The sequence below is a fragment of the Gymnoscopelus microlampas genome, assembly GCF_963454915.1.
Source record: "Gymnoscopelus microlampas genome assembly, chromosome: 12".
NCBI classification, from domain to species: Eukaryota; Metazoa; Chordata; class Actinopteri; order Myctophiformes; family Myctophidae; genus Gymnoscopelus; species Gymnoscopelus microlampas.
The window spans coordinates 29,204,982-29,265,929 of NC_139949.1; the positions used below are offsets into that span (position 1 = coordinate 29,204,982).

General features: G+C 40.9%; 3 protein-coding genes across 3 annotated transcripts; all 3 read right to left on the reverse strand.

The window, feature by feature from the left end:
- Positions 1-30,437: 30,437 nt before the first annotated feature.
- Positions 30,438-48,327, reverse strand: mlxipl (MLX interacting protein like; the record flags this gene model as incomplete). The annotated part of the gene is made up of 17 exons (XM_084074235.1): positions 30,438-30,607; positions 30,728-30,857; positions 31,600-31,723; positions 31,990-32,117; positions 32,630-32,752; positions 32,883-33,001; positions 33,364-33,634; positions 34,112-34,185; positions 35,132-35,747; positions 36,166-36,317; positions 38,532-38,612; positions 39,148-39,325; positions 44,746-44,787; positions 45,039-45,128; positions 45,341-45,423; positions 46,052-46,158; positions 47,975-48,327. The coding sequence occupies 17 exons, from the start codon at positions 48,325-48,327 to the stop codon at positions 30,438-30,440; spliced, it is 2,841 nt and encodes a 946-aa protein (XP_083930361.1).
- A 1,027-nt stretch (positions 48,328-49,354) lies between these two features.
- On the reverse strand, positions 49,355-54,918 carry c1qbp (complement component 1, q subcomponent binding protein). Its single transcript, XM_084073854.1, has 6 exons — positions 54,522-54,918; positions 53,404-53,554; positions 53,223-53,313; positions 51,582-51,677; positions 51,364-51,489; positions 49,355-49,858 (listed from the first exon to the last, which is right to left on the reverse strand). The coding sequence occupies exons 1-6, from the start codon at positions 54,778-54,780 to the stop codon at positions 49,709-49,711; spliced, it is 873 nt and encodes a 290-aa protein (XP_083929980.1). The 5' UTR covers positions 54,781-54,918; the 3' UTR covers positions 49,355-49,708.
- A 1,180-nt stretch (positions 54,919-56,098) lies between these two features.
- LOC311057283 (uncharacterized protein) lies at positions 56,099-58,391 on the reverse strand (the record flags this gene model as incomplete). Its single annotated transcript, XM_084074236.1, has 3 exons — positions 56,099-56,766; positions 57,787-57,888; positions 58,361-58,391. The coding sequence occupies 3 exons, from the start codon at positions 58,389-58,391 to the stop codon at positions 56,099-56,101; spliced, it is 801 nt and encodes a 266-aa protein (XP_083930362.1).
- Positions 58,392-60,948: the final 2,557 nt, after the last annotated feature.

A 60,948-nucleotide genomic window follows, 5' to 3' on the forward strand; every position in this document is an offset into this window, starting at 1 on the left:
CATCCCCAGGGAGAGGTGATTAGCATAGTACTGCACTGCTGACCAGATTAGCAGGGTCACTGGCAGGGGAGAAACGGACTAAGTGTCTGTCTGACCATGTCCCTTCCTTTCCCACATCCATAATTGGGTTTATTGATTACAGAATGTAACAATCTTCTTAGAGAAAATCGTAATTAAGGCTAGTATTGGCCATTTTATTTTTTAACAAAGAATGATATCATATAAAAATATACAATCATATATTTGCCACTATCCACTTGAGAATATCACAGGTAAGCAGAGTTTGCATGGCCTTTGGTCAAACAATATACATTCTTCTTTGACCTTTTTCTGCAATGAAAAAATAAATGTATCATTATTGCTATTATAAAATGTTACTATCCTGGTAAGATCACAAATAGCAAAGCAAATGTACTGTAGCTGCAATGCAGCAATGCATCAGCATTGAAATTTTCCATTTGAAATCAATAAAACTTGGGGCACACTGGTGGATCACAGAGTTACCATATGAATAGCGCTTCCTTATTTTTTACAACTTATCAGCTTAAGTTGATACATGATTATATTCACATTGGAAATACACATGCACTGTAATATAATTTGTGGAATATCAGTTTATGTGATATCTTAAGTTCTAGGTCAAGGGTTTCATGTGCAATTGAGATTAAGGGATACGTGTGTAATACCTCAAGTCAATGTTTATATTTTAAATTGTCTGGTCAATTATTTTACTAGTTACTTAAGAGTTTATTACATATTAGTTGGTGTCTTGAACTGTTGTTTTTAACGGAGCATTGCAACATAGTTTCGTTCTGCTATGCATTTCTGATGAATGACAATAAAACATAACTTGAACTTGAACTTCCTTCTCTCAGCTGTCGAAATCCGACACGAGGCACTTTACTGCACGTCACCCAGCTCTCTCTGCCACCTTTCCTGTCTCTCTCTCTCTCACTGTATCTGAAGTAAAACATAAAATGCCAAAAATAATTCTTAAAAATAAATCAATAAACCTACATTCATCTGATGTACTCCAGGCATTATTGACAGACTAGTATTTTTGGAAATGTCTCTTCTATGATACTGTACTATAATAATCAAATGCAGGAGAAAAATCCATCATGTGTCCTTCATTCCTCCAGGTGGAATCTAATTTGACATTCTGTTCTCTCAGCAACTACTTTGATCTTCGGTCGAAACTAGCCGAGCGTTGTGAGCGTGTTTTGAGAGAGAGACCTCAAATTGGACTTTATGTGGCGGTGAGAGCATCTCTAACCTACAGATTCAGTTTTGAGCCTTATTGTTTTGTAGGAATAAGCCCCAAAGAAGAACTGCGGTAAAAAGGAAAAGAAAAAGTACCTTCCATCTTAAGTATAATATCCCAGAGGGATACAAAACCAATTCTGGGACTTTCTCTTTTCAAGTTGTTATAGAACTTGAGTTAAACTTCTCATTGAGACTGTTCATCTTACTTAGAGGGGAGGTGAAATTGGCCAGTCGAATTTAAGAAGGAAAAAAGAATAAATCCCTTTCTTTTATCCGAGGATACAGTTAAAGCAATTTACTCCCACCATGACCTCTCTCTCTCTCTCTCTCTCTCTCTCTCTCTCTCTCTCTCTCTCTCTCAAAATGTCAGAACAGCGGATTAGACTGCCCCATGCTCTTTCCATCCAAACCATCCATCCATTATAGAATTCCTCAAATGTCAAGCAGACACACTAGACTGTCCACGCCAGTGGCAGGGCTGTGAGTACTGTCAGCAGTCCATATGTTGTGGCAAATCCACATGATCTCTCAACACGATTTCTCATATTTCTCTCGGAACCCTTACTCCTGATGGCCCACGCTAATAACTTGAGTCTCCCCATCAACTATAATTATCCATTCATGATTAACTGCATACATTTCCATAAAATTGACCATGAGGTTTTTCTTTGAAGCAAGGAAGCAAGAAAGCAATGGTGCACGCACTCCTCTGCAGAACAAGTATTTTAGGTATGTTATGGCAGGTAGAGATTTCCTCTCCAGAAAATAGTTCTGTTCATCTTAATGTGATACTGTACAGTAGGTCATGTTTTATTCTTCAGCACCTGGATTATTTGGCACTCAACAAGACGTCTTTATGACACATCCTTTAAAGACATCAGATGACAGGAAATGGAGAGAGAGAGAGGTAATCTTCTTATCCACCTGTCTGCCGTGTAGTGTGGGTTGATGTGAGCCAGCCATAAAGACGAAAAGGGCTGAACAGCTTGAATCTCTCGTCTGCCGCAGCCCAGAAAGGAGGCTGTCGCCCCTTCCACCTACCTGCGCTGCTGCTGCCCCTAATTGACATGCCACTCTGGAGCGCTGGAGTGATCAGCTTCCCTGATAAAAAGTGATGCCTGTCAATTACCACCAGACATTCATTCCCTCACAGCAATCACCCTCGGACCGCAGGAGCATCCCTCTGAGATTCCTCCACACAGCCCTACACCTCCACTGCCTCTGAACATTCTCCAGTGCAGCCTTATGTACTTTACACATCCCACACAACAACATTGACTAACAGCCTACCACTTGTACAAGAACACACAGCAACCACAACAGCAGCTGAGAAAATAACTCTCAAGAGTTTCATATGATGCACCTTTCATTTCCCACCGGATTAGAACTTGTCAGGAGTTTACAGAGGTATTGTTTTCCATTGCATCTGCCATAGGGCTGATTCTAAATACAGGTTTACCACCCACATATTTCCTCTATCATAATCACCAGCCACCAGCAGCCACCGCCTACTGCAACTGAACAGGCACAATGAGGAAAAACATTGCAGATTGAATGCTGATGAGTCATCAGCTGAAACTTCTGGTTAATTACACCAGGGACTTTGGCTCTATGTCATTTAGCACGTAGAGAAATGAGACGCAATTAAGTTGAGTTATTCTTAACTGGAATTATTCAGTTTGCATTCCAACATTCCAACTACAATAATATACCAATATTTCAAATCAGTTGAAATCAGTTAATAAGTCAAAGAATAAAAAAATAAATGCACACTGTCTTCAATGCTCAATAAAGAAAATTATTTCAATTACTCTTAATGTTTTGTACAAGGACCTTCTTCAGGAATGATCAATTCAAATGATGCCTGAAGAAGGTTATTGACCGAAACGTTGCAAGCTATTTAAAATGATTGTCTTTAATAGAGCAAACGTGCAGGTGTGTTTTATTCTTTGATCTGTGTATGTGTATATTCCACCAACTTGTTTTATTCAGGTGTGGAGACTTTTGAAACCCATTTACAGGGAAATACAAAAAAAAAAGGTTAATTTGTGTGATTAGTTACGTTTAATTGTTTCAAATTGACTTAACTACAGCAACCAACTTACAATATGTTCATTCATATCTGCAGATACGAGAGCGAGGAATAATCAATGATCAGCTGTACATATTATTCATAATCCATGACAGAATACAACCTGCTTACAGCTAGCCTCACTGCTGTCTTACTGGCTGCAACACAATTTTGGTAATAGTATTCAGTATTAAGGTTGAGTGCTGGGGACACAACAAATGGTAACCAAAACCAAAGTATGAAATATAGCATGATGCACTTTGCCGTTTCATTGATAGCATTAGCAGGCCTGAAGGCTGTTAGCCTAAATGCTCATCCACAAAATCAATATAAAAGAATAACAAATCAATTTAAATAATGGTAAAAACACAGCAAAAAACAACAATCTGGACTCTGAATAATTAGACTCAGATTACACAAATCGGAACATACAGATGGTGTCTCTCTTGATCTCAACAATGTACTGCAAAATGTGCTACCCCACCCTCCACCCCCACACCCAACAGACTACAGTCCAGCCTTTACAAAATCATTCTCCTCAAGCTCTTTGACAAGCTGATGGGGCTGGCCACCATTGTGTCACAGGATATTGGATTTCCTTTCAGACAGTCAGGCTGAACCAAACTATATGTAGCCCACATCCCCCCTCATACAGTAGGTGCTCTGGGTGGCCGTGTCTTATTGACCCTGCTATATTGCCTGTACTTTAATGATCTAATAAAGGCCATCAGTGACTTGCTGCTGATGTTTCTTTGCAGGGCTTGATGAGCCCTCTTATAGGAATGAGGGTGCTGCACAGCAGAAGGTCAATAAAAGTAAAAGAAAAACAAGACGGGGTCTAATAATGGCATTGGCTCACTTGTGGATCTCGGATTTCATGTGGCAAGTCTATGATGTCAGTCATCTACAGTATGACTGTATGACTACTACAAATTTGGGCAAGGTTTCACTTTGATCTGACCCCCTTGGCTTCCATGAAAAATGTACTTAAGTAAAATCTTTCAGATTTTGCAATGTGAAAACTTTGGCCCTGGTCGGTCCAGCGGCCTTTGCAGGACTAGCCTTGGACACACACGCGCGCGCGCGCACGCACGTACGTTGACCCTCAACATGGGAGAATATCAACCCCATCCCCATCAGCAAGACAACAAAAGCCTACAAGAACAACTACTGTAACAACACAGAGTTTTGATTTAACTCACCACTTCAGTCAATGTAAAAGGATTTTGCTGCGTATAGGCGACTAGAGGCTCGAAATAGAGGCTGGAATAGGCCACTAGAAGCTCGAAATCAAACATGTATTTTCATTAAACAACCTGCATTTCAATTTGTCTCTCGAGACAGACTGTTGACTCACACAATTTACAAATGCTTCCATCTGTGCAACGGAACTGAAAATGCAAAGGAACTACAGCAGATCCACCCTACTTCCGTTTCCTTTTTACAGTGGCGTAAATTTGTCCTACTGTAAATTAAATTAGTCTACGCATATACGAATATATAGAGAGATTTACAATATATTTTCGTGAGCAGAAATGATGAACACATGGCAGCTTCTGCTCATGGCTCTCAGGAGGCGCAGTTACAGACTCTAGATAGCATTCAATAATTGTGGAATAGTAGTCTGGCTTGAGAGACTACATTTCAATCAACCTGCATGATGCACAATCTGATGATGTCAGTATCACACTCTTACTGATCTTATATTTTAAACTTGAAATCATATGATCATAATTATGTATGCATATCAGTGAGTGTGTGTGTGTGTGTGTGTGTGTGTGTGTGTGTGCGTGCGTGCGTGCGTGCGTGCGTGCGTGCGTGCGTGCGTGCGTGCGTGCGTGCGTGCGGCATTCAATGTATTCTCACAAAATGTAATTCCTTGCAAGAGTTACCATGGCAATAAAGCAGTCGATCTTGAGTCATCTTCTGTCTCTGATTACTGTAATTAGGCTACCACATTGCATAAAATTATTCCTTTCAGATATAATATGCTCCTTAAATCACTGCAGCAATTTCTGTTAATACCAGCAACGTTTTCCACAAAGTGGAAATTCAGTTTTGGAATAAAGTCTCCATGAACATATCCAGCTAAATATCAAAAACCCATGTAGTCACTATAATATATTAATCTATAAATAACTGGATGTCCCTAGATCTGATCAAATGTTTTTCATGGTTTCTACACTTTCTAGTCACTCCATTCATGTAATGATACCATTTAATCATATCTGTGGATCTATGAAGATTAATTCAATATTAAGATCAACCTCGCCGGCGGGGATGGATTAAATCCTACATTCCCCCAATTATGTAAATTCCCACTCAACCCCTCCACCACCACAGGACGGGCAGACGCCCTGCTCAAAACGAGAGAGCTAGGGATATAATCCCTGGGTGCTGTTCAGTAGCTGCCAACTTCTTAGGATGGGTTAAATTCAGAAGACCAATTCCAGGTAATACAGTATGTGCTTGTACTTGGTCATGAAATTCCCTTTTTCCCTCTCTACTGAGTCATGGCACTCACAGCAGACAGCAAAAGCCTTCAGAGACGAGGCAAGCAAATCAAGAGCAGTTTTACATTTGCCAAAACTGATAAAGTGACAAGACTTCAGCACATATGAAAAAGGAGGAGGAGAGGAACATAAAACTCGGCACTGAAAAGTCAGGACAATGTCATCTGAGGATCATTATTCATGATCGGACAGACATCAAATGGGGCCGCTGGCTATAAAGAACACAGCTCATTTTGTCAAAGTAATTTCAGGGAATAGCATTAAATGCTCTCAGTGATTTTGTTTTACTGACATACCAGTTAATGGTAGTCAGTTTATACGTCGCTTTTTTTAGACTGAATTTGTAGTTAACTTTCAGCTGCCAAGGAGCTAAAATAGGGCTGGGCAATATATTGATATTTATCATCTATCACTGTAGTCCTAATCTTATTGTGGTATTATTTTATATTGGTAATTTGTCTAAATGAACACTACAAAGCAATTACTAAATCAGATTTATGAAATATTTCACGGTTCTTGTTGAATGTGATCCATCAACTAGAGTAGATCATTTTCCATGATTCTTTTCCACATAGGTCTATGCTAAGGCCTTCACAGACAGGGAGTGTGAAAGTGAGTCTTGCTATGGCCGAGAGAGCTGGCTAATTAGACAACTGTGTGTGACAGGCCAGGAAATGAAGAACAGGTAGGCTACTATAGGGTCCATATGGGAAGATGCTCGGTATGCCAGCGACAGCGTATGGCTGCAGTAACAGCAATGACATCTGGAACATCTACACGACAGTGTGTAAGGAGCTTGTAGCCTTCACTTCCTAATGAGCTGATCTTCCATTTTCTGCTAATTAGAGGACAGTACAGTGAAAAAGAAATGTAGCAGAGCCTGGGAGAGCGGTATAGTAGAGCAATAATGAAACACAACAACAATGCACTCGCTATAATGTGTGCTTGTTGTAATTATTAGGTAACCATCAGGGAATAGGGACACACATTTTTAGAGAAATGTATGACCAATAGCGGACCCTTGTTGTTAGCCAACTATAACCATTAACCGACAAGATTAAAATGAACTACTTATATTGATGAATGTCTGTGACTCACTCAGGGTGCAAAATGAACACCCAACAGGACTGCATCTGGAGTCTGCTACAGGTCCAAATGCTCCAAATTCAGGAATATTTAGTCTTTGCTTTGGAAACATTTATTGAATTTCCTACAATCACTGAGGTTTGCTGTCACTGCAATCTGGCAGATAGCCGCGGTGAGTGTGTCGTCATGCGTAGTACGCAATTGCCACAGTCATAATTTTGATCGATGCACTGATAAAATATTGATTCAGATCATAATTTCATTGCTATACACTCATACACCGTTTTGAAAAGGAATTCCCACAGCAGCTTGTCAACTTCTAAAAGTGCTAAAGGCAGCAATCATGCAGTTTGCAGCTTTGTAAAGTTGCCTGCTGCCCGCAAGCGTCACTTTTGGGGGGGAAAGTATATTCCCCAACAAAAACACACAAACAAAGAAAATCGAATATTAAAAATATGTCAAAACAAATATCTGCAAGCCGGTACAGTACACGTTAAATCCTGTCTCACTAGAGATGACCAGCATGATCTTGTAGCATAACCATTTTTATTTCACTGACCTCTGGAACTGTCAACCTGCCTCTGCAATGTATTTTCAGTAGAGGGACAGAACTATTGCTGACATAATACTCAGTGTGCTGCTGCACCTCGCCTTCTTCCCATGCTGCACTGTTATTGTGTGCACTGTCAACGCGTTGCATCGCGTTGTGAGCTTGTAGATCGTCTATTTTCAAATAGCCTAGGTATAAAATGGGGCTAAAGTGGTTACTGTTTTGTATGTTTTATAATGTAATAATTTATATCTGCAAAGTAACTAGTAACTAAAGTTTTAAAATAATTGTAGTGGAGTAAAAGTACAATATTTGCCTCTGAGATGTAGTGGAGTAAAAGTAAAAGTATTGACAATTGGAAATACTTCAGTAAAGTAAAAGTACCTAGTACTTAGTTACGTTACACCACTGATAGGTGCCGTTCATTTCTCTACCATTTTCCCCCTCCTTTCCTTTCATCGACAGGTTCACATCCTATAAAGGTGAGAAGGTATTCTGTTCCTACTGTAGGCTACATGTAGTAGAGATACCAGGAGATTAACTACCATTACTGGGTAGAGATCCCACAGAGCTGTGGTCAACCTGCTAGAAGTGTTATTTTGATTAAGACTTCTTATAAAGGCTTTGGTTTGAGAGGCCAATTGGTCTTCAAATCGGAACACGACTAAGGTCTAAAAGCTCTGCTAGAAGCCCCTAGAAGCCGTGCTGGTCCTTAGAGAAGTTTTATACTTTGCACACCAAAAATAGCAGATCTACAAGCTTACAATGTGTTACAGCACAACACGCTGTGATCTGCTATTTGTGGTGCGTGGCGCGCAACTAAATATAAATCAGGCATAACACCCAACCAGACCAAAGTGCCATCCCTGTGAGGGTGGCACTACACAAAAGGTCATGGGGTCACTGAAATGGTTATAGGGTCAATCGTTTGGGTACCATGATTGCACTCAGCATGTTTCATGTCAATCGGTAGAATAGATTTTGAGATATCTTGTTTAGAATTGGAGCTTGAAATTTGCCCTGCACATAGCAACTAGCCTTACACAGGGTAGCTGAACGCTACAGAACAAATAGCTAATGGAGCCATAGTTGGATCTAAAGAAAAGTAATCTTCCACAGATATTGACATTTATATTGATATTGAGAGCCTAGGGGGAAAACAGCAGAAGATTGAAAGATAGGGCACGGTGGAATGTCAGAGACAGGGAGAGAGAAAGCAAGGTTAATAAGTAGATTGATTGATGGAGAAATGAGTCAATAACCTGGTTACTTCTAGCTTCTCTTATCGTCTCTGATCTCATCCAAGCCTGATGTGAGGAAGCCACATGTTGTGAGAAAAACCAAAAGCACATTGCAAAATCCTGAGTGTTAATTTAACTCCGAGAGTGTAGAAATTGATACAGGTTCCAATAACACTCTCAGGGTTGATTTAACACTTTGCAGTACAGGTATTTTCTGGGTTAAAGGAGTGAAGGCTGTCCTACTTCAGATGATGGAACCAAGGGGAGAGGAATGAAAACAATCCAACAGATATGTTTCTGTGACTGGGTGACAATGGCCACCTGTCATCAGTTCCTTGCACACTGTACTACACCCAATTGCACAACACATTGACGCATGGACAGCAACTCTGCACCTGGAGGGAATGGAGTGAACTAATAAACAAGAGGAACAAGAGAGTCACGCCTTCCCTTTGTATTACCCTCCTCACTGCACTTTTACATCTCAATCTGCGGCCTCCATGCATAGCTGAGTGAAGCTGCAGGGGTTGTGACAGTATTGTCACACATGTCATCCGTGCCTGCTCAGATTTCACATCTGACAGATGGCATGGGGCAGTATATACTACTTTGCTATGCAGTGGGAAACCCCACCAGCCTACACTGCACTGGCTTCACAGAAACTATACCATACATGCTTGTCTTTAAAGCTTTTCGGTGTTTTATCCTCCATCCACGGCAATAGACTGGTCATATTCTGTGGTGAGATGTGTTGCCAGGCGAGGCAGGAGGTATTGAATGACGTCTGCAGAATACAGGGCCCTGTACAAATCACCTTTCCAAGGAAGGGTCTCGGGTCTTAACCCATTAAAACTGGGAAAGCATCTGTGTCATTTTAGATTTTCAGAAAACTATTAGGATTTAGATCAGTGGTTAAGAACAGCAGTTCTCAAGAATGCAATTCCATAGCATTATTTTTTTTTGTGGCATTTCTATGCTTTATTTCAGACAGGTTAGTGTAGAGAGACAGGAGACCACTATGTTGTTACAGGGCACGCACGCACGCACGCACGCTCGCGTACACACACACACACACACACACACACACACACACACACACACACACGGGATGACACTCTGCTCCTGCTGCAACCCTACCCTCAGAGACAGGCTGTGGAGACTAGGCATCTCTCTGGGGACCTGAGGACAGCAGTGACCCTGGTTTGTCAACTCAGGCTGAAGTTAAAGATGGCGAGATCACCGAGATGGCGTCTACAGGACTCAGCGGAATGAAAGTGAAGGTGGGCGGGGTGGGGGGTGTACACACAGCCAAAGGACTCATAAAGGTCAGGTGAGACCCCCCCCCCCCCCCCCCCCCTCAGACGGCTATTGCTTGGCGCCTCAAAGGTTAGCCAGAGCCCTTGGCTGCACCAGAGGTGATGTGAGAAATGTCGCCAGGTCCAATAGACCAGAAGGTCAATACTGGCACTATAAGCAGCATCACCACAGTCTTTGTTTGAAATCCATTTCACTCAAGGTTATGAGTGGGGGGTAAAGTCACCCTACGGTAAATCTCACTGTAGACAGCAGGTGAGAAAAATGAAAAGAGATGGAAAAGTATTCCTTCCATATTATGCCTAGCATGAAGCAGACCACCCGGTTTGCTATGACTGTATACAAATATCCTGGTCAATGAACACCTGTGATCCAAGTACTCTCTATGGGAAAGTCACAACCTTCACCATTATCTGAATTTCTTTCTTTGCTCTCTGTTGCTATGTGTAAAAAAGAAGATTAAAAAAACTGTCAGAACTGTGACATCTGGACATTAAAAAGTACAAGAAACAATATAAAATCGGAAAATGATCCAAAGAGGCAGGATGATAAGACAAAATGGGAAACCAGCTGTGGTAGAATTGCTCTCTTGGAGCACTAGCATCAGAGTCCCCGGACTCGCCACTCTCCCTGTGGGCATACTACCATGGCAGGCTTATTAATCCCAGGGGAAGTGGTGGACAACGGATGAGTGTATCCAGGCTTGCTCTAATATCCTCTGGCAAGGCTGCTTGTGTGTCTGCGCACCCCTCCCCCGACTGTAGCCATCTGTTTCCTGCCAGGCACTCTGGCTAAAGTCCCTAGCGAACCTCGGTCTCTTCTGGTTTTTCCGGCTCACTTAGGAAATTGACCTGCTCAGCAGTTGTGACGTCTGTAGCACCACACTGCTGAAAAAAAAATCTTATGGGGAGGACTTCCCTTCCGTGCACTCAAGAAAGAGTGGATGAGACCAGTTTAATATAGGTGGTGTATCTAAAATGAAACCTTCGGCTGAACGTAGCATACTGACTGGTAAACCTAGGTAAAGTGCTCCATGATGAATCCATAATACTAGAGCTCCTCCAGACCCTGTGCTGATGATTCTTCACCTGATAACTCTCATCCTTGAGTCTGAGAAAGTGTCAAGAAGTTTGACATTTCCAGTGTACATTGTATGGTCTATTGTCATCTTCACTCCATCCAGGCAGCTTTTTCTCCTTGGCCGGTTGCTATAGCTCCCTGGCCGACATTCTTTGGAGAGTTATTGAAAGGCTACCTGGTAACAGCCTAGTCAATATAAACATTATACTGTAGGTTTGAATTACACTTGATAACTGGGGCAAAGGTATTTCTCTTTCTTTCAATGACTTATTCCTAATCGTCTCTCTCTCACAATAGCCTAATAACATTTGTAGTGTTATTGTTATATAATATTAAGAATTATTAACATAGTTATAATTGACCGCCTGTCAGTGTTGATTTTGTCGACTAAAACTGACGAAAATTGTTGGTCGACTACCTTTTTTCACTGACGAAAACGAAATAAAAACTAAACTATGATGACTAAAACTAAGACTAAATATATTGACTATTTTGCCAACAAATAAAAACTAGACTAAAATCTTAGTGAGGGACAAGTGGAGAAGAGATCCAGTAGAACTAAAAGACAAGTCATTTTATGTTTGGTTGCGCTCGGGTGTTGCGCTCTGAAAATAGCAGATCTACAAGCTCACAACGCGTCACAGCGCGACGCGGTGTGAGCTTGTAGATCTGCTATTTTCAGCATGCAACCAAGTGTAAAATCAGCCATTACTACGCCGTCAAGGCACCGCCAAAATACATTTTAGTCAACTAAATCAACTGTAGATTTAGTCGACTATAATCTTATGATATTTAGTCGACTAAAACTAGACAAAAACTAAAACATTTCAGATGACTAAAACATGACTAAAACTAAATGGAATTTTATTCAAAAGACTACTAAAACTAAATCAAAATCAACACTGCCGCCTGTAAGTTGGTTTAAGCAGACTGCCCAAAGCCCACTGGATGCACTAAATAACTTGTGTTGTTCCTGACTTCACATGTTCAGGCTCTCTGACTCTATGGCACAAGCTTTAAAAAGGGCCTATAGGGTTCATGCTCCAGAACTTTACCAGCATGCCCCCAAGGAGGTGGACTTGACTGTTTCTCCCTAATGGAAAAGGCAGCAGGCATGAAATTTCCCCCGACAGCCAACTCCTATAAGCCCCAGTAAAGGATCTGCTCTACACCGCAGGGTTAACCCTATAAGACATGAGGCCGATTCTACAAATGCCTTCTAAATCAGTAGTTCTCACACTTTCAAGATTTTCCAAAAATCTTTTTAAAAAATGTCAAAAATCTTCTTCTTTTTTAATGTCAAAAACCAAAATCTAAAAAAATCAAAATCTTTAAAAAAAATCCAAAATCTAAAAAAAATGTCCAAAATCTTTTGGTTTTTGCTAACGCAAAAACCTAAAATGACACTGCTTTCCCGGTTTTAATGGATTAATCAATGGGGTGGGGTGTGGGCAGGGAGAGAACACAGAGGAGAAATGGCCATCAGTGAAAGCCAACCTCCGTCCCTCCGAATCTGTCCCTGACAGTGTTCTGTCAAATTCAAGGACATTAAACATGGTCTGCCCAACTAGCTGCCTGCCACACATCTGGTCCTTGTTAGAGCTCTAGGCCTGTTGACACTCAGACACTTCCCATTGAAGGAGGGACACAAAGGACCCCCGTGCACACTGGTGGCCAAGGGCCGCTTGCTTCTGCTTGGCTGATAAAGGTCAGATTTAGCACTTTGCCCAAGGTGCTGCTGTGAATGGTGTGTGTGTGTGTGTGTGTGTGTGTGTGTGTGTGTGTGTGTGTGTGTGTGTGTGTGTGTGTGTGTGTGTGTGTGTGTGTGTGTGTGTGTGTGTGTGTGTGTGTGTGTGTGTGTGTGTGTGTGTGTGTGTGTGTGTGTGTGTGTGTGTGTGTGTGTGTGTGTGTGTGTGTGCATTTGGTTGTCTCAGGTCCCACAACAGACCAGTAGTCCAACTGCTTCCAAACTTCCAAACATCGCTCATGGGTCTGGCTATTAGGTAGGCCATGTTCAATGTACTTATACGTTGTACACATTTACATTAAGTCCATTATTGAGGCACATGTTAACTGCTGGGTGCACGCCCTACTCAAGGGTTAAACTTTACTGTCATCATACCAATCACAGAGTAAAAGGCACGTGAAATACATTTTGCCCTAAACCTCACACAACACAGACTGCACATTACGTTCAATCGTGCTATGTCGTTTTTTATTAATTCATTTTCATATTTAATCGTGTCCCAATTTAATAATTTCCCTATTTATTTATTTATTCCTGTATTTCTTCAACCATATGTTAATTAAAGGGCATGTCTTGACTATTCATGCATTAGCAATCAAACCCACACCAGTCCTGTGATGAGATTTCAAAATGCCAGGCCCTTTACACAAAGAACAGAAGGGTACAGTTGCAACTGTAAAATAATTTATGCCTAATTAATATTTCGGTAACTGCATGATGAAAACTGCATGTAAGATTTATGTTCCGTGTCAAATGAAATCGACGTTAGCACTTGAATTCAGCGCAACGGTCATAGTCACAGATATAAAAATATTGATAACATACAAATGCAGGTAACAATAAATGGCACTCACTTTCAGGAGGCCGCAGGCCTATGTGAAAATAGTAAGAGATAAACAGTGCAATGATATTTGTGGTTTACTTTCACATTCAGACATTTGAATTGAAAATAAGCTTACATTAATCGGAGGACCATGAAGCTGAACTAAAGTGAAAAATGCCAGAGATTTCCAGCTTTTCAAAGATGTTCAGTAGATATTTACCATACACTGTTTTGTGTATGGAAGTAGCAAAGCCTTATTGCAATTCTTGCATAGTAGGAACAATGGGGGGTTCCACCTCGCCTCAAGCCAAGTTCAGGCTGTTCCGGTGCATCTCAGGAGCAGGACTCGTAAGGCATGAAGAAAGAAGGCACTGGAGCAAACTCGCCATTCTTTTATTAACCCATTCAATCCGGGAATACATACTGTGTAATTTTAGATTTGTTTTGCTATAACCATTATTTTATACTTTGGGCTATACAAAAATAGCAGATCTGCAAGCAAAGAGCAAAGATATGAGTTAAAAATGTATATATATTCAAAGGTTTGCACACATGTTCACGATCTTTTTTTCCAAAAATAGCAGATCTACAAGGTCATGGCGCGGCACTCGGTGCCGTGCCATGAGCTTGTATATCTGCTATTTTTGAATAGCCAAAGAAATCTAAAATGCCACAGATGCGTTCCCGGATTGAATGGGTTAACGGGGTGCAGGTAAAATAAACGTGACAACGTTTCAATGACAACGCGTCTTCGTCGGGTCATGATGCATATCGCATGGTACTTGGTGTGCATGACCATGATACATTCTGATATAAAGCCAAAGGACTCGATGTCCATGCATTTTACCAGTTAGATAATAAAATAAGTTACTAGAGGAAAACTGTCTCTTAAAGACACACTTTTGCTCATCCATCCCCAAGGAAGTGTGTGTGTGTATGTTTGTTTGCTTCCTTTCATTCCAACTGTAACCTTGAAGTCAGGGAGAAGCAGAAAAGAGAAACACATTCTCCTCCCTGCCCAACAATTATCATCCAATAACAGCACTGCACAGCATCATAAAAGGATGAGATGCTACATTGCCGATTTAAGGAAGCTATAAAAGCCAGCGACTGCTTATTGCGAGAAAGAGAGACTTTGAAATGACAGCCCTTTAAAGTGAAAGTCAACAAAAGATATTTTATAGGCACCGAGAAGCTTACAGACACACAGGCTGTCAGTGTGTCTCTTTCATCAGATTGGTAACATAAGCAGGCCTTGGTGGTAATACTGGTAAATAGTAGCTCCATATTGCCAGCGACAAATGCTCTCAGTTGAACACAATAGCAATTGCAAAATGTCCCACTTAATCTTCATCTTCTCTCCACAGTTCCTGCCTGCTATCGCGGCCCTGTGACTTAACGAGGGTGAGGCAGCCTCAGAGGAGATCAGAGCCTGAACTGCCTCTCACCTCAATACCTCCACCTCCGCCTCAAACAATGTGCTTTTTTGTAATTTTCCCAGCAGAGATCCATAGGGAGCAATAAAGCCAAACATTCTCCCCTGGAAAAGAAATCGGCTGCCGGGGGCCATGAATGTTCATCAGCTCTCTGCTGTTTGCATTGCCTATATGTTGTTTGGGTTGGCTGAGCTCCCAGCCAGGTGAGCTCTGTTTCTTCGCAAATTAATTTTTTTGGGGAAAATGGTTTTGGGCATCTCTACAATGACTTTGCATTGTATTATTATTATTATTATTATTATTATTATTATTATTATTATTATTATTATGCTCTATAATATGATACATTGCAAAATATATGTATATATTTGCACCACCAAAATTGTGTTGACATACAAATGGCCACTTTGTGGCACAAAGCTGTCCCCTCATAATTTAATTATCAATAAGTTAATCGGTTGGTTTGATCTTAAACATTGTTAGTTGATAGTCATTTTTATGTTTTTCTCCATGATGATGAACACATCTCTTGTAAAGTGTAGATAAAACCTTTGATTCTTCAGTGTAGGGTTTGATTCCTCTTCGACATATAGGTGCCAATTTGGTCCGCCCAATCTCGGTGATGGCCAGTCCTTCCCAGAAACATACAAGAAAATAAATATCTGGGCAGTTTGGATGCTGTGTTCAGGATTTGTTGATTTTTTTTTGCTAAATGGGCCGCACCCGCAACACTTGGAAGCCAATCGTAGCCAATCAGAATGGAATCTGAAAAATCTGACTGATACATCCTGATAGCATGACTCCAGAAAAATAAATCTAGTTTAAAGTGGTCTCCATATATGGGCATGTTACGTTTGTGACAAAAGTAAATCAAACCTCGACACAACACAATCTTATAAATCAAGGGATTTTTCAACTTTAAAGCATCTGTAATAGTATTCATGAAGCCTGAGAGAGGCTGAAACTAAGCATGAAAACAACCTGAGCTAGATAGGTACTTAGGTAGTTAGTGAGCTTATTGTCCCAATTTTATATGACCTTGTAAGCTACAGACAGTGGTTGGTTTCACTATGTCTGGAGAAAATAAAGGTTACTCATACAGGCTAATCTTTTCTTATTTTGGGGAATTTGGCCAGGAAATTAAGCTCCCTTTTCATGTTGTCAGGGACTGTAGAGTGCCTGATAAAGGGCTTGTTCTGACACCAACTGTTTTTCTTTTTCCATTTCATGCATTATGAAGTGAGCTTATGAACCTGTAGAGGGCGTTGATACCCCATTTAACTAAAACAGTACATACACACATACATACGTACAGTTAGTACATACATACATACACCAAACTGTCATGACATCTAATAGTACATTACAAAATCAGACTTTCAACAAGTCCCCCGCCCTATATTTTGTGGCTGTAAATTGTAAAATCAATATTGAATATATGAGGCAAACAATGTTTTACAGTCAAGAACGGCCCTAGGCAGTGTAGAGAGATAGGAAACCAAGGACAGGGAAGGGGGGAGACGCAACACGGATCTCCAACTGCAATCGAACCGGGAACATTGTATTATGATATTAGCTCTATGATATTAGATCTTTTAAAATTTCCAATCATGACTGAAATGCAAAATCACAAATAATATTAATTGTAATAGTCGAGAGATCATCACTAAATCAATGTTTGCAACTTTGATTTTAGCTACATCATCCTCTAGACTTTCAAAACACAGCAGAAGCGCAAGTGTTAATTTACAGTAACTCTTGTCACAGGCTTGATAAAAATGCTTCCCATGCTGCCAATGCTCTCACTCTACAAATCGGGAGTCATATTGTTTATGGCTGATTTATCAGAATGTTGACAGATGTTTGGGGACATAAAAGGAAGCGACGGTATCGGCTGTCAGTCAAATGTCCTCTGTTGATAATAGCAATGTCTTCTTATGCCATGCCTACCGTTGGATGTCACTCAGAGCTGAAGCGAAGATTTATCCAAATAACTATCCGATCCTCTTTCAGTAACGGCACATCTCTCTCTCTCTACTTAACCTTCACAAAGGTACATTGTTGATAGATATTTATGTGGAAAGAAACAGCCATTTTGTCACCCGAGTCATATTTATGCTTTTCTATGAGAAAGTAGATTAGGACTAGTATTCCAAAAAGCCTGATATTGTCAGAGCTACATGTCTCCCATACTGCTCACCCTCTTAAAAAGTGGCTTGAGATTCTCTCAAGTGCTGCCTGTAGACTGAGAGGGTTGATTAAGTGGAAGATAGACGCCTTGGTGGGCATGCCATCTTATCTCTCTGCCTATACTTCCATATCAGTCAAATATCAGTCTTTGAAATCCCTGTCTGGGACTGTGTCTAGCAGACATTGTCTGATACAGCTTCTAAATAATTCACTAGCCGCTATCAATGTCCATTACCTGTAATCTCTCTCTCAAGAGAGACTAGTTACTACAGATATGCAGGGCATCAAAGCACTTGACTGCGGAGTAGAGCTAGCAATGCTGCCTGTGACTCTTAAGCATCAATTTTCTTGGGAGTGTTTTTCTCACCTGATTGAGGGTTTGAGGTTAGAGTGTGTTGGTTTGTTGCCTTGGTTAAATGTCAGCCTGTGGGTTGCCTGGTGGTTCAGCCAGTTAGTACTGACCATTATTAAGTTAAAAATAAAATATGTTAAAACACTTTGGAAGGACCTAAAGGGGACTTGGACATAGGATAAAATAAATAAACAATGTGGGCCTGTTAAGCCTTTTGACAATGTAACTGTGAGAAAAATCTACATAAACATTTTCCATGTTGGCTTAAAATGTGAAATCACAAACAACACGGCACTTGTCACTGCTGTGTTGGGTGTGTATTTTGTGTGTGTACTGTGTATGTGTGTGTGTTATTTCCATGAGAAATATATTTGCAACTGACTGAGGGATAGAAAAAAAAGACAAAAAAGCAGAATGTGAGGGCTTAGGCATCGATGCATACATTCGGAATGTTACAGTCCATGGACTTCCTTGTAATTAGGGACAAATTGTATTGTTCGCCGAACAATAAACCCAGTTCCCCAAAGCCCTTTTAACTGTGAGATTCGATCTTAACACCCCCTTAATAAAAAAAAATACAATAGAAAAATCAAGGGGTTGCTAATATGCCAAGTTCAAGCACACATTGTTATTAATGTTTTGAACATGACTGAGGATAAGAAGTTATGCATCATTTCTCTGTAGTCAGACAGAGGATGAAGGCATCCAGGCATCCAATCAGATATCTGAATTGGTATCGTTGCTGTCGGGCGGAAACCTTGTATGTCCAAAACCATTACTATTCAGGATATGGAAAGAATAATGTGGTCCAACGGATCCAAAGTAGTTATTTAGTCACAAGCTCTTGTTATACTTTTAATTGGTGGTTATTACAAAATCCACAGACAGCAGAAAGCTATTAAAAAATAGCAGATCTACAAGCTCATAGCGAGAGCTTGTAGATCTGCAACAAAAAAAAAAATTGTGAAAAATTGTGCAAATCTTGAATACAACTTTTCTTTTTTTTAAAGATATTTTTGGAGGCTTTTTCTGCCTTTATTGATAGGATAAGTAGGCGGACATGAAATGGGGAGAGAGATGGGGGGATGACATACAGCAAAGGTCGTCGGGATCGAGAGTCGAACCCGCGACACAATGTCAAGCTGGATTACCAGCATGGTATGTGCCTGGACCGCTAGACCACCGGACGTCCCGAAACAACATTTTTAACTCAAAAAGATATTAAAAAATATATTATTACAGCTATTAGCTCGTATATCTGCTATTTTTGAATAGCCAAAGTATAAAATAATGGTTATAGCTAAAAATCTAAAATGACACAGATGCGTTCCCGCATTGAATGGGTTAAGCAAGACACTGAACTCCTCTGCTAGTTGTTACCTTGCACGGTTGCCTCTGCCCTCGGTGTGTTAATGTGTCTGTAAATGGGTGAATAATATAACGTAGATCGTAAAGCGCTTTGGATTAATCGACCTCTATAAATGCACCATTTACCATTTACAGACAGTCTTAGTCCAATCTGGCATTCCTATTTTGGGCTCGTCATTTGTCATTATAGGAAAAAATGTTAAAAATCTTTCAAAAACAGCGAAAATGCAATGCGTTGTGCGCATTTAGATCGGCTATGTGTAGATTGGCTATTTTTGCTACTTTTGTGCAACACTGTAATGCAACAAAGTATAAAATAGGGCACCCATGAGTTCAGGCTAGGGCTGCACAATTAATTGTGTAAAATGATGTCCTTATTTTAGTTTCCACAATCAATAATCATCAAAACAATGCAATATTATTACATTTTACTTATCATCTAATGTAGTTCAATATTCAAAATGAAAGATAAAAGATAGACAAAAGACAAAAATATATATAATAATGTTGCTCCAAGTTATTACGTAGTAATCATATCACAATGTCTAGCAAGATTAGCATTTCAGCAGTATAATCATGCAGCCATAATTTAGATCTAAACTGACATGAGAGAACACACACACACACACACACACACACACACACACACACACACACACACACACACACACACACACACACACACACACACACACACACACACACACACACACACACACACACACACACACACACACACACACGTATGAATAATCATACTTGCTTGATTGATTCACTCCTCCCCCACAACAGCTGTGCAAATCTCCCTGACAGGGATCAGATAGAGAGCTATGATTTGAATAGGCATAGCTTTGACCTCCACACACACACACAGAAGGGAACATTGGCTGAACCCAAACCAAGCACCTGTTCAATTTTTCTATCAAGGTCAATCAAAATATCATTGGCTTAGCACTGGCCCTTGCAACAGGGCCAGCTTTCCTACGTACATCCAAATCCCTTGTTCATGCTGGGGATTTTATCTAGAGTAGACCACCGACATCCCCCCAACACACTCTATCACCAAACCAGTCCATGCTCTCACAAAGGAACCAGATTGATTGAAGCCTGGCCTCCGTGTGCCAGTCTAAATATTGGAAAGGCACTGAGAAGACTGCAGACAGGGAGCCTGATATGAATTCCCACAATGTTCTGGGGGTAGGGGGGAGGGCATGGAAACGGTCAGTAGAAGCATTAATCTTTTCATCCCTCTTTTTAACTCCCTGTGTCACTGTCTCCCGCTTTTATTCATTCCCCACCATGCCCACAAACCCCGAACCCATCCCCATCACTCTGAGATAAAAAAAAAGGGAATTTTACCATCCAGTTCATCTCTGCTCTTGTATTTTGCCGTTTCCTGCTAAATACATCCATCTTGGTTTCACCTAAGGTGAGCCACCAACTGGTTACACACGCACACGCACACACACACACACACACACACACACACACACACACACACACACACACACACACACACACACACTTAGACATACCTATTGAAAATGGCGTTTACCCCAAGCAATTAAGATAAAGATGTTTATTCAAAGAGTGAACGTGATGCACACAAATGTCATTAACACTCTCATGATTTAAATAGACTTCATAAACCCCACACCAGGGGGATTACGGAAATTTGCTCACGTAAATCCTGTTTTTAACTGACGAGACAACAGCTTCTAATTCCCCAAACAAGCAGTTATGGAGGCATCGTGTCATTACCCTGAGCAAGAGGCTCTCCCCGAGTCATCATCCGATATTTTCCCCCAACACATTTAAATCCTCAGTGTAGTTAATTTATCCATCTTTAACTCCAAGAGTGCACAAATGGACACGGTTCTGTAGCTTGGAGAGTGTGCAAAGTTTGTTCCATTTGTACACTTAAATGAACACTCAGGATTTTATAGTGGATTCTCTCGTCCTCTCCAGATCACATGCTCAGCTCCATAGCAGCTCTGAACGGGGGCCTTTGCTCTTGCCATCTTTCTCTGTCAACGTCTATTTTGCATTCACAGTCTACTAATCCATCCATCTCCAAGACACAATTTGATGTGTGTTATTAGCATGAGATTAGCATGACTAATGTTGCCCTTGTGTCAAAGTGACATATGACATACATTTTAACTCACCAATGAAATCAACAATAAATCCCCACACACTATATCAGTGTACGTTACTGTAGTGAAGTGTATCCTGTGTTTAAGTGTGTGCATGCACACACGTGCATGTGTAAATCTCTGTTGCAGAGCTAAAGAGCTGAAATATGACCTTGGTTGTTTGGTCACTTAAATTTGGCTTACGGATAAGTTGTTAATCAAAACTTATTTTGACATTGATTTCTGGGGTCATACAGCAGGAAGGTTTGCAATAGCCTTGACCTCTGCACCCACATTGAGCCAAACAGACCTGAAATAACAGTCATCCATGTTCAGCTTTTCTTATGAAACAGATCTGACCTTTCAGTACAACAAATAAATGGCATGATTATTTTTCTCAATAAAAAACATATTTAAAAAGAAATGTACATTTGAGCAAGCAGTATAAATACTGGACTATCTGATTTTGTTGGGCAACTGAATGCCAATAGCTCAGTCCAGTCACATAGGCACTTTATAGTAATATCACCTAAAAGACAGTTGTTTTTTGTCTGAGTGAAGTGTGTTCATCACTTGAACCCCAGCATGCCTATTCTGGGGGAAACATTTGCCAAACATTGTTGCAACGCTTTGTGAGCTTGTACATCGCCAAAGAGATTTGGTGCAGTGAAAAAAGAGCTTACCAAGTACAGTTGAACTCGGGTCCGTTTGTTTAAGTGGTTAAGTGTGTGTTTCAGAGACAATAGGAGAGGGGGTATGGGGGGGGGGGGATTCTCTACAGTCAGCACCCCAGCAGATGGCTTTCTGTTGAGGGTGTGTTGGGCACAGCAGCTGTTCTCATCACATCTCACCATTCTTCTCACTCACTCACCCACCCACACACACACACACACACACACACACACACACACACACACACACACACACACACACACACACACACACACACACACACACACACACACACACACACACACACACACACACACACACACACACACACACACTCTCTCAGGCACAAACAGTCATATGGTTTGCGCACGCGCACGCACACACACACACACACACACACACACACACACACACACACACACACACACACACACACACACACACACACACACACACACACGCACACACACACACACACACACAAAGCCCTTCCAAAAAGCACACCATGGATCACCTGATGGAACCGGACACTACTCCCTTACATTATTCAGCGGTGGACTGAGATGAGCTACATGAGCAGCTTATAGAGAAAAACCCTGACACACCACTCCTACCTGTCCCTCTGTCTGTCTGTCTGTCTGTCTGTCTGTCTGTCTGTCTGTCTGCATGCACACCACTCCTACCTGTCCCTCTGTCTGTCTGTCTGTCTGTCTGTCTGTCTGTCTGTCTGTCTGTCTGTCTGTACACCACTCCTACCTGTCTGTCTGTCTGTCTGTCTGTCTGTCTGTCTGTCTGTCCCTCTGTCTGTCTGTCTGCAGACCACTCCAACCTGTCTGTCGCTCTGTCTGTCTGCCTGTCTGTCGCTCTACACAACACTCCTACCTGTCTGTCTGTCTGTCGCTCTGTCTGTCTGTCTGCCTGTCTGTCTGTCGCTCTACACAACACTCCTACCTGTCTGTCTGTCTGTCGCTCTGTCTGTCTGCCTGTCTGTCTGTCGCTCTACACAACACTCCTATATGTCTTTTTTTTGTTTGTTGTCTGTGCAGAACATATATAAATACATTAAAATGGTCTGAGGCATGAATTGTGAGGACAGGAGCATGAAAAGTGGCAATTTCTTTTCCTTGCTTTTCAAATGTATTCCATCACTGTTCCCCTGCTGCCCACCCACCCCCCACTACACACACACACACACACACACACACACACACACACACACACACACACACACACACACACACACACACACACACACACACACACACACACACACACACACCCTTAGACATCCACCCCCCACCTCTCCAGCGAGAGGAACTTCAAAGCACATCTGAAGTCAGTGGACTAGAGGAAAGGGATCCCCAGAGGACAATAGTGAGTACAACAACACGCACGCACACACACACACACACACACACACACACACACACACACACACACACACACACACACACACACACACACACACACACACACACACACACACACACACACACACACACACACACACGCACGCATTTTTTTCAAACAGGACTAGAGAGTAGACCAGGCAGTTCTCATGACTGTATTGACTTCAATAATGCAGTTTCATCTTTACACTTACACATTTTGTCCAAAGACCTATGCACTGTCTTGATTTGATAGAAAACTGTCTTTGATAGAAAACAGCCTTGCTCACTTCTATAAACAAACATAGGAAATAAACAAGACAACATTTCATTGAGTAATAGTTCTGAGTAAAGTACTGTGTGATGCCTACTTCATTCCAAATTAAGCAACTATCAACTTTCAGAGGGCAAAGTCAACCCCTCACCACACAGAGAAAAAAAGAGGACAAAAGCAGGCTATTTAAAATTGAATTATGCAGTTCTGGTCCTTGTTCTAGATTTTATCTGGGTTTTTCCCCCTCCACTGCTTGATGAGAGGGAATGTGGGGCTATACTTCCCTTTGATCAAAAGATGAATTAGGCTTCTTCTTGATCTTTTCTGAGTTGCTTAAGTCCCTCCCTCACTGGGAGGCTGACCTCAAATGCAAAGTTGCTGATATAGGCTCAGAAAACCAAATACTTGCAAAGTAAAACCTAATCAACTTTTGACGGTCAAGGATGATTTTGGAGTAGTTTGTGAGAGGAGAATGGGACTCTCAAGGGACATACCGCATCTAATCTTAGAGTCATTGTCAGTTCCTACAGTGTATAGAGCTAGAAGACCTGATTTAGTTGTGAAGGTCAGTATTGTTACTGTATTGTTGTACAACCTCATCCCCAGCATTTGTTCGCAGATGCAGGAATGCTACACAGTGCAGGAAAGATGAAAGATTAACACAAATAACACATATACAACACTAGTCTACATGCAATGCAAGAATGCAAGGGTAGGTTAGAAGCAACAAAACAATGCCATACAAAACAGAGTAAGGGCATGTGTGTGTTTCAGTCGATAGGATGTTACTTTCATGTGCCGTTTCTTTTCAAGAAATAGACCCCTCCCACACATTTTTTAAGACATTCTGTCAGGTATAGAGCAGGATCCGCTCTATACCTAAAGGTATAGAGCGGCTAGCGCCGCTAAAAATCACACCCTGTGTGAAGGAAGCGGTGCCTTTGATGAGCCCAGTATTGATGTTGTCATCAATATTTGTTTTTCGGACATACACCCGGACAGACACACACACGGACAGACACACGGACACCCGGACACACGGACACACAGACAAAGTCAGATATAGAGCGGTTGGCACCGCTAAAAATAAGCTAAACTACGCCGCATCAAGGATTTTAATAGGACGGACCTATTTTGGGGTGAAGTCTTTCCGGATCTGCCCATCCGGCCACCTGATGACGCGGATGACGCGCCTGGTGACGTAGGGTTACTTCCGCTCCCGACCGGATCATAGACCCGAAAAGGTATGCTGCCCAGGCTAGCCTATTTAGGCAGAAATGGGTGTGGCCTACATGGGGAGTTGCGTAATGATCCAAGGAATCCAGGGAAAAACGTTTGATTGTATGACCTACGGTTAAAGAGTTATATGCCAAAACGCAAAGTGGCCTGGTATAGCACCACCATGAGGAGATTTTTCTTGGCCTACTGGGAGCATACATGCAAAGTTTGATGGTAGTCGCCGTCGGTCAAGCGATGTCTGAGATAAGCTGTACACAGACACATGGACACGTACACAGACAGGGATGAAAACATATTCTCCAACTGTCGACCTGGCAGAGATAATAATGATAAATGTTTACATTCTACTCTACTGTATAGTCAGTCCCATGCAAACAATTCCAAGCGATATCCATGATGTTCATCAATAAGCAGCAGTACATAACAACATGGCTTAGATTAAACACAGTATAGAGGGGGATCTGAGCCATGATCATAAACATAATTACACCTCCCTGTCTTAATCAAGTTTAGTTTGCAATCAAAGTGTCACTGCCAGAGGAAAGGTCTTATTGAACAATGAACAACTTGGATGTTAAGGCTTTTGTTGCTTCATTTGGCATTACTGCCCTGATGTGGGATCGTCTTCAAATCTACAACACATGATTTACAATAAAATTATCTAGTTGGCTATAGAGCACCGAAGTCCTGACGTCATTGCCAGTAGATGGCGCTGTTCCACTGGTTCGTGGCTTTACTTTTTGTGTTGATATCCTCATTGGGGAATCTTATATCGCCTCATATAAGAACTGTGTTCCAAAAATAATTACACCACCCTGGCGATTTTACTCATATGGATATGAAGCATCTACTGAAGGTGTAAATGAGTCAAACAACCCAAAGACTACATTTTGCATGAACGCGGCTGCTGTAGGGACAGTGTTTTCAGACCCGGAAGTAGTAGTTCTTAAGACTTTTAAGGCAGAATTCATTCCATTTTCGCCAGAAACAGGCTGTATCAAATATGAATGAATATCATAAACGATGCAGAGCCACCCCCCTGACAGAAACACCAGGGTGGTGTGTTTATGTTTGGAAGACAGTTCTTATGACGTGATCTAAGATTCCCAAATGGGGATTTCAACACAAAAAATAAAGCCACGAACCAGTGGAACAGCGCCCTCTAGTGGCAGTGACGTCAGACTTCGGTGCTCTATTACATGTTATTAAGCTATACATACAACATACTATAGGCACAGACCTAATAACAACATTATGGGTTTGAATCTTCCTCATTATGCCTCACATGTCAGGTCCTTTCTTTCCTGTCCCATGCAGTCTAATAAAGCAGCATTGCATGAAAATAACCTTTAAAAATAAGTAAATGCCAAATGCCAATCCAGTAACATTAGAACTGTCTATTGAAGTGGCTTTTGGCATGCCAATTTTAAATAAATGATGAAATGCACTTAATGCAGGCTAGCTTACTATAAAGTATGAAACAGGAACAACAGTTATGCCTATATGCTAACCTCGGGTGCCAGGCTTGCTTTCTCAGAAAGAAAGTATGGGTTGGCCTGTCACAATTATTACATAATTGTCATACTTTCCATGTTGAAAAATGCAAACAATTTCAAACATTTTCCAAAATTAGCGGAAATAGCAGATCTACAAGCTCACAACGGCAGATGTACAAGTTCGCAGAGCGGCCCAAAGTGACATGCTGTGGGCGTGTATATCTGCTATTTTTGAATAGCCAACGTATAAAATATGTGGTTAAAATGATTGCGCTGCTGTATTAACAAATTCAGCTGGGGACCCCCTGGAACCCCCCAAGGACCCCACTCTGAGAACCAGTGTTTCATGCAAGTGAAAATTCTGGCCTAAGGGTGGTGGTGCTAGAATAAAGGTCATGAGATCACCAAAATCAGTAGGGGTCATCGTCCACAGACCATGCAGGTTCACAGCAAATTCCGCGGCAAAACATAACACTGAGCAATTTGAAAAAGAAAAAAATCTTTAGAAACTGACAGTAGGCAAATTTAATTTCTATTGTTGATTTCCACACATAAAAGTCTAAAGAGATGTATGGTAGGTACCTTTCAGTACAGTTTCATTCTTCTTGATAGAAATTAAAAGGTACCCTTTAAGATACTCACACTTACAATATCTCAATATTGAAGTTTTCAGTATTAATACTAGAAATATTCTTCATTAGGCCTATATCATTTTATAAAGTAAGGCCAAATAATTTTCCAATACCATGTCCTCATTATTTCTGTTTCTTCTCATTAGCGCTAAATAATGTAATTTAATATTTACTTTACATTACTGTTTTAATTTCAGAGTTATTGGCCCAATAACTATAATGATATCACAACATACTGGCCAGCCTCAACATCCTTGCACACTTCAGCAGTTTAACTGCAGTTTCCAATTTCAAGGGGAATGGGAGCATAATGTTTCAGACAGATCAGAGAGTCTGTTTGTAAGGACTCTCCTTGAATTTGAGCGGACACCCTGCTGTGCTCTACCATTTTAGCCCACATTTTGGATACCGCGTGTCCTTCAGGAGAGTGAGGATGGGGATGAAGGAAATAGGACAGGAGGAGTGGGCCTGGTGTGTGTCTGCAGGGAGGATGAGAGTGTTGAGGAGGGACTGTGAAGATCGACAGAGTGAGCCGACAGAATGGGGGGTGGAGTACCGTATCACTGCTCACCAAAGAGCAATGCTAAGGTAAAGAATGCAGGAGAAGGCAGATGTGCTATGGTGAGACATGCGGAAAGTGGATTGCTTCCTTCCGTTCTCACCCTCATGTGTGCCACCATATTCTAATACAAAGTAGGCCTAATCACCAGATCAGTTTTACCTTACTAGGGCATATCTTCCCTGGGTGCATGGTAGGGTTGTGAAGGCTAAAGCCTAATTCGGAAAATAACCTATTTTCTTAACTTGAAAATATGTTACTTTTTGGCGACTGATACAGTCGTAAATTTAACTATGAATTCATAATAATAATGCTATCGGCTGCCTTCAACCATTAGTACTCTTTTTTTCCTTTTTCTTTATCTGAGTAAGACACCATGGACTCGGCTGTGATTTCTGATAAAGTAGACAACGACTTATTGATTAGGGAATGAATTGTAATACGGATTTGAATTGTTGCTAAGTTCTGTTGTTGTACATCACAATACAATGTCATGGTCCACATACTGACTTTTTTTTATACATTAAAATAGTATGTGCATAGTAGCTATGCCAAAATTGAAAAGTGCCTGTGGTGTTCAAAACATTTGTGCATCATGTCGGTTAGTAGTTTCAGGGGTTGTCAGCCACAAAGTGTTTGTGGTATTGGAATCAATTCCATCAATCATCCCTGAGCACGAGAAGAACTATAGACTCATTTATAACTCACTCACAATTGCCTTGTTTAAAAGTCAGCAATACCAAGAAATATTACAGTAGGTGACATTTTATGGTCGGTCCATCATATGAAATTAGCCTTCTTTGTTTACGTTACGGGCACACCAGAAAAGACCTACAGGTGCACACACAATGCAGATAAAATGACAAAAAGTAAATCATACCAATTATTATATAAATGATAAAGGTAACATCTGCATAAGCTGGTATGTTCCAACTTCCAATGCAATCAATACTGCGGCGTATGAGCTCAGAATGATTGCAGTGAATTAACATGAAAATAAAAAGCTCTTTCTTGCTGTGCATGATATAACAAGAATACAGTACACTTGTAAATGGTCTTTTTTCTCCATAGCATATTACAAAGCAGTCACAATCATGGCGACAATGAGATATCTAAATATCCAGTCTCACTGCATACAGCAGCTAGACAGTAACATCATCAATGTTAATATTTAAAAGTGTAAATCTGAGTGTACAAATGTAGGTCTATTTTGTTACAGTTTGAGTTCAATTAAAGCTGCAATCCGTAAGTTTCATCATGTCCACCCGGTATTTTAACCCAACTTGTGAATTTGTACTTCCATGTACTGATGTTCTCATGTCTTACTAAATAAAGTACATCAATCAATCAATCACTTGTACCAAGAGGGAATCCCTTCTTTACCAGATATCGCACTTGGGCTTCAGGCAGTACTACTTGTCAACCGGTAGGTGTCCTACCCGACACCAGGGTCTCGTAGGGAGATCACCACCTTCCAACCACTGCAGAATAGATGTGCTAATTATATTGCATTAACACATCCTACCGGACAGATTGGTTACAGAAACGTTCTATTCATTAAAATGCGTTCCTGGTTGCGTTGTTTTTAATGAACCCTGAAGATGTGACTGTTTACGACAGACAGCGCAGCGGAAACCAACCCGCGGACATCTGCAGAGCGGAGACGATTCACAAAACAACGGTCTTTGTACCGTTACGGTACGGTTTGAATCTACACACCGTCTCGCAGCATCTCTTAGTGAACTAACGAAACTACACCACGTTTTAAGCAACACAAGCACAAAACACAAAACAAACAAAGGTAAAAAAAAAAATGAAATTCAAGACAGTGTTTGTTCCTAGCAGCCCTGCTGCCACACCAGGAAGGCAGCGATGTGAGATTATCTCTGCTGCTCCTATAGCATGCGCTTTGCCAACTTGATCCTATTTGCACGGAAACCAGGCTCTCATGGATATAAAGTCTTACCTGTTCCAGTGTTTCTTCGGGCCGTGTTGGCGTCGTGACGGCGGCTGACGTTGTGTATTTGGGACAGCGAGTGGTACTGATGTTGTGGTTATATGATGGTGTCTTCTGTCTCTCCTCTCTGTGGTGCCTGTGGTGCTGAAGTGGACAGCGCACTGAAAGAGCTTTGTGAAAAAAAAAAAGGGAAAAAAAACCCCACTGCACTTCTCGTCCTACTTACAGCGCAGTACCCCCTGCTGGATTGGAGGGGCTCCTACATCCTACAACAACACAATGGCATCGTTTTGTGACAAAGAGCCACTAGGGTAGCGCCATCTAGTGTAATTTAAAGGGATGTTTCAGTTTCAAATAAAATAAACATAAAAAATATATTTAAAAAATACATTACCTTTTCCATTTATTTTTCATATATTGTTTAAAGTTTATTTTATTTGAAAGTGATATCCCTTTAAAGACATTTTTTTTTTAAAGGAAAATAAATAGATTTGTCTCTTATCTTGCCCAATATTAAAATGCATGCACACATCATCTATGTGATTATGACAAACAAATTATGTTTATGTCAGAGCTCAATAACATTGCCTCCATGACACTATGCTGAGTGGCAACATGTAATGTTACATCACACACAATGATAACCTGAGATAATTAAAAAAAACATTCAGAGATTAAAGCCAATGCTGTTATCATCTTTGATAAGAAAACAATCTGTTCACAGCATGTGGATTGATAGATATCGCTTAACACTACGTGAATTTCTGCTTCACGGAGACGAAGGAGCCTTAAAATATAAGATTGATTAATAAGGTTTAAAATACATTTTAAGAAGCTGCTATAACATAGGGCTTTAGGTGAAGTAAGAAAAGGTAAGGTAAGGTAAGATAGAACTTTATTTCTCCCCAGGGGGACAATAGGTTGTGCAGCATTAGGCATTGGAAAAGGATTATCCATTATTAAGTGAACAGGTCTCCTCTGCAGGTGAGCGCCGGTTTCTGTAAGATGCAAGGTGGTGTTATAGTGTTCCATAACGTGTCCTTCACGGTTACATGGGCTGTGTGTTGTCCCGAGAAGTGAGCTGCAAGGAGTGATCCAAGACAGCGGCAGCAGCAGGGTTGCCTTGAGTGACAGCCAAGGTGGCCTGCTCTGGCAGGAGGTTGGGGTCTGTCAGAATAGCCGTGGATGTACTCAGGAGACGGAGTGAACTCAGAACCACTGAGGGGATGCACACAGAGATGGTGCACAGATGTTAGTGATTATGTAAGGGCAGATACAGTGCATAACAACAATGTGAAGTATCTGGGACAGTAGATTCTAAAACACAAGCAGACTTACTGGGTCTAAGAGAAGGCAGGGAACAATGTTGGTCTAGCCATGATAGTGTGGATCGACACAGGTCTTCCGCACTCGCCGTTGACACCATCCCATTATAGGACTCAAACAAAGGCTCAATGATGATACTGAACTGACAATGGTTGAGGAAAGCAATTTGAATCATAGCATGTGCATTTTAGTATATGCATCTCGTACATTTTACTGTTATGAAACCTCTATGAGTGAACTGGGGAATAACATCAAAAATAACCTGGAGTTTAGTCGATAAAACGGCTCTTATCTTATCTGTCCAATTACACCGGGGGGAAAAAAATTGAAAATAAAATAAATAGTTAATTAAACTAATGATATCCTGTATATATGGGCCCAAAGTTCAAGTAGTCCATAAGGCAAGATTTGATATCAACTTTTACAGCAGGAAATACTTTGCGAACTGCTTCCCTTAAAACTTACATTTAAGCAATTAGGGCATTTTTAATACCTTGTCAAGTAGATGTTACTATGATATAATTGCAATGTGATGCATCTTTCCATAGATACCCAAGCTGTCTTAACCCATTAAGACCGGGAAAGCCTATACGTTGTTATACCTTTAAAACCGGGGAAGCATCTGTGTAATTTTAGATGTTGCTATGTATATAGCAACAGGAATTTGTTTTTATTAAAAATTAAAAAAAATAGATTTTTTGTTTTCTTTTTTCTGAAAAAGCATTTTGAACAGAACCTTCTTAAGCACAGACATGGGAAAATATGAAGATCTCACAGGCAGTTAGGCTAGATTCAAGTTAAAGTCTTGTTTTTAAATATGTTTGGATCCCTTCAGATGAATGCATGTGTCCTATAGCAGGTGGCATGTTTATTAAGAAGGATACAATCCAGAATTTCCAGTTTTGCAGAGTTTGTGCCCGGACATACTCTCGAAACTTCTCCCTCATACTGTCAAAGCGCTGGCGAGTGATTGGCACACCAGTGGCAGGCAGCTGCTGCTGGCATACACTGTATACACAAGACATTTGATATTGGATGAATAACCTACTCCTAAATCTACTAAATTCAATGACATATAAATTAGGTCATGGCTACATTACTAGTACTCAATTTCTCCAGGAGTTAGTCGCACAATTTCCCTCTCAGATCCTTACCCTGACCTTAACAATTTACAATTTAGACATTTAGCAGATGCTCTTAGTGACATACAAGAGCAAAATCAGAGTAAATGGCATGAACCCTGGTCAACAAATGGTAGTAGTTGTCTCACTCACTTGATGGCAGAGTTGAGGTGCTGAATCTCCTCCCTGAGTCTCTGAGCCTCCTCATGGAGCTGGGCCCTCTCCTGCTGCATCTTACTGATGTACTCAGCTGTCTTGTGCAACGTGGTGGCCTTGCTGATCTGTGCCAGTAAACAGAGGGATTAGCACAGTGGTTCTAAATCTTTTTAATTTCAAGGACCCCCCATTTTGGTATGCATTAAGGCCACGGACACCCATAACTCCAATAGCGTACAACTGGAACCAAATGGCACATTTGCTGAAAATGTACACTTCACCTGTGGGGCGAGGGATGCTGCAGACACGTTTCAGCACCGTTTTACTGCTACTTCAGCAGACGTCGGACACTATTTTGGCGAAGTTACTTGCAATAGTCTTTTTCCCAATTTGTTTGGTGTGACCCCCGCCCCCCCCCCCCCCGAGCTTGGTGGCCTTGTCTGCAACCCATAAAGCCTGTGCATTATGCCTCACTATCAATAATTTGACCCCACTTTGAGAACCACTGCATTGGCCTATGTCAGCCCTATACCAAAGCTGTTGAATAACTGTTGACATCCGTAATGTTTAGAATATTATTTGTTATGGCCAGTCACTATACAAAGGGTCAATTGCCACAAAACCCTAAAAGTAGTACCTTTATGCTTGGCTGAGAGCTGAGGGTTGTCACCAAGTTGTGTAAAGTATCAAAACCCAGTTTGATGTTGAACCGTCTCTTCTGCTCAGCTGAGATGTGAGTTATCCGCCTGGTCTCTACCTGCTACAGAAAGCACAGTTTAGACATCATAGTGAGATCTTTTTCATACTCACAGGGTATCCTGCAAAAAGAATATACGCTATATAATTTGGTCATATCTGTGGGAACCATGGTAAAGTATCTGTATATTTACCTTGTTTGACTCTATTTTACCATGCCCAGAGAAAGACAGCGGGGACTCCGGGTTGGATGCTTTGTCTATAGGATTTGTTGGTTGGTCTGGATGTTGGTCTGGATGCCCTGAAAAACTAGCTAAAATGTAAAGAAAAAGATAAGGACGCAGCATTTCTAGGGCAAACATGACATTCATTATTAGATGAGGGATCTATGTATGGGACAATACTCAAATCCTCTCTTAACCACATTAATCCTGGCTTCCCTACTGTGAGCAAGTTGTTATAGGTGAACATTTTCAAAAATAGCGAAAAACGCTGACATACTAGCTCACATCGCAAAGAAGACCGGCAATTTTCACCATGCGACATCATTGTATGACGAAGAATAAAACAAAGCTTGAGTGGTTAATAACCACAAAAGAACATGACAGTTTTTTTTGGTTCATCCATTTAAAGGAGGGTTCATCCCCTTGTGCCGGTAGAACAATGAAATCCTACCTGATAAGCTGCTCCTCCTATCAGTGCCGTAGATTTGTACCGGGGATAATTTCTCACTCTTGGGAATTAAGAGGGGTGTGTTGGCGTGCGTGGTGCCTTGAGCGAGCAGGGCAGACACTGCTGAGACTCTTGAGGTGCTGGTGCTGGGAGTATTGCAACCAAGGACCGAGGTCTGGCTCTGTAGAGGTGTTAACAGTGGGATCCCTGACGGCCACCCAGCTCCATGTTGCAGCTGAGATGTAGTTGCTTGGACGTGCATGCCGCTACTTGACTATTGAACAACAACACACATCATTTATTTTCAAAATGTCATCAGTGTTAAACTCTGGTTGGATCTTGTTGGAAAGATATATGTCTTTTCTTTAATCTTTACTTTGAACTGTCTTGCATTTATGCCAGAGGAACAGCAGAGGTCATAACAGCTCTAGTAACTGGCTCTGTACTTACTCCCTACTGTACATACTGTACTGTATACACATGCATAATAAGTAGATACACACATAAACGTCCTGCACACACCAGCACATTCTGAATTGCACATGCATGCATCTAACAACATCATCAAATTTGGCCCACTGTGCTTCATCATACAGGTTTGAACAATCTCCTTGACTTAAATAGAGCAGTAGTAAGTAAGTAATAAGAGCAGACAAATAGAAGGACATTTAAGAAAGTTTGAGAGGTCGTTTGATTTCTGGGATATTTTCTGCTAGGTGAATGCTCATTTTAGAGATGAGTTGGGACTTACTGGGGAGCTTGGAGATGAAGACCTCTGTCCATTGGCTGTCCCTAAAGGTGGGTCAAATCCCAGCATGGTTTTCCCTACAAACAATCCATTCAGTTGTTATTAACATTTGTGATGAAACAAACAGGCGTATTGTTGCTGTCGCGCGGAAACCTTGTATGTCCAGAAGCAATGCTGTTCCAATGTTGTTAATATTTAGTCACAACCTGGCATCCCTAATTTGGGCATGTCATTATAGGCTAAAATTTTAAAAATAAATTCTTCTCCAAATGACAAATATAGCCGTTGCATCACAACACGTTGTGAGCTTGTAGATACTATCGCTATTAGTTATCGCTGTAACTGTAACTATCTATCTATCTATGATCCATAAATACTGAAAGATTGAGTGAAAATAATATGAACATGAACAAGATTGCATATGAAAATACAAATAAGATTATTCAAAAAACAAATGAATAAATAAATCACACAGGTAATTGATGTTAAAGACTAGAAAAGTGTGCTCCTCGGAGCACAGGTCTCCGCCAGGCCAGGTTGCCTGCCGCAAACTTTGAAATCTGAAAAATCTGTTTCTGTGAGTTTTGGACAAAGTCTGTAGGAGTAGTAGCAAAAAGTGTGTTTTGAAGAAAACGCACAATGGCATAAAATGTTATTAATGTAATGTAATAAATTGCGTCATGATCCAAGGAAATACAGGAGAAAAAAAGATGTTGATTGTACGACCTACGGTTCAAGAGTCCACTCCAGCAAACTTTGGAAGCCAATCTTAGCCAATCAGGATGGAATATGAAAAATCAGACAGGCCAATGTGAAATATTTGGGGCAGAGGTTTTTACTTGGCCCCCAGGAACTGTGCGTGCACAGTTTCACACCGATCGGTCCAACCGTACCAGAGATTAGCTGCTCACAGATGGAATGACACACAGACACACGGACGGACAGGGGCGAAAACATAGTCTCGGCAAAGGCTTCGGCCTAGCGGAGACAATTAAAATTAAAGAAGAGGAAAAATATACTAACTTTCTTGGGCAGCGGAGGACAGCAGTTTGGCGAGGCAGCTGGTCTGTGGAGGTACGGTGGGGGGAGGCACAGGCGAAGCCACGGTGGGTCGTACTATCTTCAGCCCTGGCATCTTTTGCTTGTGCTTTGCCCTCGCTCCAGCAACGGTAACCTGCTGGGGTACTGAGAAGCACTGGGCCACACTGACAGATGGCGAGGTCCCATGTGCTGGGTCAGAGACCACAGACAGGTAACTCTGAGAGTGGCAGGGTGTCTGTGGGTACATGTCCTCTTTGGTAGGGTAGCCATGGGCCTGGGCCACAGGCCCCAGGCTGCCTATACTGGAGGCTGTGTGGGTGATGACAGTGGAGGGCACAGTGCTGGCTGTTGTCGCATAATAGCCATACTTGTGATATGGTGGTGGATACATGAAAGAACTACTTGCAGAGGCAGGCTGTTGCATGCTGGTAATTGCCATAGAAACTGGTGGTTCCTGGTAAGATTGATGTCCATAGGACATGACCCCCGGTGCTATGCTGGCTGTGTGGTACTCACTGCAGGCCTGGGTTGGCCTGGACTGGACCGGCTGGACATTAGATGAGGAGGGATGAGTTAAAGTGCCAGATGAGAGGTTAGGCTGGAAAAGAGAGATGTGTCTTCTTATTGTTTGTTTGTTTTTTTGTTGAAAAGAAGTCTAGGTGAACATGAAAACAATTTAAAAAATGTCAAAAAACGCTAAAATAGTAGCTTGTAGCAGCTTCTACAAGCTTGCAGATCATTTATTTTCATTATTTGTCGTACACCAAACTATATAGGGCTTGGGGCAGCTGTAGCTTAGCGGGCAATCAGAAGGTCACCCCCCCCCCCCCCCAGTATGCCTGTCAAAGTGTCCCTGAGCAAGACACTTAACCCCTCAGCTCCCCACAAGCACTCATCATGACCATCTGAGAAGCCATCAGCTTGGTACAGCTGAAACTGAATTTCCCCCATGGCATTAATGAAGGTCTACCTCTCTAAAGTGGTTAAACAGGATTAATGCGCAATAGTATGCCTACCTGAGCTAATTGGGTGTCAATGTGAACCTGTGGCGTGTTTACCACATGGGACAACACTGGTGCGAATGCTTCACTGGATGAGCTTTCAAAGTAACCACAGTCTGAAAGAAAAGCCTGCTCCAATGGCTGGCCTCGATAGTTCATAAATATATCTGAAACAGACAGAGAAACAGTTATTTACAGACCCCAAGTATTGATAGACATTAGAAGACAGTTAATGTGCTTGTTTCCATTTTGGTGTAACAACATGACTACATGTAAATGACAAAAAACTGATGATTTGACGCCATGATCTTACGAAATGAAATGTGTTGATAAATAACTATGAATGGGCTAGCTGTACAGCTGCAGCATAACAAAGCAAAGCATCTATCTCTGAATTCCAATAGAAATTTCTGGGCAAGAGAACTTGAGCATGATATATCATGGAATCTAGTTTTAGACGTTTGATCAGTTGCATACTTGACTTGAAGATTTGTCAAACAATGTGCCACTGTCAAAAATGGCTTTGGAGCTCAGTGAGTATGGTGATCATGCCAGCTCACGTGACATAAATCTAGGAGCCAAGCTGGCAAGAGATGGCGATATTATGCCATCTGGAGATAAACTGTTGTTAAGCATTATAAATACTTTCCACTCTAGAACTATTTATGAGGTCAAGTGCAGTGGATACCACATGCTGTATCAAACACATTGAAGTCAAAACAGTGTTTGCCTAACTCCATTATTTAGTTGTTTTACATACCGTAATTGAAATTGACAATTGACAAATTGCAAATATTCATAGAACATAAATCTATGACAAATCCTCAAAGATTTAGCATAATAATATTACCTTATGTACACACAGGAAATTGTGAAGCAATCTAACAATAGATACCGTGTGTCTGCACTTTCTATTCAGTAAGGACACAATGCTGGCATTAAGTACTATATAGTATTGGCCAGTACTGTCATTTCAGAGTAGCAGGAAGAATCTATCGATGCGAAGAGGAAATGCATGGCAGTGCCATTGTGACAAGCACCCACAGGCTCCCTACACCTTGTGACTGAGAGGCAGCTGGTTCTTCAGGAGCCTGCCAGTATTGACTTGGCTAGATTCAGAGAAATACTCTCTCTCACACACACACACACACACACACACACACACACACACACACACACACACACACACACACACACACACACACACACACACACACACACACACACACACACACACACACTGTCTCTCTGTGTGTGTCTCCCTGTGTGTGTCTCTCTGTGTGTGTGTGTCTCTCTCTCTCTCTCTCTCTCTCTCTCTCTCTCTCTCTCTCTCTCTCTCTCTCTCTCTCTCTCTCTCTCTCTCTCTCTCTCTCTCTCTCTCTCTCTCTCTCTCTCTCTCTCTCTCTCTCTCTCTCTCTCATGTCGTCATGTCAGGATGCATTGAGGTTACAACAGGACACATGTCCTTACAATGTCCTTATCAGTACAAGCCCACATAGATACAGTATACAGCTCCGGGCCAACCCAGCTGAGGATCTCCAGGGGTTTGGTAAGCAGACCCATACAGTATGTTAGATAATTAGAATGTGTGCTACTCCCCCTTTAGCTGCAGCAGTAGCAGGCATACATTATATTGAATATGATGCTACCCAAAATAACCTGGTTATAAGACACTGAATGATGAATGCAGACAGAGTCATAAATAACACATTCTATTAATTAGCTTAGCTAACCATAGAACATAGGTTAGTTATCTTCTCATCTAAGAGAAGTTGGCCACAATATCTGTGGTGGTACCCAGGTTCAGGCTCATGGTGAACCACATCCTCTTCCACTTCCTCATTCCACTGGCTCAGCCCAGCCTTTGACCCCCCACTGACTCCTGGGCAGTCAGTTCAGTTACTGCAGACACAGCAACAACACAAAGGAGTGTTACCCACCCAGGAACCATCAGCTACACCATTAAGTTCCCCCAAAAGGTTTCACATGTGAACAATGAAAAAGAGTTAAGAGAATCTATGCAAAATACCATGGACACACAATAGGAATACAATACATGGAGAACCAAAGGTTACTGGGGACTTTCTAATACAGGGTATAAAGATACTGATAAGGCAGCTACAGTATCACAAGCTCTTATCAGGAGTCTGTCATTTCCGGTGGATCAAAAGACTTTCTGTCATTTACCAGATTAGGTCTCGCTATCGGATCAAGCATACAAGCCGCCCACTCCTTGGATCACAGAACAAAATGTTGTTGTCATAAATATGTATACAGACTAGAACCGCTTGCAGTAGGAGACACGTTGTGCCAAATAATACAGTCATTCTGTAGCGGTAGGAGGAAGATCCTGTCTGAGAGTCAGACAGAGGGTGAGGTACCTGGTATATCCATGAAATCATCCAGGTTAGGCTGTAGGGGTGTCAGGCCTGGCTGGATCATATCAGCATTGCTCATGTAGGCTGAGGAGGGACAAGACGCAATATTATACGCCCACAGATCAACGTGAATTTGACAAAAAGCTCATCTTTCATCATATGAATTTCCTTATTTTGGTGGGGTGGGTTCTTATAGACTCACATGACCATTTAAGCCTGATTTATACGTGGTTGCATATCGTGTCTCACACAAAAAATAACAGCTGTTCAAGCTTACAACGTGTTGTAGACACCAGCTGTAATTTGGATAACAGCAGGAGAGAGTCACAAGGTGTGTACAAAACACACTTATAATAAATGGGAATGTGATAATCACAATGAATATGATGACATGTGATGCTTCTGTCCTATAGGTTACACTTCATGATATATGATATAATGTATCCTTTGCATTTTGCTAAACGGTGTCTTAAGATAAATAGATCCATGCTGTATTCAAGCTGTTTTTTAAAGTCCAACTACCACTATGTGAAAATGTTATTAAATAATAGTTAATGAACTCTACTCTCTATATAGCAATTAGATACTGCTATATAGAGAGTATATACTGTATACTCACTGTTGTGACGGTCACTTGTCCAGGGGCATGGTGGTTTCTGGGTCATGGTGAACAGGGTATCGGAGATGTCAGACAGGAAGCAGTCCAGGTCAAACATGTGGGCTTCCGCTGGCACAGCTTCAGGCTCATTGTACATCTGATTGGACCATTTCTCCAGCTCAGCCCGGCAGATCTGACCCTACAATACATAAGCAAGGGATTTTTCAAATATTGACTGCACCATTTTATTTGACACACCAAAATAATCACTGATCCTACAATTAGAAGGGCTATTAGAAATAGCTGCAGGGGATTGCAATGGATGAAAAGACCCAAGTGCCAACTACAGCATGAATCAATGTTATTTGGGATTCATGCCCAAATAGTGCCATGTAAATTCAATATTTTCTGATTGGAACCTTTTTAAAAACATTTGAACAACTCTTCTTCTTCTTTCAGCTAATTCCAATCAGGGGTCGCCACAGCTGATCATCTGTTTCCATCTGGTTCTGTTTTCTGCGTCTTCATCTGTGACTCCTGTCACCTGCATGTCCTCTCTCACCGCATCCATAAACCTCCTCTTTGGCCTTCCTCTTCTCCTCTTGCCTCGCAGTTCCATCTTCAGCATCCTTCTCCCAATGTACAACTCATCCCTCCGCTGCACATGTCCAAACCATCTCAACCTTGCCTCTCTTGCTTATCCCTAAACCTTCTGATCCTAGCCATTGTCTTCCAAAACTTTTCTGTCAGGGGTACTCCCTTAGCCTTCCCGGACTTGCCCAAAAGAAGGCAGTGGGGCAGCGAGAGCAATAGCAGCGAGAGTAAGGTTGTTAGCTTAAAGTGCAGGGTAGAGATTAAGAAAAACGCTTATACCTCGCTGGGCCCCAGCAAGAACACAGCAGACACAGCACAACCGTGGTTTTGCCTGTCAGCAGCGGGCTCTTAAATGGCCTGCAGGGCGCTAAATGTCTGTAGCCCAACAGCTGAGAGGTGTGAGGAGGAGGGGAAAAAGTTTACCCCTCCCCAGTTAGCACATCTCATGGCCATTGAAACTCAGGACAAGTAGCGTCATTTTAACAACTCTATCCTGAAAAGTATACGTAATGCACTGTACAGTACACAGTAAGATAACAATGTTCAATCAGGAGGTATATAAGATAAGATAAACTTGTATAAATCCCCAGACAGAAATCCAGGTCATAGCAGCAACAGCAGTGAGAAAACACGGGAGAGGTACAGGTAAGAGTCACAAACCAATAAAATACTGACATTTTGTACAGTCTATCAATATACAGTATGAATGAATAGTGAATATATGAATGAATATACATTATATCCCAATACATCTATTGCCAGTGAATATATGAATAAATATATGTACTGTACAGCCAGCCTATCAACAAAGAGTATACAGGTGGATATACCGGTATTTACAGTCTATCAACAGTCTATCAACACTGAGTATATGAATTAATTATTATGTATAGTCTATCAACAATGAATATATGAATGGATATCTGTGTATATGGTTTGTCAACAGATCTCCAATATTGATTATCTGGATGAATATAGGCTATGTACAACCTACAGTCTATGCATGAATATAAGTACAGTATTTGATATATGGTAAAATATCGTATCCACTTACCAATGACATAATCAATATCAATATCAGGACAATATAAATTCTTCAACAAAAAAAAAATCTAAACAAGTGCAGGGTCGCTTCAAAATGACAAAAAGTATTGCAGTTGCATCTCTTCCTAATTCATGTGATATTTCTTGATAAAACCAGTCACTTATAAGTCACTCCAAGGTTTTCCAAAAATCTAATAAAAACACTCACAGAAAATGTGGATCCAGACCCATCTGTTCCTATCTGTCTGGGGTGCTTTACTTCACCTCATCTTGTCTTTAAGATACTGAGTCACAGGCAACATTTATAGGGAAGCCCAAACTGAGCCGGAAACTGTTTTCATTGTATCTACGCTCTCTCTAAGGGAGAAGGGTGTGGAGTAGTAATGAATTGAAATTTTCTGTGTGTGTGTGTGTGTGTGTGTGTGTGTGTGTGTGTGTGTGTGTGTGTGTGTGTGTGTCAGTGTGTGCGCGCACACTACATCACTACATATTGAAAAAGCAGTTTTACCATATTGTTCAAAAAACACTAGCCACCTACCAGGCATCATTATGTTTGTTTTGTTCATTTCTTTATTTTCATGTCTCACCATTTCAATGAGAGCAGCAGACCTTTGTCCTCGACCTAATTCTGGCAATCACACTCACGTGTGGACCAACAGCAAACCCTCCCATTACAGCCTTCACACGACACATGTAGAGACGGAGACACATGTTGTTGAAAAAATAATGATAAAAATACTACTGGCACATCTCATTTGGTCACTTTCGATGTACTGTACATTACATTTACCCACAACAAATGTTTCAGACGAAACATTTATTTTATTTTTGTTATAAGCTTCAGTTATTAATCAAAGATCCCATCATGTTAAGTTACATTGCTTATGTTCCTGCACTGCTTCTGCTATGTTAAATTAACATAGTTTGTGGTTAGATACTGATTAACATTTTGATGTACGAGGAGATGAGATGATGGACCTCTTTTCATTGTGTCGAGTAGCTCCATTTCACAGAAAAACACAATACAGATAATAGGTAACATGTTCAAGGAAATAACCTGAATAACTGAGTGGAGAAACAACAAATGCATCTGCTTCAATACAGGTGTACTGCCTGATACAATTAAACAATTAAGATCCTATCACACTCTGTGGTAAGATGTAAGCAACTAGGAAAGAGTCATTATTGGGGCATGGATGGCAGGAGCCATCACAATGATTTCTCAAATGGCTAGTGTTTCAATAGGTAGTGGGACCCATTATCGTCTATTGAAAAGACCATGGAAAATAGGGTTGGAAATTGTGGCCAAAAGCTCACATTCAATGTCTGTGATGCTCGTGCATTAGTGTGGTAAAAATGCAGGACATGATCAAACTGTGTCAGCAAGAACATTCCGTCGACAACTACATGATAGAGAGGGATATAATAGTATGGTTGCAGTGCATTAACACACCTCATTACAAGGTGTTATGCACATATAGTTAAAGGCACATTTGAGAGTTTTGATTTATTTGATTTAGTTCAATGATGCAAAAACCATAGACATTGGTCTACAGAGATGTGTAAAAAGGTGAAAAGGTCACCAATGAGTCGGTCGGCTATTCGCCGCTTCACCTCCCAATGTCCCCCCCCTGTATGTATGAATGAATGAACCATTGTAAAGAGCTTTGAGCACTTGGAAAAGCGCTATAAAAATGCAATTCATATGAGTCATCCTTCACCATTCACAAAGTGCATGAGTGGCGCTTTACATAGACTGTGCATTACATTCACCCATTCACACACACATTCATACACTGATGGCGGACGAAACCATGCAAGGCACCAACCTGCACATCGGGAGCAATTAGGGGTTCAGCGTCTTGCTCAAGGACACTTCGACACTAACTCTGGGGGAGCCCGGGATCGAACTGGGAGCCTTGCGATTCCCAGGCGGCCACACTACCCCAGAGCCCCGTTACCTGTCTTTATACTGTATATAAAGTGCCATCAATTTACATTAGCTACAGATATATTCATGCTCATGTATGTGTCAAAACCAAGGAGTTGGTGGTGGACTACTAACAGAGCAAGAAGAGTCCCCCAACTGACATCTCCATACGTGGAGATAGTAGCCACTTACATGTTCCTGGGTGTACAGTACACACACATTATACATACACTTATGTCTATATCTATATTAATAGTTATACTGTAGCCTACATTATGCTAACCCAGTAGATCCAGGTGCAGATGTTTATATCAAACTTAAGTCTACATAAATAAAATAAAAAATATTATATTTAAATTATATTTCTTTTTAAGCAGTGCCCTTTAAGTGACTTTGTGTATGTATGTATGTATGTATGTATGTATGTATGTATGTATGTATGTATGTATGTATGTATGTATGTATGTATGTATGTATGTATGCATGTATGCATGCATGCATGCATGCATGCATGCATGTATGTATGTATGTATGTATGTATGTATGTATGTATGTATGTATGTGGCACAAACAGTGCACCACTTACTGTACACACGCCACTTAGGCGGTGGCAGACGGTACTACTTGAAATTCAAGTAGTACCACCTGAATCAACCCGATCTCACACGACTTAGTATACATTGCACGGAGGTGTCATTCCGTGCATAGACAACTGGAAAACCCGAAAATCCGTGCATAGCCACCTCGCATCTCCCCCATTGTGACTACGGTATACAATTTCGGAGGCGCGCAGTCTCAAGGGAACTGGAGCCATGTAAGGGACCACCGAGTGAGCTAAAGCGAACGAGTTGCCGAACGTTGCGACGTTCCCTTGAGCCTGCTCAGCGGCGTTTGAGTTATGTACCGATAGGCACAGAATAGTACATTTTGTTGTGGGGACTGCTCTGCTTCTGGGTTTTTCCGGGTTGCAACTGGTTATGCCCAAAGTGGGACTAGCCGTACATATGCACAGATCTTCGGGTTTTCTAGACGACTACGCACAGAGGCACGGAGGTGATCCGGAGGGGGCACTAAGGTGGAGCTTAACATCTGCAATAACTTTTAGTCAAGTATTGAGAGCTACATGATAGCATTGTACTGCAAGTCTCAATAGCTCAGTGATCTTTAACCTGTGAACTATCTGCTGGCTTGTGTTCCTTTGAACCCCGCTCAGGTAGCAGGCTGTATAAATGCACACAATCAGTGTATGAGGACTCCAGCCAGACAGTCAAATAATATTGTCTGGATTTTGACCTCATGCCAACCCGGGACCTCCAAGCCAAACACAATGAAACTAAGACTGAACAAACTTCTCAGACACACAGCAGATGAAGACAGTCGATGACGTGCCATAAAAGACTAAGATAAGGAATTGTGATTGTGAGTTGAGACTGAGAGTGAAAATACATGACGCCGGCCAGTATAAATCACCCATAAGAAGTCAAGTGAGCACTGTCATCAGTGAGGTGTTTCCCCCGGGGGCCCTGTTTTCCTCTCTCCCCTTTCTCTAAACCTCTCTTTATTTGTTGATGATTTGTTTGTTTTTGCCAATGTGTGATGACACGGTTAAAATGTCCCCATCAAAACCCAGTTCTCAAAAGCATCCTGAGAAGTAGGTCAGATTTGATTAAATGACATTAAATTTGGAAGCCATTTGAATTCAACAAAGATAAAGCCTGAGTAGAGGTTAGAGGTAGGTATTGTGGAGGATAGCAATCATCAATGTGAGTCAGTTTGCCTACAAATGTCAGTCAGTGACGCAAGTTGTTTCGCACGTTTCTAGCATTTCTTCTAAACACTACTGGGTCAATCTCTCAGTCTCATTTAGTACAAAGATGCATAAACACACCCACGCACACCCACATGAACACAAGATGGGATGGAGAAGTCAGCTTCAGCCTAGTGCAGAGCTTAGGTTAACAGCAAGAACAGTATACTATGGTGATATTTAAAGATGAATGTAATAAAATGGGCAAAGCCTTAAACATAAATTGGTTTAATGTTTCCATTACCTGCTGTAGTATGGAAAAGAGGTCATCCTTATTTTTCTGGAGCTACAAAGAAACAATGCATCTATATTATTCATCATAGCCTACAAATAAAATAATTATGCACAAGAGATACATAGTAGGTCACTTTACTTGTGGATTAAATGGTACCACTTTTACAAACTGAATCCTCTTTACCAAATAATGAAATTAATTAAATAGTTCTGCACTGATGGATGGATGTTATTTTGGCAAATAACTATAAATAATTATATTTATTATGTATCAGGAAACTCAAGAGTTAAATATGCACTCACTCTTTTCTTGTAGTAAATCCTCCACTTGTGATATTCCTTGATTACCACTTCAATCCTGCGCTTCCAATAGCTGCCCTCTAACACAATTGCCTTTTAACAGGAAACAGAAATGCAAAAGGTAAGACAGACTTAATTTAAAAAACATATAATATATTAATAATAGACAACTTGCAAACTAACCGGCTTATAAAGTGTAAAAGCAATTCAACTCCTTCAATAGTTTTTGTTTTACTTTGGGGAGGTTCAGCTGTATTGTTCAGATTCAATTAAAACACACTTTCCTTAGGTCAAAGGAGACTCACTTCGGGTTTGCGGTGTGCATCAGCCTCCGTGCCCTCCAGTGGGGTGACAAAACCACATGCTGGGTTCTTTCTCTTCTCCACATCTGAAGCACATAATATAACACTCAATTGATCATGTCCCTGTACTTCTCTTCATGTTCTAATTGTAGAAATCCTTGTATTAGTTTATTCAATTGATTTCCAAACTTTTTCAGCTGAGACACAAAAGATACATTTGGTGTCTCGCCAGGACCCAACCTTACAAAAACATCCATTATGAATTAACCACTCAAGCACTATTTAATAGTGAGAATAGACGATCTAAAACGTGTTGCATTGTTGCTTGTAGACCAGCTATTTTTTGTTTTACATTTAGAATTTGGTCCCAACTCCTTGGGGTGTTTTTTTGTCATTGTATGTTTGCATACGTTTCCCGGTGGGGGCTCCTCACATAGGTGAGTCAGCAGGATACAACAGCAGTGACAACACAGCAATGAGTGTAGGGAGGATACGACAAAATTGGGGTGAAAAACTGGTAAAAAGCACACCAAAAAAAAAAGGATATGTACTCACAACCCATAAAAATGGGTCTGTGACCTAAAACTTTGTCCTGACCCATTGTTTGGGAAAAACTGGTTAATTTTGTTTGAAATTGTGATCCTTGTGTGTAATCAGTGGTGAGCTTTCTGAGGACATATAGCTTGTATCAGAAAGGAGGGGTGATGGACTCACACTGAATGAACCAAGCTCTCCAGATTGCATTGTTGAGACGGATCTTATCTCTCCACAGCAACCGCAGACCTTTGAAAGACTTCCACTTTGGAGAGGCAATCTTACCACTGAAAGCAAGTTAAGTTAACAAAGGAATTAGAGGCTGATAAAGTGAAACAGCACACTTCATATTAAAAACATCAGATGATTACTGCAATGCTTTAATTTATAGTTGATAGTAACAGGGTAGTATGTGAAGGGTGTTTGTATTACCTATGCTGAAAACCTGTAACTGATTTTGACTAATTGTGTCCAGTCAACTTGTTCAACATTACACCGCCAAGCTGTTTTGGCTACTTTGCCCCTTCAGTGGTCTCTGCACACATTATGTGAGAAAAGCCCTCCTTATGCTAGGTACTCATTGAGTTGCTAGGAAGCCAGGTGGATCATTTTGAAGATGCTTTTAATGGAGTGAGTTTAATGCATGTTCTAGACTCCTACACACTCTGCAAAACAGAAGAGACACTACATGAACACGGGACAGATTGATCGAAGGGGAAAAACTAATACACACCTGACTGGTTAATGAAAAACAGTGTTCTGCAAAATACTGTTTGACAGGCTCATCTGCTCAACTCTACTAGTACTGTACTCAATAAAACTCAAACACAGAATCTGAGGATTCACAGCAGCAGTGATCCAAACAGTAGGACTACTGTCAATGTAAATGTTGTAGAGAATAGAGGGGCAATATGTTTCCAAGAAATGCCTGTGCCACTGATTATGCAACTGTCAGTAAACTATAAAAGATAAGACTGGCAAAAAGACAAGAAGGAAATCTGGCAGAAGTAGCATTTTGCAACATCCAAAGCTATGTTTTCTTAAGCATGTTTGTCTAAAGAGATATGAATGAATGCCATTATCATTATTATTATAATATCAGACGATACATGGCATGAAAAGGTGTTTTGGGCTGCAATTCCGTTTAGAAAAAGAAAATACTAGCCTGTTTTGTTTTTATAGCCTAAACTTTGAACATAATGTTAAAGATTCAAGGAGTTTGAATTGAAACGGAGCCTAATGTGTCCCATTTGGTTTGGTGGACGTAAATGTCAAAACGGGTTTCTGCAACTTTTGGTGTTTCCGTTCTTCTTCCATGTCAGTTACAATGTAATCATCCTGCCAACTGGAGCCAAAGTCCATCTTTCTGTCACATTTCAGAGATGTTGCACAAGCAGCAGGCACCATCAAATCCCTCCTTTGCAAGTATTTAAGTGCAGAGCTTGGGCACACAAAGTAAACCCAATTGCTTTAATAAATAACAGTGGTGTAAAGTAACTAAGTACATTTACTCAAGTACTGTACTTAAGTACAATTTTGAGGTATTTTTACTTTACTGGGGTATTTCCAATTTTCAGTACTTTCTCCACTACATCTCAGAGGCAAATATTGTACTTTTACTCCACTATAATTATTTGAAAACTTTAGTTAATATTTGCTTTGTAGATTTTGATTATTAATACAAAGCATACATGAACCACTTCAGCCCTATATATATTTCGGCCATTTGAAAATAGATGATCTACAAGATCATGTAACTCATTGCAAGCTTGTAGATCTGCTATTTTCAAACGATTTTTTAAAATACATTTTGAACATTCTGCACAATGAGTACTTTTACTTTTGAGTACATTTTGATGCCAATACTTTGGTACTCTTACTCAAGTACATTTTGATTTCCGTACTTTTAGTTGTAACAGAGTATTTCTACATTGCAGTATTGATACTTTTACTTAAGTAAAACATGTAAACACTTTTCCCACCACTGATTAACAATAATATATATATTTTTAAAGAGATATAGGCCCATGGCCATTTTACATGGACGTATCATCATTACATGGTTTTGTTTTGACTAAACTTTGTATCATATAGGCTACGTACCTGTAGGCCAGTGACATGCACTCAAATAACCGCGTGAGTGTAGGATCTATGCTCAGACTTCCCGAACTAAACGGACCAAACGTGTATGTGTGGCACCAAGTCCTGTTTACGGTATCAAAATCATATCCCACTCTTTTCCTCCGGCGCGGGGCAGAGTCGCTGTGGGGAGACGACACCATAAAGTGGCCGCTGTGAATGACCTGGCAGCGCCGTAAAGAGCCCAAGGATGGCCCGGTACCGACTGTCATCGGTGCGTGTTCTTCCTCTGATGGGTCCGTGTCCGACTCGGAATCGGGGACCTGGTTCTGTTGTGCTTGTCCAGACGACCCTGAAGACGTACTTGCCGCTGCCATTGCAGTGGGCTATTGATCGGTGAACTTTCTCCCAGTTTAAAAATCCCAGGGTGGAATTGAATTTCGTGTCAAATGATGTCACGATTGTCCAGAGCGAATTCAACAAGACCCAGACTGGTTCCCTGCAGCACGTCTGAATTCTATTAAGGCCTTCATCTGTGAGCTGGCGGTAACTGAGAGGGGACTAACTAACTAGTTAGGCTACACCTTATCTACACTTCTACAGCCCTACTAGACTACAACACCAGTTCAACCCCCAGTTCAAGGTTGTGTAGTAGATCGACAATAGATTGTGTAAGGAGATAGCTAGGCTACTAATACTATTCCTTTTATATAGTAGGGCCTAATGACCCAGTGGTGGACTAGTAGGCTGCTCAACTTCAGTATTTCAGTCAAAATATATAAATACACCTGTGACCTGGTCAAATATTACTCAACAGAACTCCAAGTGAAAGTTGCTCTGTCAAATGTGTACTTGAATTTAAGTAGTGGAGTACATGCTTTAAAAAGTATTCTTTTTATATCAATGCATAGCTGTATAAAAAAAATAAATGTTCAAAAGATCAAGTGAAAATAGTCAACCCACAAGCTCACAACACTTTGAGCTTGTAGATTGGCTATTTTCACTAAAATATGGCTTAAGTGGTTAATTCAGAATGCACTTTTTTTTCTTCCTAGAAATGTAATGGAGTCAAAAGTACAATACTTTTCTTTGAAAGGGAGTGAGTGAGTGAGTGTCATATCCAAAGATACAAATACTCAAGTCAAGTATACAAAGAAAATGCTATACTTTGTTGCTGTCCACCACTGTGACTGAAGACCTCACTACAAGCAACTTTGTAACTTGATCCAAATTGCATAACCTAAATCCTTGCCTAAAATTGACCAATTTGTCTTCCATTGTTTGAAATCCTTGTCCTCTGCTTTCATGTCTTTGTTCTTTAAATGTAGGCTAACATCAGATTGACAGTGGCTATATGTGCAATACTTGGCTTTTTAAGCAAAACAAAATGAAAAAATATATAGATTCTATTAATATGAAATAACTTTAATGGGAAAAGAAAAACTAGTTTTTTTGTCTGGTAGTAATGTTCACAAATACAGTATATACTGAGCTGGCCTATTGAACATGGCATCTCCCAATTATTAAGGGTCTCTTCATATAATCACATACAGATTTATACACAGCCATCAAATCTTAACTTACCATAGGTCACAGCAAAACACAGAAAATAAGAATACAAACATATTGTAAGCTGATATTCTTACGAGACACAAACATAAGCTATTCAGAAAGTGCTCTGACATGTTTTAAATATCCTGAACAGCCATGGGCGTGTATTCCAGAAAGGTCAAGTATAACTTGCATCTATTCTATACATTAATTGCATTTGACGAAGCCACCGAGTTGTTCCAGGAAGCTGATATACTCCTGATGTTCAATAGCAGTGCTAAGCTCAACCAGTTCATCCGCAAACGTGTTGTCAACCCCTCGGTCAGCCAAGAAGTCCATTAGGTGGTCGTAAAGGGCCTGAAAAACACCCCCCCCCCATAAACTGATCAACAAACACAGCTACCTTCTACTTAGATATACAGTACATTTTATTTAGGAATGAGGAAATCAACTTTATTCAATAAGAAAAGTGATAAGTGGAATGTTAAGGATCAAGAGTAAGTTCAAAAGGGCTGCCTTGTGAAAATGGCCAAAAGCTACACTCCAAGTGAAGAGCCTGAATATTTCTTAAAAAGTGCCTTGCTCGATAGGGAAATTGTGGGAATGTGTGTAATAGTTGTATATGATTAGCCAAGACAATAATGTGAAAGACTGAGACTGTTAGTCTTGACTTTTGAAAAATAGATTTCCTTCACTAATACGCATGTAATCTCACCGAAAACCAATCTGCTTTGTAAGCAAACAGGTTCCAATTGAAAATATTCAAAAAGACTGCTTCAATTAATCTAGTTTGTATTTGTATTACTAAATACTCAAACAAGCATTCAGGTGGTACAGGGGTAAAGTACCTGACCACCACCGCGTAATCTAACCCAGCAAGCACAATGACGTCATGATGACGTTATGATGACGCCTGGTCATCACCCCGGTGACGTTCAGGACTAGGCCAGATCACAGCCCATATGGGGATGATCTTTACGTCATTTACAGGACGTCATCACCGGGACATCATATGGACATTTGGACATTTTGGGTGATGAGAAATGTGTCACATTTCTCATCATGTGTTTAGATGACGTCCTGGAAGTGACGTTTTTGTGGTCAGGATTAATTTTGGTTGAAATCAGGTGATATTCTGGGCCAGATCTGACTTGTCTTGGTTTGACTTGATCTAGCCCCAATCGAGACGTCACTGATTGGTCCGGGTCCTGACTGTGCTTGCTGGGAAGGGTTCGAATCCACCACAGCGCAACTGGTTTGGCAGGGCGTCTATATAAAACACAACTGGCCATGTTCGGTGGAGGGAAGCCGGCAGTGAGGGTGGGCTTTGTCGCTGCACATATTCATACAGACTGGGGTGGCGTCTGTTAGTGGGGAATGTTGAACGGGAGGAATAGGACAGAGGTGCTGCTATGTCTTCCCGTTAGGGAGTCCTCACTGGCAGGTGAGCAGGTGGTACAATAGCAGTCGCAAGCAACACAGAAATGTGTTGAGAGGAATGAATTTGTATAACAATGATATCTCAGTAACAGACCATGCACTAGATTGACACCAGAACACGTTGACATGTTAATCTTTCTTAAAAATATGTAGGCTAATAGGATATCCTACAAGTAGCTAGTAACCTAGGTCGGTTGACTCATAATGTAATTTAGCAAATGCCAGCACACCATTGCTCCCTCCGTTACATCTGTGTGCACGGCTGTGCACTGCACTATGGGATAGTCTTCAAGGAACATCAAGGCAAACCAGATTTAGTAATACTGTCAATCTGTCATTATGAATTTCTGCCATTCAGAATTGACTGTGTGTTTACATGTTCTCTATACCAGCAGTGTGGTTTACTGAGTTCAAGTACTTACCCAGTCCAGAGCGTCTGTGTTGAGTGTGTAGCTGTTCTCCTTCCAGTCAGCATCTCCCTCAGGCTGGAAACTGACCTCACGAATGGCAAAGATGTCACTCTCTTCTTCGCCATCACCATGGCCAACCTAGAAAAACACATTAAACATTATTAATTTGGAAAATGACCAGGAGGACAGAGGGATAATGTTTAACAGAATACATTATGGAGAAAGCTTACCTCATCTTCAGGATAATGGCAGTCAAACACTAGGGAATGTTTCGCAGACTGTTTTGTTACTTCAACAACAAAGTTTGGTGTTGACACAACTTCTGGCTGAAAGTGAAATAAAACAATAACTCATTTAAAGCCACAAGTCTTACCAGTACTGTTGTGGCTAAATCTGATGTCATGGAAAAGCATTATACTTAACATATTATATTATAAGTATAAAATGAACATGAAATGAAGTCCACAGACTATGGGCTCTGTTGTCACAGTTACGCTCCCACAGGCTATAGGATCTGCTCTGCTGTCACGTTACAGTATGGTCCCTGCAGGCTCTAGGATCAGTAGCTGCTGTGGTGGGTGGACCTACCTAGATCAGCGCTACCAAGTTATAAAGGACTTTGATTTAGGGGGCGTGTCCACAGAGGCGCTTCGGATATTATGTCCATAGCACTCACACAAAATTAACCAGCTCAGCGGCCTTGTGATTGGAGTGTCCGCCCTGAGACTGGGAGGTCGGGGTTTGATCCCCGGCCGGGTCATACCAAAGACATAAATAAAATGGAACCCAATTCCTCCCTACTTGACACTCAGCATCAATGTTTGAATTGGGGTAAGTCCCTGCGACTAGCGTCATGTCCAGGGGATGTACTTGTACATCAAGCTGCCTCACGCTAAGGAAACTCCTTAGCGTGAGCTCAGGGCTCGCCAAGGCTTACTTACACGCACAAACATCGACATGTGCAATGTTCCAATGCTGCATGTGTTATTAGCACAAATAGTTTAGCTGAAACAACGCAAAAATGGACTTCTCATGGTTTGGGTGCGCACATCCACGGGTATGGACAAGTTATTAATAAACATGTAAATGTACTGGTTGTGCTTTATCAATGAATATAGCTATAGATTCATTCAGTTTCCATGAACATTATAAAATCTTTGAGAGACCATAACCGGCTCAATAGGGTTTCACTTACACATGTATTTGAATGAGTTGAGAAGAAACTGAATGTGTATCATCAATAACCAATCAACTTCCATCTTTTGCATATTTTTGCCACAATAAAATCAATGGAACGGGTCGGGTCATTAATAAACACATTTTTTCAGGTCGGTCCAGTAGGTCGGATCCACACGGGTTGGTTAAAAAAAGGGGGGGGGGGTGGGATGATAATCGTTATCATTTATTATTGTGATAAAAGAACGCTCCCAATCATATCGTGAAGATCTAAATTTTATTTAGGATATTTTAGTGAAATTATCCTTTATATACTGAACCCGAGTTGGCTCTGTACTTGGACCGTTTACCAAATCTCTTCACCAAAAATAGCAGATCTACAAGGTCACAATGCGTCACGATGCGCACATTGTGAACATGTAGATGTGCCATCTTTGGCAAATGTAACCACTTGCCCCAGAATATGGCGCAAGTGGTTACAAAAAGTGAATTTCCCACCGACCTCTAAAAGTGGTATGTGGCAGATACCGTTTTCTGTTTTGCTAAACGGTATACCTTTTAAAGTAAACGGTATATGACGCTTTTGTAGAGTGGCATACCACATACCACTGTTGGAGCTCGCCCTGCCTCTGATGTGAAATTTTCATATCGTCCCATTCAATACCCGCGCATCACTAACGCGCAGTCTAACTCACCTCATTCTCTGCAGACTTCTGCTGTCCTTGTTCAGCCTCCTCCTCAAAGTTTGGAGGAACACTGTTATTGACGTTGAAGGTGACAGTGACTCTGTAAAATGAACAACAGTGTTGAACCACAAACATACTATTTGCTGAAAGAGCAGTTTAATTTGTAGCCTGGGAGATGTTATAAACCTACTTGTCATTGGAAATAAACCTAATGAGTTTGGCTTCTGTGCCATTCATCTCCAGCTCCCATCCTCCAGACATCTTTGGAAGTGTTTTGTTTTTCTGAATCTTCTTCTCCTCTTTGATTTCATCAGACAAGAAATCAGTGAATGCTTTGTCTCCTAAATATTAACAAGACACAACAGATCACAGGAATGTCAAAATCAAGTCAATATCTTACACATATTTGTTTTGGTTTGAGCATAGCACAATGTATGGGGAAAGAAAAAAAACACACACACACACACACACACACACACACACACATATATATATATTATATATAAAAACTTTTACCATAATTGGTCATTAACTCTAATCAGAGAATTAGATGAGTAACCCAGCAACTGTAACTGGAGTAATCATCATCACACACCAAAGTAAACTCATCCCCACCTTTGCCCTGAATAATATGAATATGTACTTATTTTAATGTATTTCACTTAAATATACAAAAGTGTAACCTATTTAACTCACTACTACACAATTTTTATTTTCCACTTTGACATTCAGACAGTTATGTAACAACTACAGTTAAGATATTGGGTAGCTTGTCTAGGTGCATATATTCGGGCATTTTGCTTAGGCGATTACATGTTCATTAATACCATCCAAACTTAAGAATGTCCTTTCTCTAACTGTACAACACAGTGGTTCCCAAACCTTTTAGCTCAAGACCCAAAAGAGAAATTAAACGTTTGCCCTACCTAGTGAAATTAGCAGATCTACAAGCTCACAACACATGCTTCCCACCGCGTTGAGCGCTTATAAATCGGCTATTTTCAGTGCTTCTTAAACATTTGTTTTCTAATTTATGTTAAAAAAAAAATTTAAATCATTGATTTGTTTTGTATTCATTGACATTTACTCGTGACCCATAAAACTGTCAGCGACCCACAAAATAGTGGTCAATCAGTGATCTAACACACACACACACACACACACACACACACACACACACACACACACAAACCCACCCTCGCCTGTAGCGTTGCTTGTGTAAGTTAAAATAGTTATAGTATAGCCAACTCACTGGCTACTACTAGCAAACACGTCGTTTTGCAAGGTGACCAGTCCACGTTACGGTACCTTCTGTATGCAGCCCCCCGCATCCACAAGACACCGACGGCCTCGGGATCTTCGAGCTGAACAGTTTGGGTCTGAAACCCGAGGAAGCTCCGCTGCTGTTCATCATCCAGAGGGAGCGGGTGAACGGCCGAGTTGTGGCCGAGCTGGGAGCGCATAGCGTCGGGCTGGCGAGTGGAAGAGACCGGGCCGTTGACGTCGTAGCTGTGGTGGTAGAGACTCGAACAGCGGTTCCCACCGCGCGGACAAGAGACTTTAGCATTATAATAACAACAACACGTCCAGTTAACTGGGAAATTGTCTATATGATAGTTAAAAGGAACAGTCAGGTAACCGGCTTCTTGCGCCCAGTCAACACACGTGTGGAAGGAAGGACACGGAACGACCTCTCTCCAAACTATAACCCTTCAACCGGAAGTTGTAGTTAGCCCAGCGGAGCTAGCTCATATGAGCGAGCTAGCTAGCTACCAAACAGACCACAATAAAGCTATGTAAGGAAAGTGCCCCATCTTGTGATAAAGCAGAGGTACTACACACAGTTTCTTTTCTACACACCCGTACTCCAGCCTCCCGTAGTGGTGGAAGAAGTACTGGTATCAGGTCAGGTGGGACCAAAACCACTAGGGACATGTGGGCACTTGGACAACTGGGCAATAGGGACATGTGGGCACCTGAATAACTGGGCACCTGAATTAGGTTTTCGTGCCCAGTTGTCCAGGTGCCCACTCGTCCAGATGCCCAGTTATCTCCACCCAAGTGCCCACTCGTCCGGGTGCCCACATGTCCCTAGTGCCCACTCGTCCAGGTGCCCAGTCATCCCAAAAAGATGGTGCCCAGATGTCCCTAGTGCCCACCTGACTTGTATTCGTACTCAATCAATTCTGCAATGTAGAAATAAATTTACATTTATTTGAGTTAATTAATTTGAGGTATAGTAGTTAGGTGTAGATTTTAGATTCGCATTCATAGTGACGTGTTTTAATTGGTTCTCTCTTCTCCTTATGTTACAGGACCCGGCCTTGAACAACCGTGTTGAACATTCTAAGATTCTCCTCCTGCCCTCCTGAGGTGGCGTAGTCAGGCATATCATTTAGCTCCAGTTACTACACATATACATATCCCATTCTTGAGAATTGGGACAAATCATGTCCTACCAAAACATTTCAAATTATTATCTATTAACACAATAATTTAGAAAAAAGTTTGGTGAAAATATATTCTCAAAGGATTTATATATATGAATTACATAAGACTTATTTTAAAAAAATGGTCTGGTTTCCTTTTTGTTTTACATCTAAACTTGCACTCTGCCAGAAAACACCCTTGTCTAAGACACACATAGGCGTAAAAATGTACTTTTGTCATAAATGTTTTTTTTTGTTTTTGCCCTTTAAAGTTGTGTCCCAGCCATAACATGTCAACTCCGTCAGTCCTTCAAAATCCAAAAAATAAAAAATACAAAGAATTCTATTTCTAATTCTATTAGCATTACTAGAACAAAAACAATATTGAAAAATATATTGTCAACTCACTACGACTGTGCTGTGGAATGAAAAAAACATAGCATTTTGTCAACTCCGTCAGACTCCGTCAGATGTCAACTCCATCAGATATACACCAGCGTATGAAATACGCTGGTGTGTCTTTAGGCGACCCGACCGACTGAAACTCTTGTCACAATGTTTACAGTGGAAAGGTTTTTCTCCAGTGTGGACACGCTGGTGTCTCTTCAGTAGACCTGACTCACTGAAACTCTTGTCACAATATTTACACTGGAAAGGTTTTTCTCCTGTGTGAATACGCTGGTGTCTCTTCAGTCCAGATGGCCAAATGAAACTCTTGTCGCAAAGTTCACAGTGGAAAGGTTTTTCTCCATTGTGGACACGCTGGTGTATCTTGAGATGATATAAACGGCTGAAACTCTTGCTACACAGTTTACACTGGAAAGGTTTTTCACCAGTGTGGACACCTCCACTGGTCTCCTCCCAATCATCATCTTCAGTGACTTCAGTGTCAGATTCAAGCTTGACTTCAACTTCAGAGCAGTGTGAAGGGTTGTCTTCATCATCAACTTCACTTTTCACTGCTAGTAATGTCAACATTGACCCATCAGGCTCCTCTGTTCTTTGAAGTAGCTCCTCCTGTTCCTCTTTAATGTGAGGCGGCTCTGGTTCCTCCTGGTGCAGACTGGGGCTCATCTCCTGTTCAGGAGAAACCTCCTCTTTACACACAACCATGTGCAGGATGTCTAGGAGCAGAAAAATAACATGATAGTGAATACTGGATTCCTAAAATGTACATCTATTTTTCTATTGTCCATGTTCCCTGTACAAAGTGAGCTATCGACTACTTTGATTGACCAAACATTTACTAACTACAGGTGTTTCTGAAAACGGAAATTCAGAAAAATCATGTTTTAGCAAGTTTAGCAAAATAAATAATTTGAAATGTAATTGAATTTTTAAAAATGTGATTTTACCAAACAATTGAATGTTGCTACTGCAAACTTGAATCATTAAATTATGAAACAACATTAAACCATAAAACTTCACATGTCAGCTCTGATTTGGGTAAATTAGGCTGTAGGTCAAGGCGTATAGAACAGGGTTCACCTGTACGTACAGTATGTACTGTATGTATTTCCCCTCAAAGGTAGACCAATCACAGCTCATGCCTTTACCTGCATGACATCATGAAACAGAAACTTCTCCACCCATGAAGTTGGGTCATAGTTTAAAATCTAGAAATGGTTCTGTGAGTCTTTGAATCTGTTTGTCTGTGTGTTCGGGGCGAACTTGACAAACCGCTGTACCGATCAGCACCAAATTTCTGCACAATGCCAGTAGGCCAAAGAGGTATTTTTCACATCTGATTGACTTAAACCATCTACACGTAGTGAGCTAACCCTCTATTGTTCCACCCAGAAAAGGGATGCTAGAGTTCAAGTGGTTGAACCTTAAATCAAGAAGCAGAGAAAGAGCCTGTCAAAGCTCTAAAGCTATATGCTGCCTTTTTCCCCCTTTCTTTTTGACATGGATTCACACATAAGAGAAGGTGCTTTTGGATGTTGAAGATATTATATTATACATATTTTTTTAGAGGTATCGTAATGATGGCTATACATATTGGGATGTTATCATTGTCAAGATGTTTTGTGCTATGACTATCGTATGGTGAACATGAGACATTGTGGCAGCCCTACAACAGAACAGAAATAAAAGAAGAAGAAACAAGAAAACGAAAGAAAGAGAGAGCACATGAAACTTACTGAGGAGTTGGTGGTCTTCAGGTTCCTCCTGTTTAATAGAAATGTCCCAGGCTGAGTCTGGAGAGTTCATCTTTACCTGCAGTCTGGACTCCACACACTGGTCTGAAATGAAGTAATTGAAAAAGGACATTAATGAGTGGACACAGTAGTCTCCAGTTATTAAAGTCAAACAACATATGAACGTTGGGTGCAAGGATAAGGTGGTTTATACAGTTTAGCAAGTAACAGCAATAAATACAAATGAAACGAGCAACATGAATGAGTTGATCTTTACCTGCTGTGTTTCAGTGGTTGAGCTGCTGAACAAACGTCCTCCTGCTGCTTAACGACGACACTGTTTAGAAACGACACGTTTTAGTTTTCTTTGTATTTTACTTTTATATAAATCTATGGTATTTCAAAGTGTCAACAACAGTCAGTCAACACACCATGTTGTTTTCACTACTGCATGCATAGTGGGTATGTTCTTCTTCTGACGACCACTTTGTCTAGACGCCAGTTGGCGTATTGCTGCCCTCTACTGTTGGTCTCGGGTACTGTCCATTTTCTATCTACAGTAACAGTACTATGTGACCTTCCAGACCTGTAGACAAGAGAACATCCATCTAGGAGTAAAGCAGTTAATCCAACTAATACATTTCATTTATTATTAAAAACAAATTGATAATCAATCATTTAATAAATATTTCAATTAATGATCAATCCCTATTTTGGGGATGTCATTATTTGAAAAAAAAAAAAAAAACTTCCAGAGCTTAAAGAATAGTGAAAATCTACCGATCTACAAGATCACAACGTGTCACGATGCAATGCATTTTGAGCTTGTAGATCAGCTACTTTGACTAGTCTTGCGGGACACTGTTGTGCAGCATAGTATAAAATAAGGCTAAAGTAATTGATTGATTCGTTGATATATAAAAATAAAATATATTCTTGATTTTTGGTTGAATCTGGAAAGAATAATCTTGAAGAAAATCATGGATAGTTGCAGTCCTGCATCCATCACAGCTTTCATCAGTGCACATTGATGCTGCACAGGTCTGATCACGTCTCAAAGAAATACAGGATACAACATTAAACTAACATATACCATGTTACAGGATACAACATATACAAACATACCATGTTACATGATTGTAAAGAACCCAAATACGTTTTGCACTAAAATATTATATATCCTGGGTGAACAGATAATGCTTTAAGTTGGTATCCTTTTATTTTGTGTTTTGAGCCAAATGCTTTTACTTTGAAAATACTTTTGGACGACGTTACTACCTGCGCGTTGCGCAGAGAGACAGTTTTGACACAACAGCAGTGTGGAGACGCATGTGCTGTTCCTAGCTGCAAAAAGATCGCATATTGTTTATCTTTTGAGATGATCAATTATAGTTTTAGCACCCCCCGAAGAGGCATAAGGTTAGTAGCCATGGACTGTGCTTACTGCATACAAAACAACACAGGGTTTTTTGGTTATAAAAGGACAGGTCTTTGCTAAAAATGCATTGCTTGTTTTGTTTACATGCTGTTCAGCATACGGTATATTGATGGACATTAAATGAAAGAAAAGTTTTTCTGCAACAAAGGTATATGGTGCTAAGGATAGTGATAACTAACTAGACCAGAGTTTAGTTTGCTACTCTTTCTGTAAAAGGTGTTGACATTGAAAGGTTTGCATTTTGAATTGCAAAGGAAGGTATTTGATGTTACAGTATTTCATGCACTTTGGTTAAAAAACGTCATTATTTCATGTCATTATATGCACTTAAAAATGTTATAAAAAGGCATTTCATTATGTTTTATTGAGTTAAAAACAACTGCTAAAAATAAGGAAAACGAGTTCATTAGAAGTGATGATTTTGAAGTCATATTTGTCTTAGTTCATTCTAAAAGTAATTACAGCAATGCTGACTGATGGTAAAAGCCATGTTAAAAAGTACTTTCAGTACAGTTTTGGTTATTTACATTTGTAGCTTATTTGAACTAATGTTATGGTATTGTTGTTCTTTCACAAAATGTGTGAAACTAACAGAGTATTTTTGTTTGTGTTTTTGTACTGTCTTGTCAGTTCTTACGGTGGTCTTTGGATTTTAATAAATTCATAATCATCAGTTCAAGTCTTGACCATCTTTCGGTGGGGGCCGCTACAGTAAGAACTTCACCTTCACCTGCTGCAGCACGCTGCCTACGGAATCCAAGACGGCACGGTACACAAAGCAGTGAGCTGCAGCAGCTGAGTGTTGGTCAAGGAATACGACTGTTACAGTCAAGATGGATGACATAACGGAGCAAATAAAAAGGCTACAAATGGAAATACAAGAGAGCAGAGGCTTACTAGCTCAAGGACATCATGAAGACATGTCAAGGCGAGAATTAAAGGACAACATTGATTGTAAGGAGAAACAACTTGCTAAGCTTCAACTGAAATTGGATGACACCGATGGAACACTACCACGGCGTACAACACGTGCTTCAGTCTCCACAGAGAAAATGCTTGCCTATCAAAAGGAAGACCTGAGCAAAAAGGAGAAAAGACTGCTTAGCATGTATGAACAATGGAAAACTGTGATCAGAACATCCAGAGAAAATCTAAAAAATGACATACCAGACAAGGATTTGGCTACAATGGCAGACATGATTGAACATGGAAAGGAAGGCCTCATGAGAGACTATGAGGAGATCAGATCACGTGTCACTCCATCCACTGATCTGAGGCGCAAAATAGATTCATGTGAGGCTGTAACTAGAGACATTATGAAAATCATCTATGAACGGATAGCAGAGATAGATGGGGATTTTGATGCACAGCGTGAAAGACAAAGTCTCCATCAGCTACTTGCCCACAACTACGCTTACTCCATATATGGTACTGCCTCACTGTCAGGTTCCAGCCTGTCCAACGCTGAATCCTCCATATCGGTCAAAAGAACTGAAGCAGCCGCAGAGCTTGCTGCAAGTGAGGCCAAATACAAAGTCATGCAGGAAGAAACGAAGCAAAAGGAGAAAATAAGAATGTTGGAAGAACAACATAAGAAAGAATTAGAGATGCAAAAATCTCAACTGGAATGTCTACAGGTAAAAAGAGATATTGAAGCTTCTCGTGCCAAACTGGAAGTCTATGACAGAGAAATGAAGCAGGAAACGGATGGACTGCCCATACAACAG

What these genes read in the sequence shown, in the direction of transcription:
- c1qbp (XM_084073854.1), bottom strand. Translation starts at nt 54,780, where the DNA reads ATGCTAAAGTCTCTTGTCCGCGCGGTGGGAACCGCTGTTCGAGTCTCT. An exon ending in GCCATTATCCTGAAGATGAG is followed by an intron (nt 51,490 to 51,581) that starts GTAAGCTTTCTC and finishes GTGTTTTTCTAG; the next exon opens with GTTGGCCATGGTGATGGCGA. An exon ending in ACACAGACGCTCTGGACTGG is followed by an intron (nt 49,859 to 51,363) that starts GTAAGTACTTGA and finishes GGTGTTTTTCAG; the next exon opens with GCCCTTTACGACCACCTAAT.